Source organism: Vanessa cardui, chromosome 9, assembly GCF_905220365.1.
Source record: "Vanessa cardui chromosome 9, ilVanCard2.1, whole genome shotgun sequence".
NCBI classification, from domain to species: Eukaryota; Metazoa; Arthropoda; class Insecta; order Lepidoptera; family Nymphalidae; genus Vanessa; species Vanessa cardui.
In genome coordinates this window covers 7,789,344-7,852,093 of record NC_061131.1, presented here as the reverse complement: position 1 = coordinate 7,852,093, position 62,750 = coordinate 7,789,344, and the positions used below count along the sequence as shown (strand labels likewise).

General features: G+C 31.8%; 3 protein-coding genes across 3 annotated transcripts in view; 2 read left to right on the top strand and 1 right to left on the bottom strand.

The window, feature by feature from the left end:
- Positions 1-392, bottom strand: part of LOC124532207 (dnaJ homolog subfamily C member 9) — a 4,170-nt gene extending 3,778 nt beyond the window's left edge. The window contains exons 1-2 of the mRNA XM_047106957.1: positions 169-392; positions 1-38 (exon numbers count right to left, since the gene is read on the bottom strand). The exon at positions 1-38 is cut by the window's left edge and continues 232 nt beyond it. Coding sequence (XP_046962913.1) covers positions 1-38; positions 169-259 — 129 coding nt within the window. The 5' untranslated portion in view covers positions 260-392. The remainder of the gene's footprint in view (positions 39-168) is intronic.
- A 1,099-nt stretch (positions 393-1,491) lies between these two features.
- On the top strand, positions 1,492-2,324 carry LOC124532458. Its single transcript, XM_047107362.1, has one exon. It carries the CDS (start codon positions 1,492-1,494, stop codon positions 2,242-2,244), a length of 753 nt encoding a protein of 250 aa, XP_046963318.1. The 3' UTR covers positions 2,245-2,324.
- Positions 2,325-10,289: 7,965 nt separating this feature from the next.
- On the top strand, positions 10,290-42,261 carry LOC124532575 (tiggy-winkle hedgehog protein). Its single transcript, XM_047107532.1, has 4 exons — positions 10,290-10,642; positions 32,461-32,722; positions 39,364-39,506; positions 39,749-42,261. Exons 1-4 carry the CDS (start codon positions 10,367-10,369, stop codon positions 40,214-40,216), a joined length of 1,149 nt encoding a protein of 382 aa, XP_046963488.1. The 5' UTR covers positions 10,290-10,366; the 3' UTR covers positions 40,217-42,261.
- The last annotated feature ends 20,489 nt before the right edge of the window (positions 42,262-62,750 follow it).

The window sequence follows — 62,750 nt, the reverse complement described above, 5'->3', positions numbered from 1 at the left end:
ATGAACTTTTAATGACAATTTATGGTAAGCTTTTTTAACTGAAATCAATTTATATTTATATTAAATAAAATATTTACATTATATTTACCTTAGTGAGTTATGCTATTTTCTATTAATATATTCAGTTTTATTATTTATATCATAATAAATAACAACAACAATAAGTACCATCTTTCTCAGAAGCATTTTCTGATATTTGCAGAACTTCGTACAAATCTGAAGTATTAAAATACTTTTCACACAATTCCAAAAGACCCATAATTTGTTTACTTTAGTTATGTAAGTATCATCTAATTAATAAAATAATAATTTATAGGTTTATAGATGGTATAACAAATTTATCAGCCAAATAGAGCGGCAAAATACGTTTTTGGTAAATTTTGTAGTCTTTGGTTAGGACAAAGATATAATATCATACAGCCTCAAATTTGAGGAGAAAGTTAGTTTCTATAATCGTAGCCTATTTTTGTGTAAATTATTATATATAATACACTGATATCGATGATAAATAAAAATGTGTTTTTATCCAGAATCAGCTAATTTTCTTGCCCGGTAAAGTTTTTACAATAGCAGCATCTCAACGTTAGTGCTGCCAGCCCCAAATAATATTTTTCCCGTAAATTAAATCACTTGTTTAAAATAATAAGTTTTGAAATTAAAATAAACCTTACATGATAATAAAGGTATTCCGTAAAAACTAAATACTAATAAAATAATTTAATCAAAAAAAAAAAAAATTTTTGCCGTGCTTACAGGAGAACATCAGTGGTTCTCTCTGTACTGGGAGTACAATTACAACTTACCGTACGTTCTACAAATCTGTTTCTTTGCCTACATCGTTCTGACTTTCATTAGTTGTCGGCATATGTAAGTAGTACTAATAAATTGCTTCAAAATATCCCATTGGTGTACTGAATATTTATAAGAATATAGATTTTGCATTGATATCCTGAGTCAGGCAGTCTTAATTTATTAGTATTTTCTTCCAGGAATTCTTATAGTGTTTAAGCCATAATAAAGATTGCACTAGTATTTGCACACACGTAATTTGTGCGCTATAACCAAATCTACCCCTAATTTTTCAATAGCTGCTGTGGCTACTGTTGGTACAAAGAACATCATCATTACGCGTTTGATATTTTTTAAACTTTTCATATATTTCTTATGTAAACATACTTATTTACTTTTTTTCGCAAAAATATGTTTAATTATCACCGTCAATCTATGATGTGGTTTGTCCGTTTTACAGCGATTACTTTTCGTTCGATAATTTTTACCAAAAATCAAATCATATTTATTTACGTACGATACGATATTATTTACTGAGGCAATAGAGACTTAAAAATTTATTTTCAATCTTTATTTGGCCATTTCCTTTTTTATTTTTCTTTTTATTTTGACATATTTAAAATAAATTAGGATTTTTTATGATTCATTTAGTCAAACTATATTTTCGTTATTATATATTAAAGAGTAAACTGAACAATTTTAATGGATAAATTGAAACTAGCTTCCGGAGATAATAATACCCTTATAAGGTCTACGGATTTTATATCATTAGATGAATCCAATGCTGAAATATCACCAGATGTTATTGAAACAAACGTAGAACAACTAGACAACTCAATACGAACGATTGATGATAGTGAATTAAAATTAAAAGAAAGAATCGCACAATGTAAGGATATACTGACTTCCTTAAAGCTAGAACTCAATGAAGAGAAAATGAAACTATCTAAAGAAGCAAAAAATGGATTATCTCAATGTGTTGAGCCTCTATCGAAAGTATCGTATATTAATAATAATGACGAACAAACTGTAGAGGAAATTGATAATTTATTGCTCACCACGAACAAATATACAGCTTCTGTAGATAGTAAGCTTAATTGTGATGAAAACTTATTGGAATACGAAAGACAATTACAAAAGTATCAAAATACACTTAATATGGCACAGATTGAAAAGAAAAATGCCATTAGAAAGCAAATGCTGGCGAAAGCTTTTAAATTAAAACTTCTAGAAGTTGAAAATCAGTGTAATATTGAACTTATCCGAATAAAGCAAAGCTTGCAATGTTTGGAACCGTTGAAGTTGATTACAGAAAAATGGAAGAGTAAAAATAATGACAATACTTATGATACATTTGAGTTAATTCCTAGATATCCTGAACTTGGTACACCTTCCGGAAGCGATGCCTCGAGTATTTCTAATGTTGATGATTGTGATAACAAATTACGAATATAAGTTGTAATATGTTACCTTACAACATATACAATTTTGTGTAATTATGTAAAATTTTCAGTTCAATTGAATTTTTATTAAACCTATTGGTACGTTAATATTATTATAATTAAATGAAAAAAAAAAAATACTTATTTATATTTTTGCTGTTTATTCAGTACTACTTTATAGCACTATTTGCTAAAGTTGAATCAATTATTCAAAGATTCAAATCAATCTTCTTAAATGGTATAATAGTAAGTTGTCGATTAATCGGCAAGTGCATTGTGTGAGCGGAATATTATATTTTAAATTCGCAAATTATTAACTTGTAAATAAAATACGTTTTCTGTATCGACAAACTCAAACCTAAATATAATACCTAAATTTTGTATTTTTCTGCTAGTTTCTCTTATTAACTTGAATAAATAAAACTTTATAGAAAACTAGACTGTGTACTTTACAACTGACGCATGTTAGAAGTTTTACTTCCTCCAACCAACATTTAACATTATAAATAGAAAAAATAATTTCTAAAATAATATTATTTTAGCAATAATTTTGTAACGTTCAGTAACTGATTACACTAACTTCATTCTTATACAGCATAAAACTGCTACCATGTTGAAAAAAAAGTGCGAAAATCAGATTTCAATATATCAAAAAGTTGAACGGGACCTCCGCAGTAGACCACACACATCGAGGCACGCGCTTCGAATGCTGCCGACTTTTTATTCTTGCCGCCCGAACAGCCTTCGTAGTCATTCGGCATTCATCGGCACCCGATCGGAAGGCACTTGGCCGTCACATTATACGTCTGCTTGCGCCTTCGCCTCGTTTAGTTAGGAACTTGAATTTTACTTAATAAGATTCCAATTTGTCAATTACAGAGCAAAGCATGAGCCAAACTGGTTTGACTTCTTCATAACATAATACTTTGTACCTACCTTCTAAGTAAAACGATTTTGGAAATACTTTTACGAAAAAGTTAGCTTTTGAGAAATAACAATTATGTACCTGTGTATGTAGTTGCTTATTTGATTACATTCGTTACTTTTCAAACATTCATCAAGTTGTTTAATATATTTAATAAATTTGAAAAACCAACACTTTTCCGGCAAAAGAAGGTTTGAAACATAAATAACTAGAAAAATCTATGTAACAATTACCTATAAATTTTGTTTAATCAGAAAGGTATTCTATGAATATAATTAAAAGATGGTTCATGATATAATTATTGTTTACTGTAATGGGCTTTAAAGTATCTAAACAAGAAACAATTATAAGATTATTTTAAAATTATTTAAGTTGAAGAAACGACGCAGAAAACGTGAAAAAAGTACAATTAGGATTCAACTTTGCAGCGGTTTCGCGTCGACTCCGATACGAAATTATGCGCGGAATTTCGATGATGTGATTCGAGTTTGTGGTTCAAGAAACCTTTGTTAAGAAAATAAAAGGATAGTTTATTTTATCCTTTAAAGATTAAGGAAAAATAATTAAAACATATCAAGTGTGCTAGATACAACTACTTTTTGTATATTCATTACATGTAATTGGTCTTGCCTGGAAAAAAATCATACTTACAATCAAACATTTTTTGTATGTACGACGTTGAGAGCTTTATGGTAAAACAAACAGTTTAAAACACTACAAAGCGGGTGTATTAGCTCAGCACTCTCCTCCATTAGCCTCCGCCGACACCTTAGCCGGTCCTTTGTCGAAAATATTATTTACTTTCAAGCATACTGACGGAGGTGCCGACGCGACACTCGTTCACTACTTGGTACAGTTTGCTTTGGCTGCCTTTAAGCCGCTTGACGAAACATAAGTGTTATTTAACATGATTGATGGGCTAACGTGCATATATCCGAATTGAAGTTTTAAAAGTTATGTGTTTAGTAATATCATGTTTTACACAAGTTTCTACTGTACGTACTCTAAAAGATTCCTGATAATATTAATAATATTTATATTAATTTTATGTCAATGAAAAGAATCATCCAGTAACAGTACTTAGGCTTTTTGCAGTATCACATTCGCTTTTCAACAAAACCGATCTTTCTCTAGTTTCGTTTGATTTCTATCACTCAGACTTCACTAGGGAGTATATTAAGGGTTCATCTGTGTTTGCACAATCGTGTGTTCCAAACTAGCCATTTGGCTAGCATTTGTAATTGGGCTTCTCGGCTTAATTTCGGTTACTTAGACGTAATCATCATTGAGTGAGTAAATATTTGTATTATGGGAAGACAACATTACACAAAGTCTCTCTTAACTTTTAAGCGAAGGTCTTACAAAGGTAAAAAAGATTCATGATAGTTTTCCTAAATTGATAACCAATTAAATCATTTTTGAAATTAGAATAGCCTATAAATTTCTTATGGTCCATAATGTCTGCTAATAAATTGTCATCACAGTTAATTCTAAACACTAACGAATCTATGCCTCGTCATACTTCAATAAGCGGAACTTCATCTCGATACGACAATTACACTGTAAGTGAGAAAAGTTTCATTGAAAAACTCTTAAAACATTGGTAGTTACTTTAAGTTATAAATAAAAAGTAATGTTTTTTGTGTAAACTTTAAAGTAATAATTGTTAAAACACTTATTATTTTATCATGACATGAAATTTGCTTACCATACATTAATATTGGGGCTACGACAATAACATTACGATTTCAGAGTGGAGACCGCGAATCGGAAAGCATAGTTTAGCACACCCTGTGGCACGGTGGAGCGATTATTTGCGGTTGTGATTATGATGATGATAATAAATTTAGATACTTTTGCCAGAACTTTTTATTTTACTCTAGAAATATTTATACTATTACACAGAAAAAAAATAGAGATACCTATATAGTGAAGTGGTAACATGTGTCCTTTTTTTCGAAAGGTCAGTAGCATTACGCATAACGGGTACCACATATTGTTTGTTGAACGGAGTATTTTATCGTGTTTTATTATGAATTTAATTAAACATTTTGTCTTACAGTCAAGCTATTAGCCACAACTACATTACAATGTAGGTATGCGAAGTAAATGCGGCTATCGGAGTTTATAAGATGAAATTGAACAGTACAGGGTAAAAAAAATGTCCAATCATAATATGACAGTTATTTTAAGAAACTGATTAAATATGTTAATTTGTGAATCTGAGGACCTGTTTTAGTTATTTACTTATTTATTCTATACCTATTTGCAATTGATATAATTAGATATATGGGAAAGACAAAATGATATAGTCAATAAATATGGGTACCAATTATTATTAAGAAAAAAAATAATTACAGCAATTGTTTTAATTGTAGCAATAACATTTTAACCGTGCGTATCGCATTTATACTACGCATTTATAAACAACTACAGAATTTTAAATATACCACTTTGCCACATTAGGTACAAATGACAGGCTGGCAAACCTAGATTCTGTGTTGAACAGAATTTTCTTCTCCTTCTTCTTTGATAATTATATTTCATAATTATTAAATTTTATTACTCCTTGAGAGGATATAAGCTTATATTCGAGAGAAGCAAGAGTACTAAATTCAAATATAAAGATACTAACCGGGATGAATGGGTTAGACTGATGCAAACTTTCATAGGAACAGCTTCATAACTTTATTTTAACGAGGCGCTACAAATTAATTTATTTTTACTTTTTAAAGACGAAAGGAGTAATAGAAACACGTGTGGACAATGAATTATTATTGAAACCGAGATTACGGTTTGCTAGGACATGATTTTTAAAGATTTTAAAATAATTCGGATTTGGCTAAATTAGTTAATCGTTTTGAAAACTGGCATAAACATATGTTTGTTGCAATAAGCATAAATTTACATTTGAGGTTATCCTTCAGATCGAGATTAAATTATAAATAGTGTCATTTCTTGGATGGCATAGTTAGAGGACGTTTTGAGCCAGAGCCAATGATCAGTATTAAAACATTAAGACATCCATGAAACGCTGCTAAAATTGCAGAATTATTGTTATTAGTAACATATAACTGTAATTTCTAGTGGAGGTACGTAAGCCTTAAGAACATTAATGACGTGAACTTTGATTGCTCATAAGCCAAAAATTTCAGTCAATGAAACAATAAATGAATATGCTGTAAAAAAATACCACGCCTTAGAATTTACTTCTATAGACAGAATTATCTTATCAGTGATTTAGCAACGTTGAGCATTGTGCGATGAGCGCAAACATTCAACATTCACACGCTTTTGTTTGGGTTTACCTATGTTCGGTTCGCTTAAGGTATACTACTTCCGAGTATTATCGATAAGGAAGTGTTAACTCATTATCTCAACGTAAAACTGATTAGTCACATGTCCGTTTTACCAGAACATTCTTTTATACTAATTTACAAATTATATATGAAGAAAAGTCGTCTAAAAATTAACCACAGTTCACACATCAATGCTGTTCAACACAGAATCTCGATTTGCCAGCCTGTCATTTGGACCTAATGTGGCAAAGTGGTATATATTTAACATCCCATGTGTAATGATATATTATGATGCTGAAATACGCCGCGCGTAACTTTTATTGCCTATTTGTTGAATATATTTATTTTTTTCATCAAAACTGTTAAGTAGGTAACATATTACTTAGATTAGTGAGAGATTTTTTAAGGAATTATTTGTATGAACATAAACGTAAACTAACTAATTTACATGAGGCTAAATGTATACCTACGAGTACGTATATAAGCAAAGATTACTTTTATTGGGCAGCTCATTAGATATGGTTTAATATCTTTATTTACAGAGTTAAAGTGTGTATGAAATGCCTAGTGGAGCGTTTGCTTAATTCTGTTTTTGTTATTGCTTAATTTTATAAAATAATAATATATCTTACTAAAACTAACGCGACAGAATAGGGTGTAGGATAACATTAGAGTGCTTAACTGGATATATGCGCCAGGAAATAACTTTTTCTTTTGACATTTTAAATGTGTGCAATTTACAATAATTTATGTGATGAGCTAATATTGAGATATTAGTAAGTTAATGTTTTACTATACAAATTAGTTTAAGATAATATCGTTGTTATTTACTTTTTAAATGAACAGTTATTTTATCATAAATTTGATGTAAAATATTAGAATAGTGTTGTTATTTTATTCATTCACGCTGTAGACAGAGGGAGATCTTAAGCTCATGAATATGATCTGATTATGCGATCTATGCTTTTATTGTGTAAACCTCTTTGCAATGCGTACAAATTATCCTAAACGGGCACTCTCTGTTATGTAAATGTGCATATAAATTTCCCTGTAGAGTATTTCTTTTTAGGTCAAACTGAAAGGGAATCTTTAGAAGCGTTGTCTCTTCGAAAAATTAAATAATGAGGATTTTAACCTTTCATTCCAGAAGTTTTATTATATAGTTATAATGGTAAATTCGATTATTTTAAAATGGTCATACCATTGAATATGTTTATTATATAAAACCTAACCACAAATGTGCGCAATACCTTTACAATGTATCGTTAGCGGTTTAACATATATTTTTTAAATTCATTACATATTTTCCATTCTATTGAAACCACTATATACATATATCTAATAAGTGTAATTAAGTGATTCGTGTAATGTTAAGGATAATTAAATGTAGGTATTTGGATGATATATTGATATAATTTATTGGATAGATTTACAATGTTGTTTGTGTGTAGTACGTATTTTATTTTTATGGAGTTAATATATCACAAAGCATATGAAAACTTAATGCTTACCCGTGTTTGAATGCGGATCTGGTGTAGGTTCACGTGTTCTAACCCCTGTGTTATTACTGACGTATCATTTTACAGAATTAAATTAAATGTAAGGTTCGCATTGGTTCAGAATGCAAATTTTACGGAGAAGGTAATTGGCAAGAAATTCAAATAAAATTTAACACACGCGTGACTAGCCGAACGTCTCACGGGCCGTCTAGCTATGTAAATAGTCGTAGGTTCGAACCTGATCCCTTGGACTACTGTCGTCTTCCCTACCAGCACAAGCTTTAAACTTTTTTGCTCGGATAAATAGGAATATTAGGAATTATTCAAAACAGAGCATTGTTACTATAAAAAAAATATATATATTCTACAAAAAAAGTAATTTAAGGTGTTTCTTATTCTATGAATTAATAATTGGTAATGTTAAAATTAAATGCTGATTTTATGATCCTATTCTATTCTACCCATCAGTCCTATCAAAATAATCAATATTAAGAAAATAGTTTAATTTTGGCAAGTATAATCAATAATAAACCAATCGAGTGGTAGCACAACTATTTAGTTGCCTAAATTTCTAACCGTGTTGTTTCGAAAGCTACGGAACCGTTTTTTCTGTAAACTTTAATGATTACTAGGGTTTTTTATCTGGAATTTCTATGTAAATATTCGTTTTGCACAGGAAAAACCGAATTGAAAATGCCAGCTGGTTAGCAAGTACGAATTTTTTGTATAAATACTGACGTAAACTCTAAAACAAATATTTTAAAAAGAAAATGAAACGTATTATTGTAACGGACACCATTTTATAAGACGCATTTATACTAACGGTGGTATTTTTAATCGGTCGGTACAAGTTAGCGATACTATAATGTATATTATAAAAATAATAAAGTTAATATAACACGAGTCTTATCTAATTAAGCAAAAAGTAAGTGACTAAATAAAAAAAACTTAAGTGTGTTTTTAAAGTGGATAGTCACACCCTTGTATAATATATGGGTATATCTCGAAGACGAATAAATTATTTGAAAAATAAAATATTTTCTTCCATTTTCAATGTTGCAATATTTTTATACAGTGTTTATGTTATACGTATAAATTTTAAAAATAGACTAATTATTAGTAGTCGCATATCCCTTTTAATTATTATTGGATGGAAGAGGTGTGTACGTACTATAAGTATGAGGGTATGCTTTTCTTAAAATATCTGAGGAGTACAGCTTCCTTCCAATATTTTCCTTCACTAACGAGAGCACGAGATAAATAATTATAAAATTTGCCTGGATTTGAACCTGTCATCATCAGTTAAATTATTAATTAATTAAACGATTCTAGTGAATAATTATTTTTACCTTAATCATAAATATGTACCGTAGGCGCGTCAAGTTGAGGACATTCAAAATTATCAAGGGAATATCGCATTGAGTAACTTCTCAGCACGTTTAAGCACTTGTTTCATAGGTGTTTATTTGAAAAAAATTAATATAAATAAGTAAATAAATATAGTATATGTATATCTGATACTCCAAATACTTTGACTAATATTAACTTTTCTTTGACCGTATGCAAATAATCATGTACAACAATAGCTGCAGCTGTACTTACTCATACCTGTAGGTACCTTCTCATGACATTAGTCGATATATTATAGATAAAATTGAATTACAATATAATTGTAAAACGGTAAATTCCTTTCACAATAATACTGCTAGTGTAAGAAGCGTAAATGGTAATTTATATCTTACTGTTCGATAAAACTTAACTTAGTACACAGTATAATTTAAGAATATTTGCAAAATAGTATCTATTAATAATTTTAATCTGTCAATTTATTGAAAGAAATTTAACTGTTCGTAGTAAGTACCTTATTACATTTTGATTGTTTTTATTGTTCAAGGGGAGCACCTCAAGAATACGAATATGATATGCTGACTTTCTTGCCGATTTTTATCGATATTATATTTGCAACCAACTTGGTCATACGACGAGATATGAACTCTATTAATATTTTTTTTATTTATGTTTCTATATTTTTCATTTTTATCATATGATACATCTTGGGTACACATTATTATAAATTACGTAGAAAAATTTAATACAAGGTCAAATGCATGATTTTTTCAGATCACAGCACTTTATGAATTATGATGAAATAATTTATATTTGTTTTTTGTATTATGCCACTCCGATATATGCATTGTCGGCATTTATTTTCGTTAGCGCGGCAGCGTCGCGCTGATATCGAAGTGGTGGTTCGCGGAATATCGGCTATTGCAAGCGGGTTGGCACTGCAAGGGATGCAGGCTCGGTATCGGTGGTGGACGCTCGGGCACAACGAAACCCAACTCTCAGTGTCGCTCAAATCGCGGCGCGCGGTGGTCGTGCGTCGAGCGCGCGTGAAGTGATGTCCGAGAGATGAGGCTGTCGCTGGTGCTACTGTGGTTGGGTGCGGCGGTCGCATGCGGCCCGGGCCGCGGTTTTACCCGCCGCCACGGACCGCGCCGCCTAACACCTCTTGTCTTCAACCAACATGATCCTAACATCAGTGAAAATTCAAAATCCGCTAGCGGTCCTCCGGAAGGTCGCATTACGAGGGAGGATGAAAAGTTTAGAGACTTAGTGCCCAATTATAATCCGGACATCGATTTCAAGGATGATGAAGGCACTGGCGCTGATCGTTTGATGACACAGGTAAGAATTAATGTGTTTTAACAATTAAAACTATATCCGAATAGACGCAACAATTCTCCTCTAACTGCATAGTTCGTTATAAATATAAACCTAGCACAATTGTTCAAATTTTTAAGTTTAAACAATAGATTTCATGAAGCATCTTTTATTTTGAAAACAACTCAGTGCGCGGGTAGGGACAATCGTTGGTGTAAATAATAACGGCGATGGAACAATGGGCACAAATTGCGGGCGTTACGGTAGCTTCGTAGCGAGTGTTACGATTGTAGCACTGCAATTACACAAACAATATTTTGTCTCTGTGACTAATGGATGAATGATGAATTCTTTTCAATTTTGATGCCAGTTTGCTAAATATATGACCGTCATAAAATCGATGTTGAAGGTATTCAAAATCATGCGTTGTCATTCACAACGTTTTGTTATGTTTAAATTCGTCTTACGGCAACCTTCTGTTGTTATCTTGTTGCATTGTACATTTTGGCTTAACATTATTTATTTGATTTTATTACGTAACGATTTTTTTAATTAATAAATGTAATTAAATCAAGTAATAAAGTAAATAATCTGTCCGTTGTATTTTTCAAGAGGTTTAATTAATTGATTGCAACAGAATATTTCAGCATGACAAATAATAATTAAACAAAACAGAGACTTACATTTAATGGTTATTAGAATAGGAAACGGCGGTCGGGAAATACAATTTCGTCACAAGTAAGATGTAGGTAAATCATATTAGCGAGCTAAAACAGAACGGCACGTTTTATTTATAAATAAATTATGTTTTAAAAAATGTATAATAATATACTTACTAGACATAAAATACTAAAAACGATAGTTAGAATTTAAAACACTTTTGAGTTACGTCTTTCTTAAGTTTATAAATTTTAAGACTTTCATTGATGTCAACTAAAAAAATTGATTTAGATAATATATATAAATGTAAATAATGTGTTAGTAAGAATTATGATTTTTTAATTCAACAGCGGTATCGGCGAGAAATATTTTAGCTTCGAATTTTTCAGTCGGTCCGCCGCCGACGGTAACCGTAACGGTTCAGGTTTTTAACTTACATACATATGTTTCATTAAATATCTAAATAAATGTATGCAATCTTAAATACAATAGAACATTTTTTAATTTTAATTATACAAATATACCAATTTTTATTTATTACTAGTTACATGTATTTGTTATAAAGTTGAAATCATGAGACTTAATATAATAAATTGAGTACCGATAAATATAGGAGTGGATATAATCCTCTTGAGTACCGTCACTTGCAATTATCATATCATACGTAATATTACAAACCCTGTTTTACTATGTACTGGTGTTTCTTTGAATATTCTAGGCCATAATAATGATAAAGCAACTGAGTACTGATATGTTTAAACATTATTAACTCCAAGACCATCAAAAAACGATAAAGTACCTGTTGCAGCTAAATCGGATAATACGCACGTAATATAATTCTTGTCGAGTTTCAGCGCGGCCTCGCTCTAATGGCTCGACAAACATCGCTATGTTGACAAACAAACAAACATTCACCATCGACGTCCATAATATTTCCTGTAGGATGTAGGTCATGTATAACGTATGACTATGCTTATTGAGAATTCGACCTGACAATGACATGATTTTTCTATTTGATAATTTCCAACAAAATCACCTATAATTTTTAAAAGAATGTCTAAAGTTCTATCGAAAATAATTTGGTTTGTTTTCATTAATGCCATACTTTTGATTCATTTAATAAAAAAACATATATTTTATTTCAGTCACCAAATAATTAGATAACTTTCTATAATTTTATGTTTTAAGCATAAGTATATTCATGAATGCAACCTGATCTATCGCAAGACTAAAAAATTTCAAATCTACTCGCTTATTATAAGCACAATATATATTGACAATTGATGGTAAATCAAAGGCGACATGTTTATCGAAGCCAATATTTCAGTTGCATGCAGGTTTCAATGACAAGCTATCGAACGGTGATGTTGATATCGGTCGGCTTGAATTAGCTTTTATATGACAAGATGTTTACATTTAACTCAAAATGCTATAACGCGCTGTTGGTACTAGTTGAGGCATTACCGAAAACCAATTTCTGTTCGAGTTTATCAAATCTTTATATTGTTGATATTCATGTTCAAGGATGTCATGACTTACTTCGTCATTTGCAAATACTTATATAAGCGTACGGATCGTTTGTCCAACAAATATTATATTAGCCTAATGTGTTAATGCGTGGAGTCCAGTTACGATTCCATTATAATGAATATACGATGCAGACAATCTATTGTAGATGCGTGAGAGTGTGTGTGTATGGAAAAAGGCCCGGGCCGGCGCGAATCCGCCGACGGTTATGTTATGTGCTCGCCGCAGGCAGCATATAGCCTGAGCCGGGCAAGCGGCAAGCAGCCTTGCATTCGTAAAAATCTTCAAACCGGTTCGATGTGCCTCCATTACTTTCTTTCTGCCTCCACCGTGCCTCCCATTTAACTCGGGCCCACTTTTTATCAGCAATCGGTATCTTACTCTAATAGTATTATTTATTTCTCATGAATAAGAGGGAATATAAGTAAAGTGAATGCTTACGGATGCGGTTCTTTACATACCACATGATTCTGAGATAAATACTTTGTGTTCTTCAAAGGTGTACCTTTATAAAGTATTTTTGTTCTATCTAAGGAACGGTAATATTACGTGGAATAATTATAATAATCTAAATATCATGTCATTTACCACAAGCCATGAAGGAGGTATTACTATCTCTATTTTTGTAATACTAATAGGCGGGGGGCCTACCTACTGTTTTTTTTTGTCTTAATGGATATTTTCAATTATATTACTTTGTTAAGGTAAGGTTAACTTTTAAAACAATAATGTGGGAGGGTCAAATATGGTTTTTCATTCTAAAAACACTTTAGCCTTTGATTTGTTGGCTAGCTCTGCAAAACCACAGAATAGGTGTGTGACCGCATCGCCTGCGCTTCTCCGATTCCAATCGGAATTACTTACCATTTTATGTAGGTTTTTATTTAATATTTTATATTCTTGAATGCGAATAAGTCTGTGTGAAGGGCGAAGAGCGGGGGTTGAGGGACATAAATATCTTGGTGATTTACGGCCGAGGCGGTCGCGGGATAGGTCAGCATTATTCAATTTCGTATTTGAGGCTCGGATTACAATGAGCTTTTACAACGGCGCACACGCAGATAGCACGACATCCTAACACAAACCTTTGTTATCTTAATTTATTTTTTTTCTAATCTTGAGATTAGCTTATGTTTGAAGTTCATATAAGCGACAAACGGTAATGCTTAGTTACCACATGTTTTGATTTTAAGTAGGTAGGTATACCGAAAGCGAAAATGAATAATGCAAACATCATATAAGTTCGTATAAATAATTTGATTTATTTGATGAAATCGTTTTAAAGTCACTTAATTATAGATTGTTTATATTTGTTTTATTTTACAGAGCGATACGCTAAAGTGGTTTAATTTGTTGCAGCAAAGACACCGCCGTCTAAATTAGATACTTTTCGGCTTATTAGCGCAGGATAAAAAACGGAACGAGCGCGATCGCTTTGTGAATAATTGACCATAATCAAATTAATCCTAAAATCCTACGGTGGGTTTACAACGTTATAAAATGTAATAAAGACCTCTTAACGGCTTTATAATATTATTGCATGTTTACCATTAGTATCTATCGTCTTACCATAGAATGTTTTAGCTTTGAAGTCGATAATAGTTAAAATAATTAACTAGGTCATGAAAAAAATTCAATTGATTTCTAATATAATTTTAAAATAACATACGTTATTTCAATCCAAGCAATTTTATATACCTAATTGACTCTTATAAGACTTTTTTGTTGTTTTCAATTTGTAATTATGGAATGAAAGTCTTGTTTATATTTTCATTTTTTAAATATAAAAATAATTGTATCCTGTGTAACGGATCTTTGTAATAATTTCGGAAAATCATCTGAAAAATTAACATATTTAGTTTTTTTTTGCGTAAAGTTTGTTTCTACTTTCACATCAAAGTGCTTATAATCAAAGTTTTAATAATACGAAACAATAAATAATTACATTACGAAGATAGTCTCAATAAAAGTATCGATTTTATACCATGAATATATAAAATACATAGATATTTTTTTTAGTAACTGAAGTACATAGATACTGTTTCTATAATAAGATATGATATCTATATTCGCAAATACATGATGCATGATAAATCGCAAACGCTTTGTTCTTCGTGTTATGGCTAAGCCAGCCCAAACGCGATGAAATAACAATTACAATTATGTTAGTTTACATAAGCGCTATGTTTATAGCTGTCAATCGTCGGTGTGCAAGCCCTCTAACGTTTGCAAGTGAATGCAAGGAACACTTGTTCAAATACAAGCCGAACTGTTCATGTGATAGGTCTTTGAACCTCGTTTGTGTTTGCAGTTTGTTTTATATAGTTGCTACTTAAGGTGGCGATAAATTAACGATTTGCATCTCTTCGGCAAACGTAAACAATTGTGATAAATGTATGCACAGCAGTGTCAATATTCTAACACGAGTCGTGTGAATGTTGCATTGTTTCAAAAAGTTACCTTGCGCTGATTTACTTAAACAGAATAGGAAAGAAATATTTTACTATACCTAATAGCATAGCGTTTTTATCTTCGAGATCTTTAACAATTATATATTTCAGATTGCAATTAATATTAATTAATTAGTAATCACTATACAATTGTTATACTATTTGCAATTACTCATTCAAATGCTGTAAATATATAAATAACTTATAGTCACTAAACATATTAACTGTTGTATATACACATCATTATATATAATAATATGTAGATGTTTACTCTTTGATTGATTAGCGCGAACATAAAATAAATAATTACTTACTTACTTTATATGTGTTTATTCAGTTATATGACTTGAATAGCAAATATTAAAGAATGTTTAAATACTATGGTCATTTCTCGTTATATGAAATATTTATAGCAAAAGCAGGTCTTTTGTGTTTTCGTGCCGTGTTCCGACTCGGGTTTGTTTTAATGATTCCCGCAAATATTTGTCGAGGTACAACTGTTGACGCTTATCTTATTCTTATCTGTCAAACCTCAGTCAATGCTAAGAGGCACGGGCCACTAAAATAACGAATAAACATTACATGACTTATAAAACATAACGTGGCTTAAAGCGAACTGACGGTACAACTTTTATATATTTCAAACTGTTTTCTGTAAAACGCATAAAGTAGCAAAGGTAAGCTTTTCGTTACTTTGTATGTTTTACCAAACCCTCAGATTCGTAGATTCCTATGTAAATTTATGTAATAATAATAGTCATGTATTAAATATTAGACGGTAGGTTGAGTAATCCTTATAATGTGGTCTGTTAAAATTGAATTACTCATAGTTTCTTTAAATTAGAACATACACTTAATATTACAAATGTGTGTTTTAACATAAAGCATACCCTGCGATGGCAATGCAAATTATTACAGATAATTTTAGAAGCGTCTATAAATCGGTAAGATCGTTATAGGAGAAGCCAGTTAAATGGGGCACAACAACAAATTATTATTAGTATACCAAATAGTTTATATTTTATGTTATAGGAAGTAGTTAAATATTTCATAAGAATGTGGTAAACTTATTAATAGTAAACAATTTAAATTTTAATCGTATCGCTAGTCTATTTATCGCCTATTTTCGCCAATACTTAACAAAAAAAAAACATATAACTTTAGTAAAAAATAATTAATGAAATAAATTTAATTTCTTTTCTCTTCTAATAAATTCTTAAAAAAAATAACAACAGTATTGTTGTTCTTTCATCGATGTTCAAAGATGTTCTAGTATAACAGTTAGATACAAATGTAATTGATTTTATAGTAATTTTATGATAGGGACTTAAGTAAAAAGTTAAAATAAAGAATGAGGATTCGAGAAAGCATACCTTTTAATAGATAAAGCTAGCGATATTGCTATCAATACTTCCATGTTTATTTGGTTCAAAGTGTTCTCAATTTCGGATGAGCACGAGCATCTATTAATTTATAGCTTTGCTTCTGCTTCCTCAGTTTCAAAAGATGATTTATTAAGTAAATAAAGTGTCATAACATAATTTTATAAACAGGATGTGTGTATACATTAATTCGTAGTATTAATAACGAACCTCATTATTGTAAAGATACAGACTGACGTCAAATAATGTTTCGTCATTACAATAGGACTTGTTTTCTTTAGTTAATTTAAAGTTGATATGCAATAATGTATCTCTTAGATCGAGAATAAACTGAATTCGGAAACCTTTGAGTTTGAAATTACTATTTGGTAATAATCAGATCAAAACTACAAATGCGGCTGTAAAAATCAGGTAGGGTCATACTTTAGCGTGTCGATCGGCACTTAAATCTTACACCCAATAAAAGTGCACCTCTCTACAGCACAGTCCTGTAATTGGTCGTGATGCTTTCGATTATGCCGGCAATGCAAGCGATCAGCGCCGTAGTGCTTTTACGATTCTCATTGGTCCAGTTTAATGACGTGTGACGTCTCGTACGCAGAACAATGAGCTTGTAATTGGATTTTTACAAAGTGGAAAATTTACAGACTATTACATATATTTATGTATAGTGATTTATTCTGTTATCGCATATGTATAATGAAATTAAAAATGATCTTTTTAGTTTTTTTTTAGCTGTACTTATATTTGCCTACATTCATTATGATTGCGAAGAGGCCGGTAAGCGAGCGCAGGCGCTGCGGGATGCCGCCGCTATTCCCCGCGTCCCGCCGCCCTCACCTTTATTTATATTTATTTACCTTCCCTTCATTCAACGAAGGGCCGCCCTTTCGGCCCTTTTTGTCGCCTCGATACAAATATTGTGAAAGAGACCTGCGGTTAGAGTGAATTTATTGTGGCTACAATTTAATGGTACAGTTCCGACCACATTTTTTTCCGATATGAGCAGATGCTGTAACGTCGCATATCACCTAAACCTTGTCTAACTACTCATATGATATTGTTTTTCAGTAAATTATTATTTTAAGCTTTGCGGAAAAGACTAGTAATATATATTGACTTTTTATATAAAGTGCACATTATGTTTTATAATTTATTACATTATTGCGTGCCATTAAATATCATAGAAGACTCAATAAGATTTAAAATGTGAAGTAGCTAAAGACATTTAATGGCTTCTGGTCCCAATATAAATTATACGTCTCTTATCCACATTATCCTGGACTAACAAGGAAACAATGCAAGATAAATCGCTACAAATCGTGAAGGCTAAAGATCAAATCTTCACCCCATTTGAACGTTGTGACACGGCGACATCCATGCGCATCAGTTATCATGATAAATGACGTATTTATTTATCCGACGGGCCTAAATAGCTATGGTAATATTGGTCGTACAACAGCACAAAAGGTAACAAAACACAAAAGTTGAAAAAGGTAAACCGCGCTATTTACAAAGTGGCTAGCGAGGACCACACAGCCACAATCGAGCCGCGCGTGCGACTCTGCCGCTTCACAATAAAAAAAACATTCCCAACATAGATCTTTTTTGGTTATAGATCTCGCATTTTGCTGGTGTGATTTGTGACGTTCGGAAATGTTAATGGCACGTCCGATCTAGGCGCTGCCTTATTGTTCCCCTGCTACGGCAGTCTAGTCTCCAATTTTTAAATCATGATCGTTAAAGCAACGTCATTTAAATGGTGTCATTATTATAATGGTCTATAAAAACTCTAAAATCTTAGAATCAAAGGCGCGAGAATTCCGTAAAGACGCAAATTGTGTTTAACGGCATCGGCACGCAACGCGGGCGCAGTGTTTACGCGATCGCCAATAGCGCTGACGGACGAAGAACATGCGCACAGTCTTTGACACCGCACTACGCATCCGTTCTATGCCGACTTGAACTATTTTTGGACATTTTTAATTAGCAAAACATTTATTATTTTTTTTATTACATACATAAGATAAAACAATGCAGGCAGGTTAACTAAGAAGGGGTTTCGCTTGTACACTGTATTGTTAAACATTATAAAACAATTAATATACGTATAGTGAACACACATGACATAGTTTGATGTCTCTAAATTTATAAGTAACCTAATACGTTATACTTGTCTATTTTCAAATTAATTTGGTTCCCACATTTCCCGCGTCAAATCGACATAGGTACTCTTACATAATGAATTCCGTGGGCGGTTCGTGTATCGTCACGCTGGAATTATATTGGTATGCAGTTGCATCAATATTTTGTTCAGACGAAGATTACACGAGGAAGTTAATGTGTACATGTTATTAGTTGCCTTTACACAAGTACATATGAGCTACTTTAGGGCTCGTCTAATTGAACGTAGGCGCGGCGGCGGGCTGCCTAACCTAATTTACATTAATGCAAACGAGAAGCATTGTTCAGGTGTGAAACACCAGTGTCAACACGAGGTACTACTCAAACAGTTTATTAGCTCCACCCAGTACTTTCTGGCGGTCAGATCTTTGATATATTGACAGCTTTTTAGAAATATATACATAATGCTTTAATATGGGTATTCAAATGAAATTAATCGTACTATTTTTATCCATTGTCTAGAATACTTGTTAGTTGTTAATTTTAATAAATAGTTGCTTTAAAAAAGTACAATATATTCAATACTGTATAACAGTATATAAATAAAAAATATAATGACATAATTATATAAATATTAGCAATTTGTCTTTAGTTTATTTGGGAGTAATTAATTTCGATTTCTAAAAATTTTTATTGTTAAGATAATTCTCATCTAATATCCATAATGGTCATTAATACTGATATCGTCATAAGCGAAAGTAACTCTGCATGTATGCCTGTCTGTCCTTCAGGAAGACATAGACTAGTTTTTATGCCCAATAAACAACCCCCTAAAACTCCTACAACCGCGGGCGAACACAAATAATTAAATAAGATTATAAGAGATTCCTTATAATGCATTATAATTAAAGGTAAATATCATATAATAATATTATTTCCTAATATTGTTTTATTCAAGAGAAAGTGTATTAGTAGAATTGTTGGGGTTCAATGGCTGAGTTCAACCTAGGCTGCGGTCATTTGAAACTCTAGAGCACTCTAGTGGTCATTTTATATTATGTAAAATATTATAATTCGAAAGTCCAACATAACTTATCGTATATTTTCGTAAAGGAATATAAAACTTCTTATATACTATAACTAGAAAATCCATAATGAAAATTGGAATCTACAGCAGGACACACTACACGGCAATTATTTCCAATTTAGTCTTCTGAACATATTTACGCAATAACTTTTAGAGTAGTAATTTTATTATGACTTATTTAATAAAATGTTTGGTTCGAAAAAGGGTTGTCTAAAAAATTAATTAATTGTTCTGAGAAAAATCTCAATATGGTTTTAAGGAATTAAAAAAAATATATAGCACCTTAATTGAATCAGATTTCGCCGCGAATGCCTCAGATGACGTCAGCTGAAAGACAATGGGCGATCATAAATTAAAGTGACAATATGCCACCTCGGAAATTAATCTCTACACGTCGAGTATCGTGTACATCACTGGGCCGTAGGTAAACATATAAAAAATTACCGATTGAGACTTCGTCGTATGGTAAAGTGCATTCTTGTGTAAGTTGGTTAAAGTCAATTCGCGAGAATGTGCGAATATAAAATAATGCTGCCTGTTAATATCCAACTCAGTATTACTAATAGTACGAATGAATATGATTCACGTTTAGAGTAACGTTTCTTATATTGTGTTTTATTTATATTATTTTTTATTTCTTCTTCCTTAAACAGTAATTGAATTATAATATGCACGGTTCATTATAAATAATTTAATCAGTGGCTAGGCAGTTTCTATTAACGCGTTAGATTCACATTTTACATCCGAATATGTTAAAATTTGGTACACTTGTCTTCACTCTCGGTAAGATTTCTGATATAAGTAGATTTAAAAATAATAGATGTTCAAATTGATTCCTATATTTATTTCCAAAAAGTTTCAATAAAAATGTACTACTTTCCTGTTCTTTTTTCTACTACATTTTAGTTTAAAACTTGAATTAAGCAAATTTTGCAAGTTGGCAAAATAACAAAGATACCGATTAAAGTCACATTAATAAATCGTTAAAGTAATCTAATACCAATATAATAAAATCAAGACTAATTAAAAAATGTATAAATACTTTAAATTAATTTAATACACTAACTGTTATTGTAAGTCTTTGTTATATTGTTTTTAAAGATTTTTTTAAACCAATTAAATGTACCAGTATTATTGTAAGTCTGTAATGGAAAAGCTCTGGTTTGAAGTTTATTTCACTAAGCGGTTTTCAAATAATGTTTTCTTTAATCTGTAAGCAGTGGTTAAAAATTAAACACAAACCTCTGCTTCTCCGGAATTAAACTAGAGAACTTAGGTTCATAATAATAAACCACGCGTTTTATCAACTTGGATATTTCACTTATCACCTTTAATAATAACTAACAGTAATATATATCGTGTAATATAATCGAATAGCAATATTAAAAAAATAAAACGTAATTATAATATTAAATGTACATTTATCCAAAGATCAAACTTGCTTATAGTATCTTTGAAGCGGTGTGGGCGCCATGATTCAATTGTTTACTTTATTACAACCATCAATTTGTATTCACCCATATGGTACGTTTACACCGGTATGGGAGTTTTATATTATTCATAATAAGAATGCCTTGTTATGATTTGCGGCCATCGTCCAAAATTTGCGTAACTGACATACTTTAAATGTTTTTCTTTATAAACATCTTTCTTTTCATCTGTGATAATTAAAGTGTATTCAAAGAAAAATCATGATTTATTTATTCATAATGCACAGCACAATCATATTTCGTTATATCACTTTCCAACTGCGATTTTTTTGTTAAAATCTTAAGTACAAAATTTTACAAAAAAATACGAACTAACCTTTGAAATAGCTTAAATTTTAAGTGTTACAAAATTAAAATGTAGGTCGTCAGAAACGTAAAACTATTTTACGATTCTAGTCATACCAGACTTGCGGTCACATTAATTTTTATCTCAAAGTTGATAGAAGCTTGTTTATAAAAGTTAGTTGATGTAGAAATTATTTCATAAGCATGTAATTGGTGGATTTTACGAGGTCCGTGTATTTCATATACACAGAGACCTCGTTAAATCCATCTGAAATGAAAACTAAAGAAGCACATGTAGGATTTTATGCGATTCAAGGCGATTCACGTATGTACATAATGTTAGTAAACTACTACATTTCAACATCAAACATGATATTTTAAGGGTTTCGTGGGAATGCAATTGCGTAATCAATTGGTTTCAGTTGATTGAAGTCCAGTATAGCAGCTGGAGAACTGATGAGTGATACAACAAGATACTGATGATCGATATTTCTAGTTATTTTAAGACCACAATCGCTTAATTCCCTCGCTATATAATGTTAGACTAAAGTTAACCGTAAAAATGTAGATAATTTACAGGCACATTTTTTAATCGATACGTTCTGTTCAAATACTTATGAACCTTTGTCACTGTAGATACAGATCTCATTGGCATATATTGCTTACTCTATGTAATTTAAAAATTTCCTTACGTATTATTGATACCTAGTGATATTTCATATCATTGCAGTATTGTCAGATTCCGATGGACCGCAGTTAAACCAAAGGCTGACCGCATATAGAACGACGTTCTCACGGAGCTCGGTTTTGCGTCCTACTCAATCTTGGCATAATTAATAACACATAACTTATATCATCCAATGTGCATATAAAATACAAAACATATTTCTAGGACAAAGAAAATTTAACAATAATGAAAATATATAACGATTAAATTGAGTAAAATTTTAAATAAAGAAAATATGTTATTTTATATAACTAAAAATGTATTTAGATTTTTACCTTGAGCATATTATCGTTAACCGGTTTTGAAATACAATACCTTACATACTAGTTCTTTCGTGTGTGTCGGTAAAGTAAGCAAAGTTGTTGGTAGTGATGTTATTTGGTCTAGCGACGATTGTCCGGCAGAGAACAATGCTCCGCGCCACTCGCAATTAATAAACTAATGGGTTTAATTATTGTTATCGATAAGACGGGTGCAGTTATTTTGACTAACGCGATCGACTTCGTGCCTTCGATAAGCCTTTCGTTTGTTATCAAATAAATCTTATACGTATGTGTAATAAATCTACTTCCTTTGTGGAGTTTGTTTTTAAAATATACTCGAGATGTTCATAATATTTTAAGATTTATTCTTAAAATAACTTTTATTAAACTAAAAAATATATACATATCTAAAATACGCCTATTCGTTGTATTTACATTTAACACAAGCTGATATTCCTTGCAAGACAATGAACTTAAAGCAGAAATCATCCGCGTTTTCTTTTGCTGCAATGAGACATAAATACAGAATTATTGGTCATTGTTTTAATACAACGGCCGACATACCGCTCATAACTATTAAAATACGCGACGGTTTGGCCTCAATGCTCTCGAATATCTGCAAGTGTCGTCTCAATAGCATTGTCCAACTTTAACTTAAACATTAAACATAGAATACTGCATCATTGTTTCGACATTGCATCACAAACAATTCAATGAAAACAGCGCCTAAACAAACTTTAAGTCATGTAACTATGAAACGAATTTGTCAAAGACATTTTTTATGATCTAATCAAGATATGTTTAATTGTTTTTATTATGAAAATATAGTTGTTCATACAAGATAACTCTTAATTGCTTTGTTAGCACTTCTATAAACTTAGCTGCATATTGACTAATGTTTAGATATAGCATTGACCATTTCGCACTTGTTACATACATAATTTACATGTTGCAAAATTTCTTGTAGTTGGTAGATATGTTTTTAACATAAAAACAATGAAGAATTGCATTTGGCAAAAATAGATAGGTATAATAATTGAATTATTATTTATAATGTTGCATGGGCTGCCCTTTCTATGAGCTTAGCTTTTTATTAGCTACTTAAACTACGATTTTTCCCTTTAATCCTTGCTTTATCAATATGACAGTTTCAATGGTGAGAATTTTCTCTGGTAGCTCATTACATTAGTATTTTTTTATTTTCTTCTTTTAAGATTAGGTTAGGACGTAGCTTGTTAAAATAAATTTTAAATTGCAGAGTTATATCATTCTTGTAAGCGCAGTGTTTGGTGGCAATAAATAATCATGTCGGAACACAAAAGATGGCATTGTGAAGTCGACACGGCGACGTCCGATAAAGATCACTCTGCAAGTCCGAGCTCGGTTGACTCCTGCGCCACTACTTGAATGCTTCGAATCTTCAACTGGAATCAATATTAAATTTACACGACGAATATTTTAAATTATATTAGTCATGTTTTATGGCCCATAAGTAGTTATAGTAGTTGAATGTGAATGTTCAAGCGATAACACGATAAAAAGAAAACGGTGTTTATCCTCAATTGTTATATGCTCGTAACGCTTAAACGATGGCTATTTAAAAACGAAATCTGAACAACTTATTAAAAACTCTTCTAAAGATAAAAATAAGTTATGATTTATTATATTGTCACTAAAATTACTCATAGTATGTATAAAATTAAAAGGTCTAAGAAATTTTATTTTAAATTTTTTCGTTGAAGCAATGTATTCATATATTCATTTTAGTATGACCCTAAAAAGAAATAAAGCGCTCTAGACTTTCAAATTAGCATGCCTTAAAAGTAAATTGATCACTCGGAGGTCGCTCATTGTGTCTGCTAAGGGGGACATTTGTCTACTATTATTATTTTGGGCCGGTTTTTTATGTACCTGCCTACATGGCGCCTGTCTATTCATATTCAAATTGGGACTTCGTGTTGAGTAATTTTTAACATTTATATACAATGATTATTGTGTAATCGAACATCGAGATGATAAATTTGAATGACCTGTTTTGAATGGCATATTATGAAAATACCCCCGTATCGCTACTACTAGCATAAACATCAATTTGTTACAGTCCATAGACATTTGTTTATCAGTTTTTTAAATTATTTATATAATTATTTTATGTACCATTCTTAATCTTAAATAATTACATCTAATTACAATTGTATAGTTCGTTATTATTACTATATAGACATGTTCATTTTATGTTCTGAAATATTTAAATCATATCTGTTATCAAAAAGGATTTATTATATTTTTTCGTACTTGCCTAAACGTTAAAAGGCGTAAAGATGAGCATATTAACCAATAGAAAATATTTAAGAGCCTAGCGGTTTGAGACAGCGATAGCTACGATACCTGCTGAGACAGAGCTGGGTTATCCAGCTTATTCATTAGCGTTATGTTACTCCCACCGCCGTCGCTCATTTTATTTTATTTATGGCCGACGAGTCGAGGTGAGACCCCAATTTCGCATACGCCTGTTGCTTGATAATAATTATACCCTAGCCATGCAGCCGCTAAAAAAGGCCGCCATTTTAAAACGCAATCTCTTGATAATATACTTTTCAGTTTGCAAGATACCTTTTTCTTCTTTTTTTACTTCTTAAAGACAATACCTATCGAGTCGAGTTGCTCGAAGGGATAAGTGAGTGTTATATTTTGTTACTCGAATTTAAAAAAAAAATCCATTACTCAATCTATTATATGTCATATCATACATATTTAGGTAAACGAATGTTTTTGTCTTGTGTCGATACAGTATTTTTCCTTGCAAAAGATTTAAAGAAAATATTACTGATGACTTGTTGTGAGCATTTTCGTAAATGTTAGCGGATTAGTAACATCAATTTCTTATGTAGCGCTAATGTTTTTTCAAGTAATTGACGGCCACGCAATCACAGTTTTTGCCAAAACTAATATTATTTGACAAAACTGAACTTTCATTTCGAGAAATACTAGGAATATAAGAAATAAATACAAGTCAATGTAATTTGGTATTCTAGTTTTAATGTGTTAAATGCAATAAACAAATTTATTTTTTATTTTCAAGATAAATGGCTCCGTTAAGAATTTTATACAGCGACACGAGAAGGTCAAATCGAGGGACTCAGTGGCAAAAAGCTCTCTCATGTCCGCGATGTTCAGATAACCTTAAACTGAGCATTTGTTATCCTTATCTCGTGTTCGAGCGTGGCTAATGTGGCTGCAGGCAGATACACCCGATCGATTTATGTCGCCTGCCTGGCACCCACGACAAATTGATAATTAATTTTCGACCGTTGCCTTTGATCAAACCGAAGTATTTGCAAGCATAACTTGGGCTAAATACCGACTGCCGTTATAAATTTTGATGAAAAATATTTTGATATTTGTTTAATTATATTCATCTGTGATTAAAAAAAACACGAAACCGAATCGTGGATCAGATTTCAGTGACTACAATGGACTGTGACTGAGTTTCACCCTTGTTTCTTTTGTTCTCAGATAAGCAATTTAAATAATTCCTTGCGAATGATACACTTAACTAGCGAGTCGTTTAAATAAATACATTTCTACTATATTTATACAATTTCGACATGGTATAATGTATTAGGTATGTTTAAAGTATTCACAACTTACACATACATTTTTTTAAATTATTACTGTTAACTTTAAAACATTTGTACCTGTATGTAAATTTCTTAATAACATTTTATACAAGAGTCGATGTCGCTAAATTCTGCGTAATAATTGAAGTGAAAATAACCACAAGACGGTCCTGTGTCAGTTTGTCTCTTTGATGAAATATTAATCGATTGGAAGCAAATTGCTATGTGTAAACCAATATTCTATGCATCCCTGCCAAGTTATATTTGCAGTTTAAAAACAACCTCTAACTTTAATATCAGGCGCATACGGCTTAAGTTTTATTTTTTTATATACTTGAATATTGCAAAGGATAAACAACAAAAACGATACCCTCTCATCGGGTAATTTTGTCAAATTACTGGAGATATCACTTTTGATTTGGGTACCGAAAACAATACAAAACCTTTTGTGTAATTTGATACCGACCACTGACGCAACTAATAAAATTTAGCGGTTAGAAAAAATCAATCAGTCGAAAAATTTATTGAAATCATGTTTTTCAACATTTTGCACAAAACTGACGGAACTAAAGTTATTCTACATATTATACAAGAAATATGTGTGAATAATATTTCTTTATTTACAACATACGAAGATAAAATCCATTAAGTTTGTAAACAAAACAAGTTATACTTATCAAACACTTACGACTTGGCTACCAGAGCCATTTCACACTGATTAAACTAAAAATATAAATGGTATGTGTCATAAAAATATGCGTGTCGGAAGACACGTCACCCCACAATGCTCCTAAACACCGCTTAATCCTTTAAAACAATGCTAATGGATCTACGTTAAAGTCGCCGCTCGAAGTCCTGTCAACAAATAATACATTCGACTGATCGCCTTAACGCTTCGCTCACCACCAATAAAGTTGACACTAAATTATGAACTGTTTTATTTTGTTTATACCCAAAATCACGAAATTGTAAATAAATATTTTATTATACGCGTTCACTGAACGCATTTTACTGTGAGCGATGAACACGGGTACACGTCAAAACATCTTTATCGGGTTATTTGTCTTATAAAATATTATCGAGAGGCACTTCGGGACCGTCAGCAAAAGAGGACGTATAGTGTGATATGTGTGCGATTGTTGACTTTACGCCCACGATGATTTGATCACTTCTCTTTGGGCCGAGACAAACAATAAAAGCGGCGATTACGAGCCTTAGTTGTAACAAATATAGTTTATTATTCTAAGAAGATGAGCTACAAAAGGAATGACTCTTAAGGTGTGAATAGCATCGCCGCAGACCGTACTGACATCAGAGATTAGTGCGCGAGCAATGCAGCCACCCGTACCAAATGCGACGCGACGGCTCGAGTTATGAAGTTTTGATATACTGATAAATCAATAAATTTTATTACGATAGTTCCTACGCGTCATGATTTTGTTCTTTGATCCATTTAATTTAGCCGTCAATGAATTTCTTAATGTTTACAATTACCGATACTAGATACATAAAATTATAATTTTAATAAACGACTTTATTTTACATAAAGATACATCAATTTGACGGTAAGGCCAAGATGGTTAAAGTAAAATCTTACAACCGGTCGCGTTGGAAAAGGCGTGCATTTTGCCTCCTGCAATCACGTACTTGTCGCGTTTTCATCACCTCCTGCGCTAAAAGTGACGTAATTACGGATGCAAATCGATCAGCGGTAGTTATCAGCACGACGAGGGTTGACGCAGAAAATCAACGCGATACGCAAGTTAATGTTTATTACAGCGTTTCGTATGTGATTTAGTAAGAACGATAATTATAAGAGAACTAAATAATTTCAGCCGCATTAAATACTAATACCTTGTTGTTCTTGTTTATGTTTATTGAACATAATTGAAATTGTTGAAAGAAAAAATCTATAGACTTGAAAAATGTTATCGACGTCGGAAGCGTGGATTCCACCGTTCGTTCGGATGACTTGCAAGTTGAAACTAGTGGGCATATTCTCATTGATTTCACAATTGACCCCCGCTACAAGCTGTGATCATGATATCGTAAATAATAGATAATTCCCCCGGTACTTAAACGCATAATAATAGAAAAAATGTTCAGACTGATCGATCCCAGAGGAATCTCAAACGATTGATTTTCAATGAATGAAATCCACAATTTGCACCTGGAAGCGCGAACGAATAAGTGCAGTTACTTTGATCACTAGACAACATTTAACGCTTCATAAAACTAATTATAATAAGTAGAGAAGAAGAAATTCAAAAACATAACTACATATTATAAATATATTTTCTCCGGCCGCGTCGGTCTGTCTGTATGTTCGCGATGAAATCCAAAACAACTGAACGGATTTTAATGCTGTTTTTACGAATAGATAGAGTGATTCATGAGGAAGGTATATTTATTAAGGTTTTGTGTCAATACATCAAAAAACAAGAGAAAAAGAACGACAATTATTAAACATGTCGGAAAAAATCTTAAGTGAAAAAATATTTATCCAAATAAATTATAAAGACGGTGACTATAATAATCAAAGATAATCAGAAAACTTAGCCTAGAGTTTGCGTTAAAAAGTACACACAGTAAAAGTAAGTAAAGTCGCATTTAGAAAGTATATAATATATTTATATACATCTACACTTCAAAAGAATAATAACTTGCATTATTTATATATTAGTTGTATTATTGATAGATGTTTCAACATATGTGTACCTGGAATAAATATTGTAGAAAGACAATTCGAGTGAATGAAGTGTAACGTTTCATTAACATTGTTCTGTAACTCAAGCAAACACTGCACATCGGTGTCTTGTTTCAAAAGCTTTTTTAACAAAGTGAAAGGCGCCCGAGTCTCCTTAAAACCTTGTGGACTGTTTTCGTTAGCGTACCGTGTGCAACCTCTATGAGAAAAAAAAGGACTCTGAAGCTGTCGAAAAATGTACTTGTTTAACACCTTCTGGCCATTATTGCAAGATAAGTAATTTAAATATTACATATGCAAGCAAGTACTGTGCTTATATTTGCTTCCTTAATTGCATACTTCACGTAATATATATTTTTCATATAAAGATAACGTTAAAACGTTTTACTGGAAATTCAGAGAAAGGCTTTAACTTATAAACGGTGGCTCGTCGCCGATGACAGATGCATTAATACAACAAAGGATGATATTTTTCGTGAACAAATATTATGGGGCTTCGAACATGAACGGTCACAGGTGATCTACCTTCCCTATGCATATTTATGACGTGTTCGACGGCTGGTACGGCACCAGGGTTTACGTGGCAAACAAATGTTTGTTTTGTACACATACATGTTAAAATATTAACGCGTGTGTAATGAGTAGCTAAGGGTATTGAGAAATAGTTAGTATTCTAAGTATTTTACTTTACATTTTTTCTTGTATTAATAGAAAATTTATACACGTTATTTCCATAACACAAGCTTTGTTCGTCTAATAAATTCAACGGTCGACTTTATTAAAACCGCCCTTAACTATTTGTTGTAGTTTCACATCAATAAAAAAATCAAAAACCAGTCAGCATTGGTCGGTGCTTTTCGACTCCTGACTTTGTACAAAAAACGATGTGTTAAGGAATGTAAAGAGCCATTTAATTATCCTAATATATTGTTATGGTCGCGCAGGGAGGCGGTGATAAATTAGTGGAAAGAGAGAGAGAGACCAAGTTATGTTGACGTAGCGAATGAAGGTACGAAAAAAATCGTTTCTTTAGACTATTTTAAATGTTTATTACTATTGAATGATATCGCTTTAATGGTTTTATTTTAGGTAAGTTCATAAAATCAGATTTAATCGAGTATCACCTAAAGACCAAAAAGCATCTCATGCCCGTGTGATCTCACATTACTGCACCCGTTCTTGGCTACAGTACGATGATCTTAAAGTTTTTATTCCATTTTTGCCTCAATTCCATCGCACGGCCTTCATTATACGTCCGCAAGTGCCTCGATCGCCACCGGTTCAGGTAGCCTGGTTTCATTTTAAAACTTGACCCTAGGTATTCGACACGCTTGTTGTTGTTAATTGATATAGTCTGAAATGAGTATTTGATGTCGTGTAACTTGATAATTTGCGATCCGTGTTTGGAACTATCAATAAAACCTCTTTTGACTTTAGAATTTCGTTGCATATTTGAAGCATGTAAATACTTACCTATCGTGGTAAATGTAATGTATTAGGGTGGGTAGATATGACGTAGTGGGAAAGGGCGAGGTGTCAGAGGCAGGCTTCCCGCTGCGCCCAGGCATTGTGATCGACAGCTTGTTTACTAAAAATATGCATAATGAATTTATAATAGCCCGCCCGGCCTGTCGCGTTGTATCGTCTTGCTAGATTCAACTTACGTGTGCACTAACAACGGGTTTTATATATTTAATGTATACCACGTTTACACCCTTATACATAATAAATAAAACGAATACCAATATATCGTTTTGTAAGATTGGTATTGTAAGAATACGAAGACGATAGTTTTGCTGCTAGAATTACTATTCGTCTGAAAATATAAACTAACCTATTTTACTTTCAGTATTAAAAATGATTTGATTTTTATTTTTGTAAAATGAAGTAGCTCTTATGGTAAAAGACATATATTTTTTTCAAATGAATAAAAATTTGATCGGTCTCTGACTTTTTAGCTAAGAATTACATAGATATTGAGATATACAAGTATTTAAGTTAACATTATAAGAAAAAACTTCTCAGAAAGAGGACCTAATTGTGCCACCGTCGCGTTCCCACGTTAAAGTGCATCAGTGTTTGAGTATACATTTAACATTCGATTGTTTTAGTGCGGACCGAGACGTCTGCAGAGTAAACATTGAGCATCCCATGGCTTGCTCTGCACGTCGACATGGAATCTCGCTGCCAATAAGCACTCAGTAAAAAAGTTTTTATGAAATAGAAATTTTTTGTTATATTCGAATAAATGTTTCGATGTTTTTCATTAGATAATGTTGTACTTATACTTAATGTACCATTGCAATGTAATATATTTATTTTCTCTAAAATTAGTATAAATTTTATTTATAACCCATGGAATGCAATGTGTGTATATAAATTAGGTAGAAAAATGGTCTTCCTTCAAATATTTGTTCGAAAAGTTTGAACCGTGAAAAATCTGGAATTACTTTGGCGATGGAGAGCGTTTTGAATTTCTTACAACTCTTTATTAGGTGGTTGAAACGTTCGTAGAAGTAATTATGTACGGTGCTCCAAAATATCTTTTATATTGAATGCAAGCGGACGCGACGTCCACGCGGGGCGCCCATCGCTTCGATTCGTTACGTCAATCTTAAATTTTTTCACTACGAAATCTGCATAGAGTGAGTTGACATCGCGACACAAAGCTGGCATGCGGTGCGTCCTGCATTGTCCGCATTTCTTTATAAATATTTTGACATTTCCTTTATTTTGCCCACAAAGTTATTTCACAAACAGAATCGTGTTGATCCCTTTGTATGACGCGTTTTAATTTGATTTATTTTTCATGACGAAATGCCGACAAAGTTTGCGAACTGGCGGGAAGGCCGGTTTTACAATTTGTTATCTCATCTATTGGTGTATTCTCTAGCTGTTAATAAAAAAATGTGTATATCGTTTTCATTGTACGTAATTATTTTAAAAACTTATGTAGGGTCGTTTTTTTATGATGAAGTTAACGTTGAAGAAATAACGCAAAATTTTATTGTTTAATTTACCTAATTGGTTTTGTTTATTTTTTTATTTCTTAAATAAATATTTTATTTAATATTTATTATTAGTACTTTGATACAATATACGATATCATAATACAAGTAAATATGTTAATTAATGCTCTATGAATGGTTTCTCCTAATATATGTTTTTCTATCGAATATTTTTTATTACAACAGTGGGTCACTATTTCAGTTTCACTAAAAGCAATAGAATTAAGGATTTGAAAAATCTTTACTACAATAAAGTTGTCATCGATATTTTTTAATTAAGGTATATTATTATGTCAAGCTCACGTCATGCATACTTTAGTTAAATGGTATCTAGCTGAAAAAACATGTTTCGCAGTCCCCCCCATTTTAGTACAAATTACATTTTTTTACATTGTGTCCATTCAAGAAGTGCAATATTTTGTGTTAGCTATTGATAGGAATGTGTCGATTATAATTTATTTTTGGTAATTTATTTACATAATAATTAAACATGTATATTAATTACTTTTCAGCGATGCAAAGAGAAACTGAATACACTAGCGATCAGTGTGATGAATCAATGGCCCGGAGTTCGGTTGCGAGTGATCGAAGGCTGGGACGAGGAGAATTCCCACCTTGACAACTCGTTACATTACGAGGGTCGAGCTGTGGACCTCACCACCAGCGATCGCGACCACAGCAAGAACGGAATGCTAGCGCGGCTCGCTGTTGAGGCAGGCTTCGACTGGGTCTTTTACGAAAGCCGGTCCTACATCCACTGTTCAGTTAAAACAGGTACGTTAAAAGCATTTAGTGTATAAGAAGATTTAAGAATATAATATAAGTTATTATAAATTATAATTATTGAAATAATATTCATTTATGAAATAAATTAAGTACATATATAATAATGTCATGCACAAGGCATGTATATGCTTATGGTTTATCAATAAATACAAATACTAGAATAAATAAAAATATAATAAAAGCAGCAACTAAGATATTTCAAGCAGTTTCAAACAAATGAAAAGCTCATTTGAACACTGAATCGTATTAAAAACAAAGAACCGTTTAATGATTTTAAAAATTGATGGGTACATAACTGTATAATGTGGACTACGGGACAAGCCGCGCAGGCCAAATATATAGTTGAGCTTTACAAGAAGAATGCACCTCAGACAGCTTCCCGCGCCCGCTCTCCGGCGGTGTCGATCAAACGGACGAACAAGCCTCTTGTTAGCGTACGTCCTCCTCACACCCCACCTTTAAAATATTTTTATCCCTCTCTAACACGGCCACATCGCAGCCAATCCCCCACTTCTATAATTACGCCGGTGATTCAATGGCTACTTATAGCTATAAGTGTATATGCAACATAACGATGAGAGAAACGACTATTTATATGTATGTATGAACATGTTTTTGATATTATTGAAGCAATCTGGTGCTTGTGCACATTCTTAATGCTGTTTAGAGAATCATAGGTTGCTGTGATTGCGCAATATTTGCCTAAATAAAACTTCTTTAAATATATATAAGTATTTGCTTATGACCATGTAGAAAAAATACATAAGAGTCGTTGATAGTATTTACCTAGATAATTTAAATATTAACACGTTTAGAATAGCTAATACAAAAATCAGGAAGTAACAAAGAATAATGTTAAAAATTTAAACTTATTTCACAGATTCAACGGTATGGGGCCGTGTCTTTAATTTGATAATTTGTCGTATAGGCATCTACTAAAAACTTAGGCTTTGTTACGCTGCTACAGTTCCATCGGTCGCAGTCGATTTGTAGCCATGTTTATTCATTTATTCAGTTTTTCGATCGAAAGCTTGTGGTATTAATTTGGAGTTTATAAATAATTAATGTGGCGTGTGGGTATATATGTCGGTCGCGAGCCAGCCGGGGTCAAGGCCACATCATGCACGGTTTTCTCTGACCATTGTCTTAACAATCTACATCCATAAGACTATAGTTACTAAGGTGTTAATAATTAACTTATTACTATAATAGTCTGCATACTTCATAAACAAATAGCCTGAAAAAGTCTTGACATTCGAAGAGATTTAAAAAATAAGACTCGAATTTGTTTTTTTTCTCTCCAATGAAATATTTATGGAGTGCATTTATCTCAAATACCTGATTCGCAACCTACATTAAAAGTTTTGACTGCTGCTTTTGTGATTTATTCAAAAGTAAAGTAACAACGATTAAAAGCTCGTTTAATACCGAGATTGTTATCGGAAGCTTCGTAATTAATTAAAATCGTTTAAAAAACTTACGTAAATTTTAATCGCATATAAACAAACCCAAATTTTGAATACTCTTATTTAAATAATTCAAAAATAATACAGAAATGTAAGCTTACAGTTTTAAATATGAATGTGTTATTATAAATACTTACAACAAGATAACCTGTCTCGTGACATGATCTCGTATATTAATTTAAAGCATCGCACTGGATCATCGCAGCGCCAATAATATGACCAGTTTTTATAATGGTTCCAATTAATTGATTTTCATTGGCTGCTCTTTATTGTTTCTTTTGTATAACTCAGTTTTTTATACGCTTCAATATCTTATTTGTAATGGGTTGGAAATGTTTATTGCAATGAATACGTGTAATATAATAGATACATTTGTTATTTTGCTTTTGTAAATTATCTATAAATTATATATCAAAAAACAATACTAGATTAATCATATAAACAAGTATTATATTGGTCAATATTCGCTGTATTACTTGATTCGAGAAGCTTAAAAAGACATCAACGCGCTCAAATGTCACTTTACATTTATGTCCTTGTAGTTGAGTAAGTATACTGGTATTAATGAATGATTATAATGATTTAAATTTTTTAGACTATATATCTGTATATTGCTACCAGTTACTTACTTTTCATACTTTAAAATAGTACTGCTTTTCGGGTCTATAATGATACTTACGGGTAATTTAATTCAAATAAAGTCGATGAGATAGAACAATCAAATTGATTCAATTATATACGTGTAGGTACATACGTTGTTTTTAATAGAATATAATATGTTCGAAACAAAAATACTGTGATGAGCACTTAAGGTGGTTTAACACGAAGGAGGCGCGCGTAAATGGGGCGTGACCAAAGGCAGGTCACGAGACGCTGAAGGACGAACGCGACCCGATCTAGACGGTCCCGTCCCGAAGTAATCGCGAAGTCGAGACTAAATTGATTGAAAAAAAATACGTGAATAAATAAATTGCAAATGCCAACGCTAATTGGCTAAATAACATTGCGATAAAAAATCCACTATTTAAAGCTTAAGCAATCTCCATAGTTGCACATATATTTATTTTAAAAGAACTCCTTTTATATTTAGCGGTGACATTGTACCTACAGTTCCAGCTATGAAGGTATATATAATAGGTAATACATTCGTTATAATATAATTTTAATCCGATAATTATTTATACCTACTTACATCTTATACTGTTCAAATGTAATCAAATTAATTAACGATTTAATCATAGTACAAGGGAAAATTTATAGACACTTAAGCGATATATGTATACTAAAGTGGTTGATAAGTTGATACGGTGCAGACAAGGCATACGAATATACCTACGCTAAAGAGTTTAAAAAGAAATAGACATGCCATTATAGCTTTAAATCTTATGTAGTGTTCTTAGTATTCATTTTAAAACATTTTTTATGTTTTATATAGGTAAATATGTATTTACAAAATCTGCCTTTGAATTGTAAAGGAATGCCTTTTAATCACCTTATTTAGAATCATATTATTAACGGCATTAATATATGAAGAGAAGCGGATAGAAGCGCGAGTGAGCGATGTGCGCTCGAGCGGTGCACGGTCACGCCACATCCCGGAAAGCTGTGGCCGCAACTTGACTTGTTCCCACACATACCGATATGATGTTCAACATTCATAATATGAAATTCAGAAAATGATGGGAGCTTTACGTTTACTTGCGCTTTCTGTCTATATGCTTGTTGTTGATGTTTAATGTTAATGTAGTATCAAATGTAGCGAAGTTTGTAAAATATTGTAGAACAAACATTCAATTCCATAAATAAATTTACATGAATCAAAAAATTTCTAAATATATAAAAAGTAAATTAAAGTGTCATTTTTCTATGTTGGAAAATAAATTTCAAATCAAAGTATTGTTTCTTATACAATAATGACACATCGACACTTGCCACTTTTTTATCGTCCGATTGAGTATTTAAATCAGAAAAAAAGCGGGAGTGCAGGCATTTGCTCTAAAGAAGCCATAGGAATAGAGTTCAATGCTCTATTATATTGAGCAAGATTACTGAATGGTGTCGATTACCATATTTAAGGCTGAAGAATTTCCATTAAACATAAAATGTTCACTCAATTTACTTAGAACGTCTTTAGATGAATGGGCTAATCTATTATTCAATGTCATAACTCTCGGACAGCAATAACTCAGCGGGTTACGATATTCTGAGCTATAAGTATATATTACATTAGAAAGTCGGCGTATATACTTTATTTAAGTATTTTTTAAATAATTTAATTAGGAATGAACGTTAAGAGAAAAAGTTGAAAATTGGAATATGCCAAGCGAATATTCGTTACAATCTTTCTTTTAAACGTCTTGAATGAATCACAATTTCTTAATTCCTATTTACTTTTGATAAATTACATACGTAAGTTTCAATTATAAACAGTTTTTCAACCGCATATTTAATAATAACATTGTGTACAAACATTTGCCATAACTTTTCCACCGTTACACGGTTCTGGCACACATATTTAAAATGTTTGATAAATTTGGGTACTTTCGCAGACCAAATATTTATTGCTCTGGGAGCTCTATAAAGATACACCGCGCGGCCGCGTATGAATCATAACCGGCGCGGGCGCAGTTTGGCATTTGCATGACCACGTTGATGTCGGCAGCTAATTGCTATTCCTTACGATATAAATAAGATAGATTCGCTGATCTGAGCGTTGCTGGAGGCGTATTTTAACAATATTTTAAAAGTATACAACTATTTACACGTTCTCACTATATATGTTTTTATATATCCATAAGGACCTAATAATATGCAGCACAAAAAATACCTGCGATAAATGGACATAATAGACGTACCAAGTCTATAATAAATAAAAATAAGTTAGCGCGATGATGGTGATCGAAGTAATAGCACGTTGGCTTTTATGTAATCTAAGCTACGACTTAGATAGAGCACACGGTGAATATTGCGTATAGAGCGACGATTTATAGTAATTAGGTATCTATGGTGATACGCTGAAGTAAAAATATAGTATTTAGATTTAGCTAATACTTTTGAGTTTATCCCTTAAGTAAAGAATGGTGAAACATTGAAACATTTTAAATAATTTTATACCGTATGGAATATTTTTTAAAGGTAATTACTAGTGCATCTTTTTGGCATAGATAACAAAGTCGTGAATTTCATAGGTATGATCAATCGGGGAGATTAAGTGAATAGTGTCACGTGCGTGTATGTATCTGACCGGTACACCGGCAGCATGGTCAGGCGCCGCCTAGCTCTCCCGGTGGTCCCCGCGGGGCGGGGTCGGCGTGGCCACTCGTGGCCTGCCGCCTCACCGCCTCTCCGCGCCGCGCGCCTCGCTTCCGCACCCGCACCCGCGCTCGCGCCGCTTATCGCCGCATCTTCAGCCTAACTTAACTTACGTCACACCACTGTGAAATCGTGTGACAGGTTTAAGATATTGAATTAGTTTAAAGTGGTCTTCGAGGTCAGGAATTTTGGCTGTACAAAATTAAAAGTATATTATTATTTATTAATATTATAGGGCTTGATTTTGAAAATAGGCACATGCTTATAAATTACCGCGTACCTAAACGTTGGGTCCGTAACGTAACGTTAGGTGGGTAGATTATTATTAATAGCGAAGATTTTTGCTTCACTATTAATAATAATCTCAACTTATAAATTTAACATTTAAGTAAAGTTAGGTAAATCTATAAGCGTTAAAATTAAGTCTAAACGTTTTCTTATTTAGAATAATATCATTTTTATTTTTCACTATTGTTAGAATAGAATAATTTAATTATTGTAGATTTAATTTTAATAATAAAAAATGGGTTTTGATATTGAACAATAAGAATTTTAATATTTATTTTTTATGGAGGAAAGAGTCTCTTCCTCTTCAATCCATGTTTCTTTTTTTTAATAACAATTATTCTGTATAAGTTCTTAAAAATAAAATTACGTAAATAAGGTCAAATATAAAGTCGACTAAGTTTCAATTATTAGAACGATATTCATTTTATAAATTTTATTATTCAATTTAAGAAAGATAAACTTAATACAACAAGGGCGGGAACAGGTAACATATGTTGTAATTTGGCCTTTTTCCTTTCCTGAAGAAACAGTCGTGTATAATAATTAAGAAAAATAAAAGTGCCTTCCTTGAGAAACATGGGCAAAAAGTGTAAAGGTGGCCGACATGTACCTATTCAATGATTCGTGTGATGTATTCACCAAACAACAAACAAAATATCGACAATAAGCGCTTGACTTCGAACGAAATCTAATTTGTGTGGTTATTGTGTAATACGATAAGGGCGTCCCATCGTTTTGTAAACGAGGATCGGCTGAATTTATCGCTCGGTTACACAACAAATCAAAATTTAACGAGCTCTCGCAAACGTTGCCATCAGCTTTGCAGTAATCCACCGCCACTGTGTCCGCTTATGCGTGTAATTGTACCGCTCTTCTTAATCGTCTGAAAAGCAAGATACAAAGTTTAACTTAATGCCATTTACATTTTCTATGTATTGCTTATTCCATTGATGACGACGTGCTAGTACGAACATCAGCTAGTTAACTTGTATTTAATCCGTTTTCACTTATCTTTTCGACGTCGTCTCAGTGCACGTAAATACCAAAAAGTTAATTTTTTCGTCGCGCAAGATTAACACAGGTACAGTTTAAGCTGGATCAGGATTTAAATAAATACCATTAAATAATAAACAAATAAAGTTATAAGCAACTATGGTTGTGGTCGATCTGCTGTAGTAAGTTTATTTTTTACAAACAATGGGCATAAGATTAACCAAAAGGGATAGAATTTTTTATCAGTTAAAAATTTGTTTAGGCTAACTTTAAGGTATTTCGACGAATTTTTATTTATGCTATAAGTAAATAATCTACGTTTTTATATTGGATTTTCGCATCATGATTTAACAAAGGAATTACCTGCACGGAACACAAAGTTTTGTGGTGTGCAGATAACCTTCGGTCTGGGAACAAGAAAGCGTCTGCGACTCTCTTTTGTTTTATAACTTATCGGATTTTAATTACGAGCGTAAAAATCTTGTTACATTTTACAGCAAGTTTGGTATTGATGATTCTGGATATTTCTCGATAGAATTGACATTTATGGATGTCTAATTTTTGTTACAGAGTCTTCCGTGGGTACTGGTGCCGGATGTTTCCCCTCTGGATCTGTGGTGCACACACTGAATGGACCTCAAGACATTGAGAATCTCAGAAAAGGAGATAAAGTATTGGCTGCTGCCGATGACGGAAAAATGGTTTATTCTGAGGTGTGTTTTTAATCAAATTGTTTTAGTTTTCTTTTTTGTAAGTCTGTTCAAATTATTCGTTCGTATCGTTTAAATTTTATTAATTCAACATATTTTATTTTAAAATTATTATCATCAATTATTCAGGTTTGTCAGTTATTCTGTCTTTCGAACTATTCTCGAATTTTAAATGAAACTAGCTTAACAATCTGTAATATTTTAGTAAAAAAGTGTAATTTAATTTCTTTTTGTTATTATTACAGGTGCTGGAATTTATTGATCGAGATCCAAACGCAACTCGACATTTTATCGAAGTTACAGCTGAAAATGGTGTGACTATCACAACTACGCCGTCTCATCTACTGCTTCTAGCCGCTGCCGATGGCTGGCGAGAATTATTCGCTGCTAACATACAGATAGGCGATGTACTACTAACCAGAGGATACGGCAGTGTAATGCGTCCATCAAAAGTCATCAGAACTCGTGTTGTGTCAAAACGTGGAGTATACGCACCATTGACCAGGACCGGTACGATAATAGTCGACGACGCTTTGGCGTCTTGTTACGCTGTTGTGCGCAGTCATTCCCTGGCTCACGCCGCAATGGCTCCCTTACGATGGTTGTCAAGCTGGAGCAATTCAAATGAAATTCCACGTGGCGTTCACTGGTACGCGAATGCACTATATAATTTCGGCGACTATGTGTTGCCGTCTTCGTATAAATATCGCTGAAATTGAAGTTTGTGTGGTGACATGACAATGACAGCTACTGTAGATGTGATCGTTCACATAAAATCGCGCGCAGGACGTGCCAAGTTTGGACACTTGTAAATAATTTACCCTGTAAATAATGCGGACAAGAAAATTGTAAATAAGTCTCGAGTACTTAAGTCTTTATTAAAAATGAATTCAAGAGCAAAGGTTGTCCTTTTCGAAATCCTGTCTATTTATTAAGTAGCGTTGAGGACATCTTTGCCTTTATTGCATATTTTTAGTTAACATAACAAATATTTGTAAATTGTGTCGATATTGTTATTCTGCACAATGCGGAAATACTTATCTGTATGCGCTTATGTTTTTTAAGATGTTGTATAGATATCATAAGCACTTTATTAGCAAATCTAAATTATCTTTTTTTCATTTATTATTAAAGTATTATTAGGTGTTTTACTCTAAACAGTATTTGGTTAATTTTTGATGTTTGTAACTTGACATTCCACGGCTCTAATCTTTTTACTTCCTAACATTTTACAAGAGTAATGAATTGTGATCTTGGTACCTAAATCAGTGCCTTAAGATTTTATTTATTGTTATGTAGGCTAGTTCTCTATTTAAAAATTGACGAAAACAATGAGGTAATTCGTATATTCTTTTTTAATTTATTCTATTGCATTTGGCTTTCTTTAAGTTCTTTTGGCTAAGTGCATTATTTATTTTTCTCTTTACATGTTACTGGATATAATATTATCTTGTATGGCTTCTATTTATTTAATATTATTTGTGTATTATTAGTAGGTACTAATCTTTTCTGTTTTTATTATATCATTGGATGACGTATAATGAAAATTGATAGAATTATAGTAATTAACAGACATCCCTTATACATTAAGTAGATGTATAGGACAGTGTAAAACTATTTCGTGAATAAAGAATAAGTTTTGTAAAGGTTATTAACATCAGTTGTTTATTTACTTTGGAGTATCGAATCGTTGTCGGGGTTTAATTTATCATGTTACTAAGTTTTTCTTTTAAAATATACATTGACAGTTTCAAAATTTTATCTTTGGGGAAGTAGGTGAATAGGTTATGAAATTACGTTTCCCAATTAACAAGTCTTAAACAGAAGAGTAGTATGTTCTTAAAAATAGCAATTCGATAGGTTACAATAAATTCTGAAGAAAGAAGCATTTTTGTACGTGAAATACTTTTGTAACTGAAATATTATTTTAACGATACATAAAAAGCGACGTAAATACCCACTCCAGTTTCTATAAAATCATTAAAATGACAACAGATAATATCCTGTAAAACTGTTTCAATACACTTTTCAACGATCGTACAAAAGATCTAGAACTGAACTTTTGGTTCCTATAGTTTGAATTTAGTAAAATATTTACTAACTCACATCAGTATTTAGAAGTAATAAGTAGGTTGAAACGTGATGTTATGTATTATTATCATTATTAAGAATACCAATATTAAATTATCGTTTAAAAAATTATATATAAGCCGAGTCCTAAATCTTTTTTCAGTATTAAGGAAGATTAGGAGGACTTCTCACCTATATAATAGTTATTTAATGTAATACTAACGATTAGATTTATAAATATAAAAGCTTTAACTAATGTTTCGATAGCAAATGTACGCCATTTAAATGCCATATCGAAAATACAAATGCTATACTTTGTGCCGTCTTTATGTCAAAAGTAAAGCAGTATTATATAACAGTGCTTGCGTAATGTGTATAGTATTTGTAGCAAATAGTGTTACACCTAAATAAAGTACCTACGTATATTGTGAAGTACTCAAGTACTTAATATATATTATAAGTAAAGTATTTAGTAGGTATTATGTGTCGCGCAAAAAAGAAAATTGTATTAAGCGCTTTATTTGATGCAAATGTATAATTAATAACACAATTGGAATGCTTTTTTCAGTGAATGACGTTTTTCTAATTTTGGTAAAGTATCTTGTAATTTATAACGGTTCCATGTAATTATTGCGCTTTCATATTATTTATTTATTGATGTTATTTTTGTATTGATATAAAAGTCTTAAACATTCAAAGTGAGCTGTTTTATTTTGAAACCTTTCTTTAATCGGTATTTTTACCTATAACAAATTATGTTATGCAAAGAAATTTTCTCAGTTCCGATGGTTATAAAATTACAAAATTACTTCGAAATTTTATTAAAATATAGACTTTAAGAACCATTTTGGCAAGCATTTGGCAAGGCAAAGGCAAAGGCAAAGGCTTTAAATGCCAACGAAATGATTAAGTTTCAATGAAAAATGATTAAGCAGACTTGGCCGGCTGACTGACGCCAACCTGCCTGATTTTTTTTTTGCGGGATGAAATACCTTCTATGGCCGGAATCGACGAGGTAACAACCCATATACTAACAACAACAACAACAACAACAGCCTGTAAATTCCCACTGCAGGGCTGAAGGCCTCCTCTCCCTTTGAGGAGAAGGTTTTGGAACATATTCCACCACGTTGTTCCAATGCGGGTTGGTGGAATACACATGTGGCAGAATTTCTATGGAATGTGTCACATGCAGGTTTCCTCACGATGTTTTCCTTCACCGCTGAGCACGAGATGAATTATAAAGACAAATTAAGCACATGAATCAGCGGTGCTTGCCTGGGTTTGAACCCGCAATCATCGGTTAAGATGCACGCGTTCTAACCACTGGGCCATCTCGACATATACTAAATATCCACTTTATCACGATAATTTTCAAATGTAATTGGATAATAAAATTAAACAGCAACTATCTCTATGATAAATGATCATAAGATGCTGACATTTATTACACAGATTTATCCTAAGTAGAGCGAAATCGTCTTTCAGCCCCCTTTGGCTCTTCTCTATAATCTCTGCTATCATATATGTATAATCCTTCCGATAGTCTCGTCCTTCCACGACATTATCTCGTGTGATAAACGCCATGCTTGGCATCTAGAGATCTCCCCGACTATCGTCGTCAGAGAATAAATACGTCTCATATCCATTCCGAACAGAGTATAGTGCGCCGTAGCCCGTAACCATTCATGACAGGAGGTTGATACCTACCACCTTGCACCAGCAAGCTTGCGTCTGCGTGAGTGCTACCTCTTCTCGTTAAGTGACACATTACATAGGTGAGAATCTGTGAAATAATAACTTTATTTTTATTAATTATTCATTTATATATGCTTAAAAAGTAGTATTGAGTGTTGGTGCAAGTAGCACCAACACTGAACACTACTTTTTACCGAATGATTAATATTTTAAAAAAGATACATGAAAGCAACAGGCAGCCTTATCGTTAAAACAGCAATCCCTTCCAGGCAACCTTTGGGCTATGGACTTGTTGCATAAATATTTGAGACATGGCTGGAAGACATATACGGGGATAAACGGGAGTCGATGGACTAAAAATATATCTGAATATAGAAGAGTTAAAATTTGAATATTCCTATGAAGGTGAACAAGGAGTCGAGTTTCTTACGAAATTCAGAGACATGATCATACTTGCGTAATCCAAATATGAACCGTATACAGAGGTTTTGTAATCTCTCAAGTTTATTTAGTTGCTCTTCACTTACATTCACATATCGAGTGTCAGCATAGTCAAGAATCGCTAGAAGGTAAGGAGGTAAGACTATTTTAGAGCGATTTTTTGGCAATTCAATGAAATTGTCGAGGGTATTTGTTGGTTACCAGTCAGAAAACTTTCATTACTTTTAGAAGAAGACATCAATATTGATTAACGAGTTTTTTCTTATGGATGTTTTAATTAAGAAAATCACTCATTGCATTCAAAGTCGTCTCAAGCTAAGGTGGGAATGCTGGGGCCTTTGGGCACACATTAATTTGTGGCCCGTTTGCTAGATATTTACGAATAATATTTAAGAAAATAAAAATTTAACAATTTATATATAAATATTTATAGTTTCTCTTTACAGAAACCGACAACAATTGTAAAAAAATGTTATTTTGGTGTATGTACCGTGTGTGTAATACATATGCATTGAATAAAAAAGGGCTATTTTAATATTAAAAACAGCCACTCCCATTTTATTACATGTATAAATTCATGTCGCGCTTGGTATTCAAGGAAAACATCTTGAGGAAACTTCCATTTGTCCATTCTTAATGAATCGAATGAAATGCTGCCACATGTGTTTCCTTCATTGGAGTAGTGTGGTGGAATTAGCTACATACCAATAAAAAGAGTAGGTGTCTGTAAAGCGTAGGAGTTAAGTTTCTAATTAATTTTTGTCATTCCGATGGTTATAAAATTACAAAATTACTTCGAAATTTTATTAAAATATAGACTTTAAGAACCATTTTGGCAAGCATTTGGCAAGGCAAAGGCAAAGGCAAAGGCTTTAAATGCCAACGAAATGATTAAGTTTCAATGAAAAATGATTAAGCAGACTTGGCCGGCTGACTGACGCCAACCTGACTGATTTTTTTTTTGCGGGATGAAATACCTTCTATGGCCGGAATCGACGAGGTAACAACCCATATACTAACAACAACAACAACAACAACAGCCTGTAAATTCCCACTGCAGGGCTGAAGGCCTCCTCTCCCTTTGAGGAGAAGGTTTTGGAACATATTCCACCACGTTGTTCCAATGCGGGTTGGTGGAATACACATGTGGCAGAATTTCTATGGAATGTGTCACATGCAGGTTTCCTCACGATGTTTTCCTTCACCGCTGAGCACGAGATGAATTATAAAGACAAATTAAGCACATGAATCAGCGGTGCTTGCCTGGGTTTGAACCCGCAATCATCGGTTAAGATGCACGCGTTCTAACCACTGGGCCATCTCGACATATACTAAATATCCACTTTATCACGATAATTTTCAAATGTAATTGGATAATAAAATTAAACAGCAACTATCTCTATGATAAATGATCATAAGATGCTGACATTTATTACACAGATTTATCCTAAGTAGAGCGAAATCGTCTTTCAGCCCCCTTTGGCTCTTCTCTATAATCTCTGCTATCATATATGTATAATCCTTCCGATAGTCTCGTCCTTCCACGACATTATCTCGTGTGATAAACGCCATGCTTGGCATCTAGAGATCTCCCCGACTATCGTCGTCAGAGAATAAATACGTCTCATATCCATTCCGAACAGAGTATAGTGCGCCGTAGCCCGTAACCATTCATGACAGGAGGTTGATACCTACCACCTTGCACCAGCAAGCTTGCGTCTGCGTGAGTGCTACCTCTTCTCGTTAAGTGACACATTACATAGGTGAGAATCTGTGAAATAATAACTTTATTTTTATTAATTATTCATTTATATATGCTTAAAAAGTAGTATTGAGTGTTGGTGCAAATAGCACCAACACTGAACACTACTTTTTACCGAATGATTAATATTTTAAAAAAGATACATGAAAGCAACAGGCAGCCTTATCGTTAAAACAGCAATCCCTTCCAGGCAACCTTTGGGCTATGGACTTGTTGCATAAATATTTGAGACATGGCTGGAAGACATATACGGGGATAAACGGGAGTCGATGGACTAAAAATATATCTGAATATAGAAGAGTTAAAATTTGAATATTCCTATGAAGGTGAACAAGAAATTCAGAGACATGATCATACTTGCGTAATCCAAATATGAACCGTATACAGAGGTTTTGTAATCTCTCAAGTTTATTTAGTTGCTCTTCACTTACATTCACATATCGAGTGTCAGCATAGTCAAGAATCGCTAGAAGGTAAGGAGGTAAGACTATTTTAGAGCGATTTTTTGGCAATTCAATGAAATTGTCGAGGGTATTTGTTGGTTACCAGTCAGAAAACTTTCATTACTTTTAGAAGAAGACATCAATACTGATTAACGAGTTTTTTCTTATGGATGTTTTAATTAAGAAAATCACTCATTGCATTCAAAGTCGTCTCAAGCTAAGGTGGGAATGCTGGGGCCTTTGGGCACACATTAATTTGTGGCCCGTTTGCTAGATATTTACGAATAATATTTAAGAAAATAAAAATTTAACAATTTATATATAAATATTTATAGTTTCTCTTTACAGAAACCGACAACAATTGTAAAAAAATGTTATTTTGGTGTATGTACCGTGTGTGTAATACATATGCATTGAATAAAAAAGGGCTATTTTAATATTAAAAACAGCCACTCCCATTTTATTACATGTATAAATTCATGTCGGGCTTGGTATTCAAGGAAAACATCTTGAGGAAACTTCCATTTGTCCATTCTTAATGAATCGAATGAAATGCTGCCACATGTGTTTCCTTCATTGGAGTAGTGTGGTGGAATTAGCTACATACCAATAAAAAGAGTAGGTGTCTGTAAAGCGTAGGAGTTAAGTTTCTAATTAATTTTTGTCATATATTTTTCTTTTTTAGTGTGATTAAGCCTCTCGTCAAATATCAGAACCGGAAATCAGCAATACTAAATATTATTCTCTGGTAGTATTACAACTAAACAACTTGTCGACTTTAATGAGTTAAATCCAGATGTCCTACTCCCACACACTTATAGCTCGAGCCCGATTATTTTAAAGTTAATAAATAAAGAAATACAATATTTTAATTAATTCGATTGTAATATTCAATTCATTTATATCTAGAAAGACTATACTGAAAATTTCAGGCACAAACCGCCTACACGTCGGTGACGTATCCTTTACCTAGAATCAAACGACAAATTTAATTTAAATTTTACAAAGGATTAAATCTTAAAATTTAATATAATACTAATTAATATAGGGAATATTTATCTACACAAAGTGTTTATATATAAACCCGGTGGACCTGGGCGCACTAGGCGTTCAGGAAACCGGGGCGTCCCACACCCCCCCCCCTACTTTCCATCACGTGGGGGAAGCGCGTAAAGCGTTTTTCCAGCGAAAAAAAAGGGACCATATTTATTTACTATGTGCACATATTTCTTTTTCGCTATTAAAAATAACATTCAATAAAGATCTAGCTAGAGATACTCTCATTTCCTAAGGATTGTTTTTATAAGTGATATTTTACTAATTATGAAATCATTACCAAGTTTTTTTTTAATTTCAGATTTTGAATCACTGTTTTTCGTTACTTTTGAGTAGTCCTATGCCTAGGCAACGAGAATGAATTTACATGCTACAAAATACACCTCAGAAAACATACAACGGCTAGGGTTCAGTCTAGCAAAGGTTATCAATAATGGTTGCTGGCCGCTGCCTGCTTGGCAACGCCATATGTATCGGGATTTCTGAGAACAAAAAACGTTATCAGAAAATCATGAATTTGCAGTTTCACGGAATAATTCGATACAGAAAGTTGATTTTGAAATCTTTTCATGTATTCATAAACAAAATATGTTGTAATATAATAATAATAAATGTTTTAAATTATATCGGACGCCAAGTACCTATAGTGTATAATATTTTAAATATTAAAATATAATTATGGAAGTGTTTTTATCAAATGTTGTTCATAGAATTAATAAGCGTTTTATCTCTAACTAGGGACCTGCCCCGGCTTGGCACGGATGCAATACTGATACTAAATATACTACAGAATTGGTTTATTTGCGACATCACATTTCAAATTTCTCAAATTATCAGTGTTTCTTTCCTATGTTGTCTATGTATAATATATAAAAACCTTCTTCTCGAGTCACTCTATCTATATAAAAAAAACCGCATCAAAATCCGTTGCGTAGTTTTAAAGATTTAAGCATACATAGAGATATACGGACAGAGAAAGCTACTTTGTTTTATACTATGTAGTGACACAAAAATCTTCAAGTTATTTTGTTGTGATTGTAATATTTTTTGCCTCTTAGTCTGTGGCTGAAATTATCTGTCGATTAAGAAATAATAATTCACTTTTTTATTTAGATATTTCTTATATATCAATCATGCAGAAATCATTAGGACAACAGGATAGTTGTGATTTAAAAAACAATGTTGTATCTTATGGTGATGGAAGGATTTACCGGTAGGGCTCCTGTTGTTTATAGGAGGATGTGTAGAACTTCTTTAGCCACGTTGTTTCTTTGTGGACATTTGGATTAACATGTAGCAGATTTTACAGATTTTACAGTTTCCTTGCTATGCTTTACTTTATCGCCGAGCAGAGATGAATTTAAAAAACAAATTAAGTATATGAGAGTTTAGTGCTATTTGCCTAAGCTTGAACTTGAACCCGCTATCTTTGTATTTAGATCTGAATCGCTACGGGCAAAGCCTCAACAATGTTACACAAGTAGTATACAAATGCGTAAACAAAACTAAGATTATAAGTATAAAGAATTTATTATGTATGAACCCATTATAAAGCATCTATTTCAATCTTTAATTTCCTGAAACGACAATTCATCATCTTTATTTGATGTTTCAGATTATATAATAAGGTTACGGGAAGAAAAAATAGAGTATGAAGTAGCTAATAATGGATGTATCAATTTTTATACAATTATTTATTATTTGTATTTTGGAAAGGTTATCTTAAAATATTGTTCCAGAAATAAACAATAAATACCTAACTCACTTATTAAAATGTTATTTATTGAGTTTATAAAGCGAAACGTTCTATTAAAAAAACAGATCATTTGTACTTACCTACTTGGTTATAGAGTTTTCGGGGTAGGTACCACCAACTCATCACATATTCTGATGTCAAACAGAAATATGTGGTATCATTGTGTTCTAGTTCGTTAGAGAAAAGCTAGTGAAACATCAGGAACATGGGAGATAACGTCTAATTTAAGTTACTAAGGTTGTCGGTGTACGGGGGATATAAAAAGTGGTTAATATTTCTTACAGTACCAACGTCATCAGATGGCTCATTAGCCCGATCCACTTATTTTATAACTAATAAAAATACACGTATAAAAACTTTTTTACTTCTGCTCAACATCACAAATTCCTAGTATAATTAAAATAAATTTAAAAAGTATTTTAATAGTTTTGTTGTACTATATGGTTAGATAAACATGTAGTTAAGGTTACATTTATCATTCATTATGATATACATAGATAGACATTTATATATAGGCACGTATCTACATATTTACGACATTCAAACAAATGTAAAAATGGTTTCCTAATTACCAAAAGCGACAAGATATCATTTTATAAAATAACAACAACTTCTCTAACTTATGGAAATCCACTTAAATAGTAGCGATTCTTTATTCTTTCCACTCTTCTCACTGACCGTATATTAATTTCCTTTGAATCAGGTCAATTCCCATGTTTGCTATTCAGTGCGGAGTTCGTATTATATTTTGGATCCCTAGTGATTATAATGCTGAAATGGAAATGAAACCACCGGAAAGTATCGTTATTGGAGCGGTTCTATTAATATCGGAATCCGAGGATTTAGGTACATGTATCTATCTACCGAGTTGCTGGATCAGTAATATTTCAGGCCCGAGGGAGAGCGCACGTTACGCCCTTCAGGCACGAAGTATTTTAGTTATTTGTACTCTCTTGGTGGAATCTAATATTAGATTTTTTTCATGTTCAGTTCGACCGATACTCAGATACATTCATAACAACTGTCTAATCTCAAATATGGCTTCAATAAATTGATCTTTCTTTATTCAGAAAAGTTAGTAGAAACATCGAAGATAAGTTCCACGTAAAGTTTCAAATATCCTTTAATTAATTTCTTCGACGATCCAATAATAATTGAGTGGAGTTTTATGACACTTAAATTTAAGTAATAAAATGAGGAGTGTGCGGTAAGTGATAGTTTAAATTGTTTCCGTCGCGATTGATTACGTTTCTTTAAAACACATATGAAATATACTTTCATGTGTTTCTTACTCTGTCATATTTTTTTTAATCGAATTGAAATGAAAGACTGTATTTGGTATGTCTAGTGATTACAAGTCTAAGGTTTGATGCTTTCATTGAGTTTAAGAATTATTTGAAGAAGTATATTGCAATATCAGTAAATGTCTTCAAGACGGCATTTGAGAGATTCTTTTAGAAAAAACTATTACATATTTTGCGTTGAATCTGAATTGTAAATATAAGACTTACTGCTGCTGCTAGGTATTTGTTTTTGTAGTAAATGTATAATATCGTTGTAATCGTATTCAAAAACATAACTAATATTTTTTTATTAATTGGAATTATATTTAAAGTAATTTGTTTACTTACACTTACATTTTATCTTATATTTATCTATTATAACTAAACTGGGTACAATTATTCGATAGAAGTTATAGAAAGATAAGTAGCATTATTGATTTGCAAATAAGGGCCGATGGGAATCGAAACTCCATCAATGGAAACAATTAGTTTCAAATCCAAACAATCGTCTCGGGATAAAGTTTGTTTTAAATTTTGAATATATATTTGTATTCAAAGATATTTAACCTATGCTATGCCTATTTGATAATTAATCATTGTTTCTTTAAAAAATGTAGTTATAGGCTAAAAATTACTAATCATTTTAATCAGGAAGCAGAATGATTTATATACCTAATTCGCTTGTGCAAACAAGTAAATCTGTAATTTGTTTTTATATATACTTCTGAATACCTATACCAGTAGGTATTATTTTTAATAATATCCCAACTGAAAATATAATATAAAATATTTGAAAATATAATAACATCAAACTCCTACAATTCATTTGAAGAGTATTTCTAAATAAAATACTGATACTTTATCTCAATTATTAGTTGAAAAAAGTATTTTGGAGTCTCGGAGTACCTTATTTTATGAAAATTAGTTAGTATGACAATTTTATATTTTAATTAATATTTATGCTATTGCTCATATTTATTTGTTTATACATCAATCTCCTGGGTAGGTGAGAAATGTTGCTAGAAAATATTAGGTCCGTTAGTAGAAAATGCTTTTCAGCAGTAAACCGCATTTGTATTCTCTCTTTCAACAACAAATAACAAACAACAAATTAAAGGCCTGTAAATTCCCACTGCTGGGCTAAAGGCCTCCTCTCCCTTTAAGGAGAAGGTTTGAAACATATTCCACCACGCTGTTCCAATGCGGGTTGGTGGAATACATATGTGGCAGAATTTCTATGAAATTTGTCACATGCAGGTTTCCTCACGATGTTTTCCTTCACCGCTGACCACGAGATGAATTATAAAGACAAATTAAACTAACCACTGGGCCATCTCGACTCTCTCTTTAAAGAATGTATATTGTGTCACATTGTTTTATTATTATTTTTCATTATTTACATACCTAGCAGTATTGTTTTATTATTATTTATAAGAACCAATAAGAATATAATCAGACGATGGTTTACTTGATCAAAATAGATTTATAATCTTACTAGAATGCGATTTAATTATATCTCTATTAAAGATGGAACAGTATAGTAGTGATAGTGTTCAATAATGAACTTAGTATTCAATAACCGATGTCCTCGAGAACGTTTACTTAAATTCATCATAAGTATTTATAATAAGTAACATGATACAAATTCCAAGAGCTGATAACATATTTTCTTTGGAAAGTAATATCAAAAGCCTGTCCGCTACACGCTAAACTTTCTAGCTCAAATAATATAGAGTGAAAGAATGCTTCGAAACTTTAACATGTTATTAATTTTAATTTTTTATTATAAGTAATAAGTAAGTCCTGACAAGGTGGGTTCTATACGCAAATTTGAAGTTTTCCTAATAAATGTTGTTAATAGCGCGAAAAGAAAACTCCTGATGGTCCAAAAGTTTATTTAAATTAAAACGGATTTTAAGTTTTTACAATTATCAAGCAGTTATTTTTACATTTCTATAATAATTGAATGTTACGCTTGTGTCGATTCATGGGATAGATGGAATTCAGAAGTGCTCAGATAATTGCATTCACGCAGAGCTCTGAGTGACGCCGCAGGATGAAAAGCAATTTGTTTGGAAAGTGAAGTTGATAAATTTAATTAAACATATAATGTAGTCTTTGCTGTCTTAGAATTAATTGATAGACTTTATTGATTTTAAATTATATGTTGAATATAAAATAAATTACATTTTAACTATTATATAATAAACTCTTGCAAGATGCAAGTTCATTTTTTTATTGGAACTATTGATCGTAAGAAGGATTTTTTTTAATAATTGAATTTGCGTTGTTTGATTACGAATTGATTCCGAAAATCTTTCAACGTCTTCGAATCAATCATCTGCTCAAATCAAATCAAACGACTGAAAAGTATTTCTTTTAGTTTCTTTTATGTTTAAAGCAATCGTGGAAAGTGATTTTTAAGAAATTTATTTGTAATTGCTTGAAAAATTCGAACACTTTTTATTGAATATTTAAGGATATTTTTTGACATCTTTGAAGTCTCGTCAGAACTCATTACTCTTTGATTTGCTTTAATTTGAGAGAAACGATGTCCCAGTGACTAAAGCTAAAGCGGCTAAAGTGGCTTAAGGCGGGAAACTTTACTTAATTTTCATGTCATTAATTTGTGTTCATCATTCAGCTAGTTCTCGGCACTGTAAGAAAGCATCTTAATGAAATCTGTACATGACAGATGGAAATATTCGACGTGTATCTAACCTAACCTAACTAACCCACATTAGAGTAGGGTGGTGGACTAAGCTTTAGCTCCTCCTCGAAAAGCAGAGGAGGATTCAGGCCATCCGTTGGACAGTTATGGGCTGCAACTAATTGCTCTTTGACAATTATTTTGTATAATAAATATAACTTGAATACCATCAAAAGTTATATAAGAGACATAAATCCTACTTTGTTCTTTTATAAACGTAAACAATTACTTTTCAGATAGAAAATGACAAATATCCTTAGGGAAACAAAAAATACCCAAACTTGATAAAAGAGCTTTGAATGTAGGGCGATCCTATTTGACACAATTGTACGAGTATAAGATTTTTCCTCTAGATATAAAGGACTCGTATGCTGGGTTTATTATTATTTCCAGACCAAATAGTGTTTAGAAACATCCACCATTATCTTCTATTCTCGGTCTAACCTTAATCTATTTACATTATTTATTCAATTGCGTCTATTAAAATCGTTATATGTTTTTTTTTATCTACTTTACTTCATAGAAAAACCTGTGCTTCGCACGGATGTACTTTACATTTAGTCTTTCATTGTCTTTGTCTAGTCTTAGTCTTATTATAATTTTCAAATTAATTTTCTTGATCAATTTTTAAAAGTTAAAACATTTTGAATAAATGATAATATTATTTACTCAGACTAAAGTTTTGTTACAGATCTTCTGAGTTGAGAACGTGTACTTCTAGAAAGAGACTAAAATATGTGGTATAAATGAATTTTTAATTACTTTATAATATAATAAAATAAAATAAACGTATCTAAACATCGATTTTTAGGCGATTCAATAAGGATACAATAGACCAAAAAAAAATAATTATATATTTATCACTTTAATATTACAACGAAAATGTCCAAATCAATTCATTAATTCAAAAGGCTTTTTGTACTATAATTTAAACCAATTAACCAATTCTTGGTACAAAGAGTGTTAAGAAATTCAAATTAGTTAAATAGTCAATTGACATAAAGCGTTCGTGTTTGAGGCGTGCAAGACAAATAATTAACTTCTTGATTATACTTATATTCAACGAATTTTAGAAATTAATTATTAAGGTCTGACGTTTTATAGGTTTATTTAAGCTCTGTTATTTAAATTTATTTTCGAAAATATAAACTGAAAATTGAACATAAAAATACTAATATTATTCTCATTGATGTTTCAAATTAGGATTTGAAGACCCTTAAGAGCAGATTCCTGTTAGGTCAAATCAAAACTTTGTCTTTCTACGAACAGTTACGTGACTGTAATTTTAAAGATTTTTTTTTTATTTAAGATTAATTAATATCAGAATATTGTACTTTTGAATATATTCTTCTCTTATTCCATATTATAAAAATCCTTGCGCCCAGTCACTATACTTTTTAGAGCTATGAAGACAAAGTTAAAAAAAGCGCAATAACACAATCATTACTGATTTGAAAATATTTGTTTTCTACTCAATTTGATGATATACATATATTCATTTATGGTTAGTTAATATTCATTTCATAGCATTTTAATCCAATTTAAAATTATTTTTTTATAAAAACGTGTAATGTTTATGGCTCAATTGTTAGACGAACTGCGACTCTTCGTTCGGTCGCGACCCCCAGCTTCAGGTTTGAGAGACGTTAGCTTTCATGACTCAACGTTACGTGCGTACGTAAGGGTGAAAAAGCTACTGAAATGATAATAGTAGTAATAGTAATAGTCTTGTAGTTTGTGGTAACGAATGGCATTTGTATAACATATATTTTAATTTATAAATATATTTTGTATGCTAATCTATTTTACAGAAAGATCCCTTAAAATTGGGTTAGTACAATTTTCTGTTCTTTAAGCCTACCTATAATATATATATTTCTTTTTTCAACAATATCTTATATGAACTATATTATTTATATATCGAGAATATTACGTTTCGATATGGCAAACCGTTGTTAAACCTTTTCCTGAAAGATAACTTTCATTATAAAACTAAGGGACGGAAGAGTTTACTTGATTAAGCTCATGTCAATGACCGAAATATCTTTAAATCCATGACCTATCTGAAGAATTTAACTGGTCACGCAAACGAAACTTAAATTACATCTCAGTTTCAAAAAAAGTACTGAAATAAAACAGAATAAATTACAAAATACTATATCTTATATGGCACTTATGATACTACGTTTATCGTAATAAGTGATAACGTAAATCTATTTATTGATAGTAACTTCGCAACATACTTTCTGTTACTAGACGAAATTCTAAAATTGTATAGATGCTAACTACGTTTTGTTTAAAAGTACGCAAATCTTCAATACACAAAGCATTTCATAAAAATAACTATTTCTTTTTGTCTGTGTTTGTGAAGAATAAGTATAACTGACTACTATTTTTATATTTTATAGTAAGTCATTAGACTAGCATATACCTACTTTGGTTTGCTTCAAATATTTTACTTGAGTTTTGAAAAAACTAATGATGTCGGATATTATCGATGTTTAAAATGTTATTAAACTAAATTAAGTTATTAAGCTTATAAATTATTTCGCAAAGAAAAGTCAAGTCAATCAAGTGACTGTTTACTAAGGAGATAGGTATCTAATAAATTGATTGCGTATAAAATGTGGTTTGAGGTAATTTTCGAAGCAAATAAGAAAAACAAATTTTGAAATTTATGCCGGTCACCGCCCTACCAAGTTGTGGGCTGCGAATTAATTGAAAAGATCTCATCAAATAAAAAATAAGCTAGGTATCTTAAAAGTATCTTTATATATTCCATTTTTTTGTATCATGAAATGTTCAAGAATCCAAGAGTGTAAACGAAGAAAAGAATATATACCAATTAAGTTAATAAATGAAGCTTGAGAGAGGAGACTAATTGAATGTTATGAGCATTTATTTCCTTGTTATAATTACCAGGTACCGATGAATAATTCAAGTAAAATCACGAAAGCAATAAACAGAGTCGAATGTATATGATTTAAACCCGTAACGTAAACATATATACTATATTCGGTGCGGTATACTATACTCGGTTTCCTACGTTAGCGCGAAATGCCACAATTTTAACGCTGACGCCATTATAGATTGACTGATCGTTTCCACGGCTTACTGCATCTGTTTTAGAGACAGAAAATAAATTATAATGGAACGATTCTATAATAGAATTTAATACACTAGACATATTTCATATATTTCATTACATTATTTATAGTGAATTGTATTAGTACTTTCCTTTTTTATTTTCATTATATATATTGGAATAATCAGTTTATCCGATATATTGAACCTAACCACACATTGAACCCAACATTAACGCATAGTTCTTATAAAATAAAATAGGAATACAAATGTAATTTTACGACTTTATTAGGATTGAATATCTTAGACAGTTTACATATTGAACTAAATACACGCCAATGCTTGTAAAAAAAATGTGTTCGGAAATTATAAAAACATTCCATAGTAAGCTACATCTAGTCTATTTAGTTTAAATATTATATTAGAGTAAGAGAAAAATATATGCCTTAAATATCATATTAACAAATGTATTTGAAGAAAGCTTCCATTCCATACATTAAGATAAGTGTAAATTCGTCTATAAGAGAAACTTTTATGCTATTATCATGAAAAAAGGCAATTTTAATCACCACTATGAGATGTCGACCCCAAATATTTTATGGGCTACTCATAAAAACGATGAATGTGACACGCTCCTTGGCCGACGTGTTTATTATACTTAAAGTTAATCTTACGAAAATAGTCTTGAGCTCTTGTAGCAATGGCGATAAAATAATTATGAGATTCTCGATTATTGTCAACGTCTTAGCCTCAGAGACTACGGTATATATAGTTTTGGAAAATTTAATAGTATTTATGCTGTTCTGCAAAATAATAATCGACTCTTAAAAATACTCCATAATAGCAATAAAAGGACATAGGCGTATTCTTTGTGTGTGTGTGTTGTGTATACTGTATACATATAGTTCTTAATGTGTATAGCAGGAAGTTAGCTTTTATATAAATTTATATATATTACGTTGTGTTTCATCGCATGAAGTGAAGCTGTTCGCTTTGTCAAGCTTTGGAACATTGAAAGGCTTCGTCGCATTTTATTATAAGTCTTAATGTTAAAATCTACGTGGCACCACAAAATAATATTTAAAATTATTATTTATATTTTAATAGAGTTTGCGGGTTGTTTTTTTTTCAATAATACCTTCTAAAAATGCTTATTTTAAATAATATGGTCCTCCGCCCACGTATGGCTCCAGGGTAAGATAGCGCTTATAGTCTTGAGCTATTCAGGCTCACCGGTATACGGAACTGTCTGGTATCAATTTTCCTAGGCAAGTTTATTATATAGTCATTTTGATGTACTACGTAATAATAACGTCTGTTATGTAAAACCATAAATGTCTTAATAGTAGGATATAAGATCTATTATTTTAATTTCAATTAGATTATAGTTTTTTTTTTACTAATAGCAAGTACCTCGTTGCTCTTTTCTTTTGCAAAATAATAATGATAAGAATATGGAATGTAGATATCGAATGATAAAGAAAGTCATTTATAAAATGCCTTACTAGGAAAGTAATAATGTGCTCAAAGGATAGCAATTTGATAAATTATAAATTAAAGTAATAAATACTGATACAATACTGTTTACGATCAATAAGTAGAAATCATGACAGATTCTTAAAAACAATTTATTATTTAGAATAAAATGTATAAATATAATATAAAATCTATTGAATTCATAAAAATAGTAAAATCTTTTCTTATTACAGGTAAGGGATTTATATTTTTATAAATATGGGGCGAAATACAGGCGCTGTTGAGACGAATGGAGAATTGAGAATACTGCTAGTTGTGACCGTAATCATTGGTTTGCTGTTAATGCTGTCTCTTCTCATGTGCTACGCGTGTGTATTAAAGCGTCTCTGTTGTGGCACTCCAAGAGAACGAGCAAAGAATCTGGCTTGCGCAAGAAGAACGGAAAGTTACCCAATGGGAGACGTCACGTTACTATCGCAACCGACCGAAAGCGAACGTGTGTAATGAGACTATATATTTTATTAACTGCAAGCAAAATCTTTCGACAGACGTCGTCTGACATGTGTTATACACTTAAACTTTCTGAATGCCGCTGTAAACTCTGGTATGAGTTTTATGTATATTCGGTTTTTCAGTTAGGGAACACAGGAAGCATGTCTCCTTATTTTTTAAGTAAGAAAATATTAGTCGAAATACAGATGTATAAAAATCCTCAATTTTTATCAATTTTGCTTACTTAAGTATCTAAACAAAATTGATAAGAAATGTATATTAATGAAGCAAAATGTATGGTTACCACGTCATATTCCATTTTTTTATTTGTTTCTATGAATGTAATTAAGAGCTATATTATATTACAGTTTACTCTATTGATACCTATTCTTAAATAAATGTTTATAATTATACAGGTTTATATAGAAATATAAAATATTGTAATAGTATAATATACATCATTTGTAATTTTTTAATTTTGTAATTTACTTATGTAGTTAGTTACCTAGGATTCGTTTTGAATTATTTGAAATGTATGAAAAATTATTAAGGTATATTTATAAAATAATATTACAATAAAAATCTTTATAAACTAGATCTCACTCTGATTATTCCATGGATTTAAAAATGGTTTCGTAATTTTGCCACACAAAGGAAATAAATTTTTTTGATATCTACGTAAAATCGTTCAATTATTTTTTCACTACAATATATATACCTACATACTTATTACTTCATACACAACAGCACTTTCTTAATAATTATATCCTCAATAATTGACTGTAAAAAGAGATCTTCTTAATAAGTGGGGTAGACTGGATACGGTTGAAACAATTTAACTTTTAACGCTTATAATTTTGTTATTATATGTTTACTAATCAAATAATGATATGGAAACGTCAAATATGCTTTTATAATTATAATTCCCGATTTATATTCTTAGAAATATATGAAATTTAAAGAATGTACATATTTTGTTTCAACCGGTCCCATGGCATGGGCGGTTAAAACAGCGATTAATGGCAGTTGCAACAGGTAGAAATAATACAATAAATACTAATGAAACATGTTTTATATAACTTTAATAGGTACTAATTATATTAAATAATATAAATTTCAAGATTTTAATACACCAAAAACATTTGTCTTTGAAGTTGTTGTTAATCTCTGGCATAACAGAATAAATAGTTGATTTTATAGTTTTTTGATCTTTATTACATTTCCTTGGGGTCGTTTTTTCAGTTAATTGAGGTGCAATAGCGGTGGTACTTTATTTTCAGTTGGTTTTTCATTTGATATAGAAACAACTGCAGACTAAATATTATTTCATGGTTTATGTCGATCTCAGTAAATAGATTCCGGTTATAAGGGTAAATAGATACTCGTTTTGCGAAAGCCGGCTTGATTATTGGAGGATGTCTTAGCGAGGGGCATACCAGACACTGCAATCTTCGGTATATCGTAGCCTGACATGGTCAGCCGCTTTTTGTAGTGAATCTTCAGCTTTTACCTTCTCATATGCATATCATTTAGTTCAACAAGTGAATTTTCCCTCTGGAAGTCTCCATCACACTAACTCTAGGCCTCTACAAAAGATAAACATTAATATTAGGTTGGGGAAAAAGTCTTTTCGCATATAGTATGTATGAACTTGTAATAAAATCTCTTTGGCTATACCATTTGTATCTGGCTGGTTTTGGTATCATTAAAAAGTTTTAATTTTAAAGAAGGCTCTTCCAAATTCAAATTAGGAATTTGTGTGATTTTCATTTGTTTTTGTTGTTGTTAAAATGAGTGAATCTAAAGAAGAAATTCGATACATTTTAAAATTTTACTATAAAAAAGGTAAAAATGCAACTCAAGCCGCGAAAAAAAATTGTGATGTTTATGGACCTAATGCAGTATCTTCGAGAGTAGCTCAAGTTTGGTTTAAGCGTTTTCAAGCCGGAAATTTTGATATCAAAGATGCATCTCGCTCTGGTCGCCCTGTTAGGGACAAAATTGATGCCATTTTTGAAAAAGTGGAGCAAGATCGGCATATTAGTAGTTACGATGTAGCTGAAGAACTGGCAATTGACCACAAAACGGTTTTGACTCATTTGAATAAAGCTGGGTACACAAAAAAGCTCGATATATGGGCGCCTCATGAACTCACTGAAAGAAACCTAATGAACCGTGTACTCATTTGTGATTCTTTATTACGACGTAATGAAACCGAACCATTTTTGAAGAAGCTGATAACTGGTGATGAAAAGTGGATCACATACGACAAGAACGTGCGAAAAAGATCGTGATCAAAGGCCGGTCAAGCTTCACAGATTGTGGCAAAACCCGGATTAACTCGCAACAAGGTAATGCTGTGTGTATGGTGGGATTGGAAGGGCATCATTCATTATGAGCTGTTACCGCCCGGCAGGACCACCGATTCAAAACTGTATTGCGAACAATTGATGAGATTGAAGCAAGAAATTGAGAGAAAGCGGCCAGAATTGATCAACAGAAGGGGTGTGGTTTTTCACTTTAGCCACTCAACAAAAATTACGAGAGTTTGGCTGGGAGGTATTAATGTATCCGCCGTATAGTCCTGACTTTGCACTTTCAGATTTTCATCTGTTTCGGTTTCTGCAGAATTCCTTAGGCAGTGTCAGGTTAACATCACGAGAGGACTGCCAAAACCACTTGTCGCAGTTTTTCGATCAGAAGCCCCAAAATTTTTACAGCAATGGGATCATGTCACTACCATACCTACATACTTTAGTCAAATGTAAATAAACTATAAAAAAAACTTTTTGAATTTTCATATAAAATACGAAGAAACTTTTTCCCCAACCTATTATTTGTCTGTTTCAATTGTACCCACAAAAAATGTTTCAACTGTCTCAACTCCACTTGGTAAATATCGTTTATAATTACGACACAAATAATTAAATAATAATATTGTCACTGTCCCTTATTCTACATGCGTCATAGTAATCGCAACCCTACTCTCAATAAATTAACTTGAAATGACCAATTATAAAAGCGTTAATAGCAGAAGAAAAATACTTACTTTTCGGTGATAACTGATAAAAATCAAGGTGGCATCCTGCACTCTACGACAACGTGTGGGAACCGGTGTGGCATATTATTTTTATTTGGACCTGATGTCCACTCCGTTTTCAAATTGCACCCATCACTATCCGTTTACGAGATATTCGCTCTGTTTCAACCGTATCCAGTCTCTGCAAAGCTTAAAAAAAATGAGTACTAGCTACTTAAAAAAAAGGATTAGCTTAGGTTTCACAGTGATTTGACGACCAAAAGGAAATTGAATTTACAGTATGAGCGGTAAAAATTGTTATCACTACAACTGCCCACTAAAATATAATCGAATATTTTTCAATCTGTTCTGACCTACCGGCATATTTCTAAGATTCTATTCAAAGTTACCCTTTTGTTGTCTTCGTAAAATAATTGATCAATGCAATTTATTATGTTATTAAACTTCATGCACACAACTCGATATACTACACAACATTACAAAAATACTTTTAATTTGACAAAGTTAGAGCATAGGGGTAGTTCGCGCTATTTGTTTGGAATACATTTCATGAAATGTTTTCTTTACCTACATAACACAAAGCCACGTTGCATTCTAGAGACATAACACTATAACAAAAAAATCTCAAGAACTTGACTCTATATGATATGATAAACCTAACAATACCTATAATATACTTTAGAATACTACTTTCTTGTAATAGGCCCTTACCAGTCATCATACGGTTTGGACCCATACAGCCAGGCTTGCACATGGTCCTGCAATAAAGTAAGGTTAACACGTGCATGTTTAACCTAAGTGCTCAAAATCCTGGATTGCGCCACTGTTTTCATGAGCTTCATTGACGTCAGGTGAAAACTAAACTAACAATGTAGCAGCGTAGTTGTATAATTTAAAAACCTCTTCCTTAAGATTTGAGACTTCTGCCAATGAGAGCAATATTTACCGGGATTATGCATAAACTCCCGTTACCAAAGGAAATATTTCGTATCTCTGCGTAATATCATTTATATCTTTTTATATTTTATCTTTTTTTTAATATGGTAGGTAAGGATGATTTGCACCTGACACAGGTTACGCTTATACGTGTCAATATATACATACTAATTTATAAAATAAAGGTAGCATTGATTCGAATACATACATAATATTTAAGTATTTATTTCGCCACTCGAATCTAGAGGCGTATCGTTATCTTAAAAAGGAAATGAAATGGTTTCGTTTACTTTTTGTTTCAAAACCCAGGTCTCAACACTGTATATACATAACAATAAAGACTTTAAGCAAAAAACAGTTTTTAAATCACCGCTTTTACTGGTTTAACGAAGTCAGGTCATTCAAATAGTCTTACGATTGGCGGAGCGATGATGTAAAAAATCTGCAAAACTTTTGATTTAAAAATGGCAACCTTACTTTAGATATACAGGTAGATGCCTGTCTTGCCTCTAAAAATTGGTTATTAAGAGAGCCGGTCGACACTTTGCGAAAATAATACACCAAAATTAAATTCTAAAAATATTTATATTTCAATATTTTTGCTCTAACTTTATTTCCATCTATAATATTTTACGTATATATATTTATACAAGTGGGAATTATTTGTCATAAAAAAAAAAAAAAACATTTATGCATATAACAAAACGTTGGGATGTACTACTAAGAGAAAAAGAATCGAATTAGAAGTGATGGCCCATTGAGGTTGTTATTTCATTCTATATGATTTAAATTCACTAAAATCATATATAACAAATTACATGCAATATCGTTAAAAAAGCAATTAATATATTTTATATATTAAATAAAATAGCAAATTCAAAAATATTATATTATTTTGCTATTTTATTCTAGTTATTATTTTGCCGCTTGTACCGTCGAATAGTGTGAGGGAGCCATAACTGCGTCGCCATTTGTAATAGAGTATATACTAAAATATTTA

Bases quoted from the DNA above. Each gene is read 5' to 3' on its own strand.
- LOC124532458 (XM_047107362.1), top strand. From the start codon at position 1,492: ATGGATAAATTGAAACTAGCTTCCGGAGATAATAATACCCTTATAAGG.
- LOC124532575 (XM_047107532.1), top strand. From the start codon at position 10,367: ATGAGGCTGTCGCTGGTGCTACTGTGGTTGGGTGCGGCGGTCGCATGC. The intron at 10,643-32,460 runs GTAAGAATTAAT...ATTACTTTTCAG, and splicing joins CTGATCGTTTGATGACACAG to CGATGCAAAGAGAAACTGAA. The intron at 39,507-39,748 runs GTGTGTTTTTAA...TTATTATTACAG, and splicing joins GAAAAATGGTTTATTCTGAG to GTGCTGGAATTTATTGATCG.